At 35.2% G+C, this 72089-nt stretch overlaps 3 protein-coding genes, 1 long non-coding RNA gene and 1 pseudogene across 5 annotated transcripts; 1 reads left to right on the top strand and 4 right to left on the bottom strand.

The window, feature by feature from the left end:
- Positions 1-19645: 19645 nt before the first annotated feature.
- LOC145066822 (RNA-binding protein 1-like) lies at positions 19646-29458 on the bottom strand (annotated as a pseudogene).
- A 2256-nt stretch (positions 29459-31714) lies between these two features.
- Positions 31715-35084, bottom strand: LOC145066214 (uncharacterized). The gene has a single exon (XM_079013426.1). The coding sequence runs from the start codon at positions 34923-34925 to the stop codon at positions 31857-31859; it is 3069 nt and encodes a 1022-aa protein (XP_078869552.1). The 5' UTR covers positions 34926-35084; the 3' UTR covers positions 31715-31856.
- Positions 35085-37093: 2009 nt separating this feature from the next.
- LOC145071292 (uncharacterized) lies at positions 37094-38573 on the bottom strand. Of its 2 annotated transcripts, none has more exons than XR_013690363.1 (5): positions 38423-38573; positions 38116-38333; positions 37713-37774; positions 37487-37605; positions 37094-37285 (listed from the first exon to the last, which is right to left on the bottom strand). It is a non-coding gene; the product is annotated as an uncharacterized LOC145071292 (long non-coding RNA). The 2 variants fall into 2 exon arrangements; XR_013690362.1 differs by having other exon boundaries at positions 37540-37605; positions 38423-38572.
- Positions 38574-51319: 12746 nt separating this feature from the next.
- LOC145069714 (uncharacterized protein At1g76070-like) lies at positions 51320-52605 on the top strand. Its single transcript, XM_079016663.1, has one exon. It carries the CDS (start codon positions 51564-51566, stop codon positions 52452-52454), a length of 891 nt encoding a protein of 296 aa, XP_078872789.1. The 5' UTR covers positions 51320-51563; the 3' UTR covers positions 52455-52605.
- An 8431-nt stretch (positions 52606-61036) lies between these two features.
- LOC145066821 (uncharacterized) lies at positions 61037-62118 on the bottom strand. Its single transcript, XM_079014085.1, has 3 exons — positions 61931-62118; positions 61467-61825; positions 61037-61357 (listed from the first exon to the last, which is right to left on the bottom strand). The coding sequence occupies exons 1-3, from the start codon at positions 62103-62105 to the stop codon at positions 61037-61039; spliced, it is 855 nt and encodes a 284-aa protein (XP_078870211.1). The 5' UTR covers positions 62106-62118.
- Positions 62119-72089: the final 9971 nt, after the last annotated feature.

Genomic DNA, 72089 nt, shown 5'->3' with positions numbered 1-72089 from the left:
AACCAAGGGTAAGGTGTGCACCCTGATCATCGACAGAGGGAGTTGCGAGAATATGGTGGCTACTAGCATGGTAGAAAAGTTGGCATCAGATGTTCAACCCCACCCGGAGCCGTATCAATAAACATGGCTAAGAAAAGGAAACGTGGTCAAGGTTAGTCAACGATGCTTGGTAAAATTCTCAATTGGTAATCGATACTCCGACGAAGTGTGGTGCGAAGTCATTCCTATGGATGCTTGTCATGTACTCTTAGGGCGACCTTGGAAATACGACAGGCACACCAAACACGACGGGTTCAAAAATACATACTCATTTCGAAAAGACGGAGTCAGCATCACCTTGGCACCCCTTGAAACTCGTGAAACAGGGACTGAAGCATTAATTTTAACAAAATCCGCTTTTCTTGATTTCAACCGTCACATGACACCACCGTTTATCTATGCCCTTGTGATAGCAGAACAAAACAAGCCACGGGCGACAACACCAATAGTTGTTCAGGCTCATCTTGATGAATTCCAAGATGTGTTTCCCGATGAGATCCCAGCGGGTTTACCTCTCATGAGGGAAATCCAACACTATATTGATTTTATTCATGGGGCGACAATACCAAACAAACTTGCGTATAGAATGAATCCTAAGGAGTTAGGCAAGTAACTGAGCTCCTTGACAAAGGACTGATTAGGGAAAGTATGAGCCCATGCGTGGTACCCGCGTTGCTAGTACCCAAACATGGAGGTGCATATCGGATGTGTATTGACAGTAGAGCTGTTAACATGATTACAATCAAATACCGCTTTCCTATACCACGTTTTGAAGACCTACTTGATCAGTTATACGGTGCATCGGTCTTTTCAAAAATCAATTTAAGGAGTGGCTATCATCAAATTCGTATGCGACCCGGGGATGAATGGAAAACGACATTTAAAACACGAGACGGTCTGTATGAATGGATGGTGATGCCTTTTGGTCTATCTAATGCACCCAGCACATTCATGCGTTTGATGAATCATGTATTTAAATCTCTTATTGGGAGTTGTGTAGTCGTGTATTTTGATGATATTCTAGTGTTCAGTCAAGATGTGACCCAACACCTACGTCACCTACGTGATGTCTTCTCCATTTACGAGACCCAAAGTCGTTTGCTAATCGGACTAAGTGCCATTTTCTTGCACCCGAGGTTTTATTTTTGGGTTATATTGTATTTGGTGACGGTAGCCGTATGGACGAATCTAAGGTGGAAGCCATCACGACATGGCCTACACCATCATCAGTTCACGAGGTTAGAAGCTTCCACGGGTTAGCTTCATTTTACAGACGTTTTATTAGAAATTTTAGCTCTATAGTAGCTCCCATCACTGATTGCATCAAAGGAAGCCAATTTAAATGGACATTGGCAGCTAATAGCGCTTTTGAGGAGTTGAAGAAAAGAGTGTCTCGAGCACCAGTACTAGCACTACCGAATTTCAATCTTGCCTTTCAAGTTGAGTGTGACGCTTCTGGTGTTGGGATTGGTGGTGTCCTCAGCCAAGCTGATCGCCCCATTGCCTTCTTTAGTGAGAAACTCAATGAAACCAGGCTCAAGTATAGCACTTATGACAAGGAGTTTTATGTCATCATTAGGAGCTTGGAGTATTGGCGTCACTATCTTTTACCTAGTGAGTTTGTGTTATACTAAAATCATCAAGCTCTTCGTTTCATTAATGGCCAACACAAGCTCAATCCGCGACACACCAGGTGGGTTGAATACCTTTAGGACTTCTCGTTTGTCATCTGTCACAAAGCAGGTATCAATAACACAGTGGCTGATGCCCTCAGTAGAATACGAGCCTTACTCACCTCACTCCAAGTAAAAGTTGAAGGGTTTGAAGTGCTTCGTGGGTTGTATCTCAACGATCCAGACTTCGCAGAAATATGGAAATGGTGTCAGGCATCGACTGGTTTGACAATGAAACACTACTCGATTCATGATGGGTTTTTGTTTAAAAATCAAAAACTTTGTGTACCAACATGTTCATTACGTGATTCTATCGTGTTAGAAAGTCATCAGGGAGGATTAGTGGGCCATTTTGGACGGGACAAAACTATTAAGTTGGTGCAAGAACGGTATTTTTGGCCTAAAATGATTGCTGATGTGTCACATATTATTGATCGATCTCGAAGTTTCCATGTAGCCAAATCTCAACACTCTAATGCGGGCCTTTATACTCCTTTACCAGTTCCAGATGGACCATGGGAGGACGTTAGCCTCGATTTTGTTGTTGGTCTTCCGCGTACCCAACGACAGAAAGATTCTATCATGGTGGTAGTGGATCGGTTTTCAAAAATGGCGCATTTTGTCCCGTGTGCAAAGACTTATGATGCAAGTCAAATTGTCCGCCTCTATTTTGCTGAAATTGTTAAGTTGCATGGAGTGCCTAAATCTCTCACTTCTGATCGTGATGTTAAGTTTGTGGGACATTTTTGGAGAACACTTTGGAAGCGTTTGGGTTCCCGTCTCCTTTTTAGTAGTGCATATCACCCTCAAAGTGATGGACAAACGGAGGTGACAAATCGCAGCCTTGGTAATCTCCTGCGCAGCCTTGTAGGGAACAATCCACGCCAATGGGATCTTATCCTACCACAAGCTGAATTTGCATACAACCGCTCGTCACATCGATCAACGGGTCGAAGTCCATTCTTTGTTGTTTATGGACGCAATCCGTTTACTCCATTGGATCTAGCGCCATTACCTGCTACCGACCACTTTAGTGCTGAAGGGGAGGAGAGGTCGGAGCAGATTAAATCGATACATCGACAGGTACGTGATCAGATTGTTAACAATAATATCGTGTACCAAAGGCGTGCTAATGTTCATCGTAAGCGGGTCGTTTTTAAAGAAGGAGATTTAGTATGGATACAATTGAGTAACGATAGGTTTCCTAAGGGTCGGGCCGACCAGCTTCAACCACGGGCAGATGGACCATTCAAAGTGTTGGAGCGTATCAATGACAATGTGTATAAAATTGAGTTGCCAAGCCACTACAATGTGTCTGCAACATTTAATGTTGCTGATTTGAAACCTTTTGTGCCAGAGGAAGAGGAATTGTTTGACTCGAGGACGAGTCCTCTTGAAGAAGGGGAGGATAATGGCGATGATCTGGTGTGAGAACCAACAACCTTTCTTTTCCTTTCAAATTGGGCCTAGCCAATTAATTAGGGGATATTTTAATTGTTTCTTTATCTTGTTTTGAGTTTTAAAAACACACGTGTGTTTATCCTTTGTTTCTGTTGTCTTAGGAGCTGATTACTATTTGTTTTTGGTGGAACTTATTCTCAGCAGTTTTTTTTGTTTAGAAAAGTTGAATAAAATTTTGATTTTTGGGAAAACCTTTGTTACACGAGTTCTTGCTGCTGATTCTCACAGAATCGACATCAATTGGTATCAGAGCAAAGAACTCGACAGGCGGCGATGAATCACAATGGACGAGGAGCTCGACAACAACCCCGTAGAGATGCCGACAGAGGCAACGAGGATTATGTACGAGATCAACGTGATGTTGCAGAAGGGTTAGGAATGCACCTGAGCATTACTATGGATTCCATATTACTGCGGAAGGTGATACACTTATCAGTGATGAGACACTGATAGGTCTGGATGAGCCTAATAGTTACGTGGAAGCCATGGCAGGCCCTGAGTCAGCCAAATGGAAAGAGGCAATGGACAGCGAGATACAGTCCATGTATGACAATCAAGTTTGGAACTTGGTTGAGAATGTACCAGGTCGTAAGACTGTAGGGTGCAAATGGATCTTCAAGAAGAAGACCGACATGGATGGTAATGTACACACTTATAAGGCACGATTGGTTGCAAAGGGTTATTCTCAAACTCTGGGAGTTGATTATGATGAGACTTTTTCACCATTGGCCAAGATTAAGTCTATTAGGGTTCTGTTAGCCATAGCTGCATTTCATGACTATGAAATTTGGCATATGGATGTCAAAACCGCTTTCCTTAATGGAAAGTTAGCTGAGGATGTTTACATGAGTCAGCCAGAGGGTTTTTTCAATACAGACTACCCTAATAGAGTGTGTAAGCTTGAGAAATCCTGATGGCGATGATCTGGTGTGAGAACCAACAGCCTTTTTTTCTTTGCAAATTGGGCCCAGCCAATTAATTAGGGGATATTTTAATTGTTTCTTTATCTTGTCTTGAGTTTTAAAAACACACGTGTGTTTATCCTTTGTTTCCGTTTTCTTAGGAGCTGATTACTATTTGTTTTTGGTGGAACTTATTCTCAGCAGTTTTTTTGTTTAGAAAAGTTGAATAAAAGTTTGTTTTCTGGGAAAACCTTTGTTACATGAGTTCTTGCTGTTGATTCTCACAGAATCGGCATCAAATCCATTTATGGATTAAAGCAAGCACCTCGCAGATGGAATCTTTGCTTTGATGAGAAAGTCAAAGAATTTGGCTTTTCTAGGAGTGAAGATGAATCTTGTGTATATGTCAAGGCTAGTGGGAGTATAGTTAGCTTTTTGGTATTGTATGTGGATGACATACTACTCATAGGAAATGACATCCCAACTCTGCAAGAAGTTAAGTCCTGGCTTGGGAAGTGTTTCTCTATGAAGGACCTAGGAGAAGCTGCCTATATTCTAGGGATAAGGATCTTGAGAGACCGGAGTAAAAGACTAGTTGGACTTAGTCAGAGTACCTACTTGGACAAGGTGCCGAAGAGGTTCAGCATGTAGGACTCCAAGAAAGGAGAGTTACCCATCCAAAGTAATACCAGATTGAGTAAGACACAAAGCCCGAGTACTGAGGCTGAGATAGCAGAAATGAGTTGAATACCTTATGCTTCGGCTGTAGGATCGATCATGTATGCTATGACGTGTACTCGACCTGATGTAGCCTTTGCTTTGAGCATGGTTAGAAGGTATCAGGGGAACCCTGGCAAGGCACATTGGACTGCGGTAAAGAATATCCTCAAGTACCTACGGAGGACTAAGGATTGGGTCCTTACCTTCGGTGGGAGTGATGACTTGAGAGTTGTAGCATATAGTGATGCTAGCTTTCAGAATGATAGGGATAATTTCCGCTTTCAGTCAGGCTGGGTCTTTACCCTAAACGGAGGAGCAATTTCTTGGAAGAGTTCCAAGCAAGAGATAACGGATGATTCAACTTGCGAATCAGAGTATATAGCAGCTAGCGAGGCAGCAAAGGAGGCGATATGGCTGAAGAACTTCATTGGAGACCTTGGAGTTGTACCAGCTATTAAGGAGCCAATGGTAATTTTTTGTGATAGTGAAAGTGCAGTTGCCTTAGCCAAGGAACCAAGGGATCACGGGAGATCCAGACACATCGACAGAAAATACTAGTTCATAAAACATCGAATAGAAGAAAGACTCCTCGTGGCAAAGAGGGTATCATCGGATGAGAATCCAGCAGATCCCCTCACGAAGGGACTGACTCGGGTTAAGCATCTCCAGCATGCTCGGAGCATAGGGCTAAAGGATGATATTAGATTTAGTAGTTAGATAACCTCAAAATTTGTAAAGTGTAAATGACATTAGATGATAAATAAAAGGTGTTTTATTTATGATTAAAGTATTGCTATCTCTTGTCGATCGTTTACTATATTTCTTTTGCATGTTTTGACTTCCAGAATAATTATGTTTGGTATATCATATTATTCGAACCTCCACAATCGGTCATATGTTGGAAGTAGGTATGAATCAAGACTGTCATGATTGGTTGCAGAGGTCTAAGTTGTTGGACACGGCTACAACACTCATGGTTGCTCATAAGTTCTGAGCATTGGACTCAACCCACGCTCACTGGAATCACTTCATCGAATTTATCTCGAGTTATCGTGAGACAGTAATATCATATAAGTCTTCAAACCTAGAGATATGATTTGTGCCTATGAGTTGGTTATGCATTGATTGTACAAAACCGCATTGGTAACTCGATGTTATAAAACATGCTCTTGTGTATGATTCAACAAGTAGTAGAGCAAACATATGAGTCGAAGTTTATCTGTTCCTTCTTGGATTAAAAGCTGATATTTGGGCCCCTCGATGATTTTGTTTTGACCTATGTACCGGGCCCGGTCAGAAATAAATTGATGTGTTCAATTAAGTTCTTTGTCAAACAAATCGGAAATCGGGAAACAAACTGCTGGACAATAAGTAAGACATTGTTCCATGTATTTGTCCGGCTGATAGCTAGAACAGAGGATTATATGATCACTTATCTTAAATGGTGTATCATCATCTTCTCAGTTCCGAGATACCTTGAAAGAGCTACGATTGCCGATCGGTTCCTGAAGTATTATAGTTATTAGACTTATCCAAGTGGGAGACTGTTGGATAAGGTATCTAAGTCCATAACTATTTCTGGTATGTACTTGACCCGACCCAACATGGTCTATTTGGGTTGCATGGCACCATGCAATTGGATAAACTAAAGTGAGAGAAATAACACTTATGGTTTATTAATATATTATAAGTTCTAATATATTAATAATATTATTTAATTAGTTTGATCAAGAATTAATTTAGAATTAATTAAGTAATCAAAAGATAACTAATTAAATATATGGGTAGATTATGTAAATCCTCCATATCTTATATAGTGGGATAAGAGGCTCCATGGATTATCAAGTTGGGTTCCACCCATAGGATGCTCCATGGAGTTAACCCATGGATCATGAAATGAAGAGTCATGTTACATTAGGGTTTACCTAATGCAACACACTTGCTTCTATCAAAGTTTACTTCTTTGCATTTGGTGTTGTGTGAAGCATTTGAGGCATCACACTTGGGGTGCTAGGCTCACATGGTTTCAAGGATCATAATCAACAACAAGGTATGTTATTCTATCTTTCATTCAAGATAAAAATGTTCCCCATGTATGCTAGATAGGAATATAACCTTGGAATTCAACTTTGCATGATAATTAGACAAACATAGAGCCAAGGTTATTAGGGTTGCATGTACACTTAGGAAGTGTTAGAATGCTCAAAACCCATCACTCCTATTAGCACAAAGCAAGCAACATTCAGGCGTTAAGTAATTCAATCAAACATACTCTATCCAAGCTATCATATAACTGACCAATCAATATTAACTTGCAGCTCAATAAACACATATAGCAGGCATATCATGCATCTTCCTAGATCCTTAGCCCTAATCTAGCATGCAGTTCTCATAATCACATTATACCATAACATAACATGTATGGATATCTTGGGGAAAACTTACTTGAGTTCGGCCTATCGCTCACATCACACACCTTGTTCTTTCTCGGAACTTTATGTTTTAAGTTTTTAAAAAAACTATTTATTGTAAAAATATTTCATACCCTCGATTTGAGTTTAGACACCCCCGGAGGTGTGCCCGAATCCCTCAAACCAGGGCTCTGATACCAACTTGTAACATCCCAAAAATTCAAGGCCAAAAAAATTATTTTTAATTAAGTAAGATGTGAAATCATTTGTCAAAACATTGCTAATATTATATTAATTCATAAAACCACCATGACGTGTCTCGAAATCATATCATCGGATAATAATAAAATCATAGTACAACCCCATAGATCTCAAAATGCGGAATCCTGATATGCGTGCGATGCGCCGCTACCGTGTCGGCTCCTTCCCCTTTGTTGAAGAGGCACCCAAAACAAAACTGAAAACTGTAAGCACGAAGCTTAGTGAGTTCCCCCATCACACCACACACCATACAATAACATACTGCCAGGCATTTCTTGGGTGCCTGACTTACGCAAGTCAAGCCATTCTGGGGTGCTTGACTTACCCATCGGTCTATTTCACCCGACTATCGGGGACTATTTCACCCCTACCAGTACCACACAATAATATAGCACATATATACTGCTAGGCAATTCTGAGGTGCCTGACCTACCCAGGTGAAACCATTCTGGGGTGCTTGACTTACCCATCGGTCTATTTCACCCGACTACCAGGGACTATTTCACCCCTTACTATCACTATCACATATAACATATCATGCTAGCACATAAACATATCATGTAGTAGAAAACCTAGATGATTATCACAAAGCCAATCATCTAACATACAACTCCTACTGGTGGGTCGGCATTGTGGCCGTAGACCCACTGCTACTGGAAGGTAACTTACCTCGATGTTGTGTAGTGTCTGCACAATCCTCGGTACGGAAATCCTTTCGACTCAACTCCTCAATCCCTACACAACAACCCTCCTTGATTACTAATTCGTACCCACAAACCTCCTTAACAAGGGTCAACTCAATTCCGGGTCAAAAGTTAAAGCCAAAGTCAAATTTGGTCAAAGTTAACCTCTAGTTGACTTGACCTGCCGAGTTGGTCCACCAACTTGTCAAGTCACTATTCTTTCAAAATGATACAACCCCTACTCTACTCGTCGAGTCTAGCAAGAACTCGACGAGTTCTCCTGCAACCATAATATCGGGACCACCTTCAACCGACTCGTCGAGTTCATCCTTGAACTTGGCAAGTTCATTTTCATCATATGATTGTGTCCAGTCTATGACTCGCCGGGTTATAAGAATAACTCATCTTGTCCGCCTTCATGAGTTGGGAGATTGCCTTAGAGTCGCCGAGTTATATGAATAACTCGTCGAGTCCCATGATTTCCAGGTCCATAATTACGTCCATCTTGTTGAGTCCTCTTCTACACTCAACCAGATCCCTCAGAAACAGAAAAGATTGGGGAACCAATACCCGACTCGCCGAGTCCCATGGACGACTCGCCGAGTCCCCCAAACTCCATGTCTATAAACTCAATTTCTGCTGAACTCATCTCATCCAGTGGGTAGATCTGACCTCCTAGGGTCGATATAACATGTAACGTCACGGACTTTATGTCCATGCATGGGTCTTTAAGCTCAAAAGAACCAAAAATGAGGTCTACAAGATGCATGGGGATCTTATGGCCATAAAGTTGGCACCTTTATGCCATGAGAACCCTCCAAGGTTCTAGATCTGAAGCCCTTTCTCTATATTACACTCTAAGACCTGAAAATGGCTTAGAAATGCCCCAAAGATGTCAAGATTCAAGCCCTAAAGTAGATCTAACAAGTAAGAAGTCAAGGTAGGAGCTTTTTACCTCAAAAAAGTTGGAAATGCAACCAAACCTCTGGATCTATTGACTTCTTCTTGAATCTCCAAGTCTTTCCTTCCTTTTTCAAACTTCAAATCACAAAGAATGGCACAAAATAGCTCAAGAACACTCAAAGGTTGGTTAGGGTTTTGTGAACAGGGTTTGGAGGCGATGGAGGCTGGGGTAGAGGCCTCATAAAGTGTTTAAATAAGGTGCAAACCCTCAAATTTAGGGTTTCACTCAGACAGCTCCAACTCGCCGAGTCGGTCTCCCGACTCGTTGAGTAGGTCACTTAAACCCCCCTGATCCACAGCCGATCCTACTCGACGAGTTGGGCCTCCAACTCGCTGAGCCCCAATGTAAAATATGAAGTTTTGCTTGAATTTAAATACGTACCTGGAACCGGGTCTTACAAATCTGCTGGTGAATGTTAAACGCAACTGAACCATCAGATTTATTGTAAGTTTCAAAAAGATTTTCCCAAAATATCCTTTGCAACTTCAGAATAAGCTTGACTCTGACAAATGGAATCAGAGATAGATGACAAAAGCCAAGAACAAACAACAAGATTAGCCCTATCCAATTTAGTCTATCCTAACACATCAACATCACTTCTTTTAAAAGTATCATCAACAAAGCCAACTTATTTTTGGCCTTAAGAGCTCTAGAAATAGAACTCCTCCATAGTCTAAAATTTTCATTACCAGTTAACTTGGTTGTAATAATTGATGTAACAGCATTATCAGAAGCATGGATGTAAAGAGGATCATCAAAGTTAATATGATCATCCTTTCCACTTCCACCAGGTGCATCAGTAGAACCACCAACCATAAAGAACACACACAAAAAACACAAGAAATCACTTATGCACTGATCTTAAGTCCAAATGGTCACCACGTATATCGGGGCCCAAGACAACCAGTACAAAAGTAAACAGAGACAAGCTAATTCGAAAGCAAGAAACAATAACTGGTGTACACAAGACACCAAGATCTCCCAGAACAAGTATATAGAAATAAGGAAGAAAGGGAATAGGAAAATCCTCACAAATCTTTGAGACGAGTGAAGAAGGAATCGACTCTCTTTGTCCGTTCCATACTAGAGTTTATCGGTGACAAAATCCGACCCTTAGAGAGTTATTTCAGACTAGGAGATTAATCGATCAAGTTTTTTACCGATGAACACAATCGTCAATAGACCACAAGATTCACCATAGCAGAAACCTGCAAGAACACAAACAAGTCTTGCAGTACCAGGATCTAAAAAAACAACTGATATTCGATTTGATTCCACAGGAGAAAACCCTAAATCAGATTGAATGACCAACAAGCCAAAGTTTATGATGAAATGATATAAGAGTTATGAGGAACACTTAGATCGATCAAAACTGAGTCAATCAAATCACAAACAAAATAAAAACAAGAGATTCAGTGAATACCTCAACGATCGAGAGACGAACAAACTCAACGATTGTCGCATGAACAAGAACGGAGCCTAAAGCTCTGATACTAACTTAAGAATGCAAAAAACTCAACAACTTCCCAACTTCATCATTTCATTCACTATGAAACAGATGGTTTATACATCAAACAGATTACAACTGAAACCTCTCTACATAAACACTCACTCTCATATGTAATCTATCAAAATCTATATACTGATACGGAACATGAACAAACCCTAAAGTATGAACAAACCCTAATTTGGAGATGAGAGAACAACGAAAGAGTTTACAAAACATCTCAACTAAATGAGAAGAACTCATCCAAAAAACAACTATATACTCCGGGTCACACAACCATAGATACTACCCATAGCTCGCACATTAACCCAATAACATGCATAAACTTTCACAACACACCCCCACAAATGTACAAAAATACATACCTTACCCAATATCCTATAAATTAATGTTTAAGTTTGATACTGAATTTTATTAATTCGTTTAACAAATACATAATAAAACTTTGACATCCCCTTAGGCAGTCGACAATCCCCTAATTAACCCCACCCTAGCCGACAACTAGGCTTCCTAAATTAACTTAGTAATATCCAACTAAATAATTATCAAAATAAATTAAAAAAATACTAAAATCGAAATTGACTAAAAACCGCTGATACTTTCTTCCCTCTCTTCTGATACGCCTTAGACCATCTCCCGGTACGATTCATATCATAATTCTTTGATTTTGTATTATTTATGCCCTCCAGTGTCATATGCTATTCTAAAGATAATGGATCTAATTTTATGGAATTTTGAATTTGGTTATTTATGTATTAGCGGCTTTGTTATTTTAATTTATTTAAAAAATCAGGTACTTCTATTATAATTAAAAGTTAGGTACTGATATTTCAAACTTAGTTTTTCAATTTTCCAATTCAACCCATAATTAAAACCAACATAAACTAATTTTGACAATTGGAAGAATACATGCAAATATACAATAAAGGAAAGCTGACAATAAAATGGCAATGTACTTCAAATACACACATAATCATATAACATTGTACTTTTGAAAGTACAATGCTTAAAAAGAAAAAAAGGAAATAGAACTCAAAGTAAGATGTATGTTATATTAGTATTAGATATAAAAATTGAAGTATATTGTCATTTATTATATTATTGATGAAATAAATCTTTATATATAGATGGATATTGTAAGAAAAAACTTGATTTGTATATTCTGTATATACGTTATGGCCATAATTGTGGTTATTTTTATTTAATAAGTATTTAATTATTATTAAAGGGAGCTGATTCTTCCATTGTTGGTTTATTATCCATCCACAAATATTTAAATTTGTTGACATTTATACCCTTATACCCTCACCTTAATTATACATTTTTTTTACAAAACCTGCGTCCTCTCTCTCACACACATACACACAAACACACGTAACAACACAATCTATAATTTCATTTCAAGAACCCAACTTTATGTGCACCAACCATTTATGAGTACTATTTCTTCTATTTCAATCACTAAATCATCTAAAGACGCTTCTTAACATATTTCAATTCAAGTTTTAGAAGAATATATTACTCCACAAATTTTGAATAGTTTAAATTATCAACATGTGTAAATCCAAAAAATTGATTATCAAGTTGAGAAACAGAAACGACTAAAATTTTGCATTTTAATAATAGAACATCGAAAAAATGTCAACGGAGATTAACTTATTGAGAAAATCATACAAGAAGCCAAAGCCCTAGAGCTAGAAACTTGTAAATTTGAAAAACCTCGAAGGAGACCTTCAGACTCTTTTTCTTTGAGTATTTTTTTTCTTGAAGGACGAACCGCTTCACCCCCATAAACTTCTAATTTACTATTGATTTCAAGTTGTCAAAATATGTAAACAACAAAACGGAAAACGAAAAGATGGAAATTACGGGATAAACAGAAAGATATGTGAATCGTATATGTGATGAATCGATCAGATTAGCAGATTGCAACTGCCATTGAAAGCCAAATCTTTCAATTTCTCACAATGCCCCGTAGAGCCACCAAACCACCAATAAGGGGTAAGAGAAGGATATCGAGCAAAGTGTATATAAAGATGCCTCTTAGATTTCTGTTTGGTTCCTTCGTGAAGACTTTGGTTTAATGAGGCTTTTGACCTTGGGTGTTTTTTCCAATCGATATCAAAATTGTAGATGTAGCCGATACACCATGGCTGTGGTGGTTTGATTGAAGATGGAGTTTGTAGAAAAATTAATATGGGTTTTCTATGGCTTAAAGTGTGACATCCCCATTTTCACAGCCAAAAAATACCGATTGTGTTTATGCTTTATAAAAATCAGAGTACCTCTTTTAATAAAAATGTTGCGGAATTTGTTCTCGGTAAAACATGATAAATACGTTATCAAAGCATTTCCGAAGAAAAGTATTTTTATTCATATTAAAACATTTGGGATGTCATTGTCAATACAATAACATAAGCATAAACAGAACTTACATTCATTATCACTAGTGATTTATATCTCCTTAATCTCTCAGTGTAATGTGACTTCATATCAACACCTGTGATATAAATAAACTGAGTGGGTCAGGTCGGGAAACCTGGTGAGTACATAGGGTTTTCAACCCACAATAATATAATTATTATGTTAAATATCAAGTAATCAACCTAATTATCCATCCCCATTATCTTCTTTACTCTTAAGGATCTACCCTAAGATTCAGTTATTCCTCGTTCGTTCATTCCTAAGGAGTATCCTAAGGAATCGGCACTAAGTCTGCATAGTCGCCAGGGTTGAGGCACTAAGTCTGCATAGTCGCCAGGGTCTTTCAGGGTACATCTGGTGAACACGCAGTTCAAAACATCTGGTGAACACTTAGTTCAAAACATCTGGTGAACACTTAGTTCAAAAATACCTAGTGAATACGTATTTCAAAAACACCTACAAGTTACGAGCCTGCTAGCGTTCCACCAGACTGTCTAGAATAGTTCGTGGTCGTCATCTATACTCCGCTAGATGGCTAGATCATCTTAAACATTGAGGTCTCTCATCATTTTATCACACATCAGATATTTCATCTACCCATGTTTACCCAACATTTTCATAGATATAAAATACATATACTATTTAAATCATTTAAAACATGTATAAATCGTTCATCCATCATATATATCAAGAACACAGATAATATGCACACATAGCACGTAATTTATATTAAATACTTCTTATCTATGTGTAAGATGAAAGTAACTATGCACTCACTTGTTAAAGTGATGATTCCAAACTAGGACTGCGCTTCGCTTCTTAACAATATAATTTCCTTCGATGAAACCTAGTATTATTACCACTATATTTTAGTCTAATATTACCGTGACTAATTATTAGTCTTATTTTATATATATATATATATATATATATATATATATATATATATATATTAAGGAAATGAAAGTTAGGAACAGTACCTGACCAAGGTACTATTCCTCGGGTGACCACTGTGGTTAGGGTATTACTTCCCCATCCTTCTATCATCTTCCTTTTATCTCTGCTCCAAATCATAGACGTCTCTTTCTGTTGGATTAGTGTCTAAGCCGGTAACTATATTTGGTATGTACTTGACCCGGTTGTGCATGGTCCTTTTGGGTTGCCTTCACCAAAGCAACTTGACAAGGTAATTTAATGAGAGAGAGAGGATATTATGATTTATTAATATATTATAAGAATAATATATTAAAGGAGAAATCATATTTATTTAATTAGTATTAGTCATAAATTAATTAGGAATTAATTTGGTGACTAAAAGAGATTAATTAAATAAAGGGGGCATAAACTGTCAAATGTGTGATAGTTGTGTTTTGGGCTGGGAAACCTAATGGACTAAGGGGGAACGATATTATGATGAAGGATCGTCATATTTTCGTCCAAGGCCTTATTCCAGAAGGTTCCTTGGGCTGCTTGGTGACTAAGCTGTCTATTAGGGTTTAGACTGAAACCCTAGCAGCCTACAGTATAAATAAGACCCCTAGCCTTCAATTTTCGGCCACTTGCTTCCCAAGAGAAACCCTAGGCCGAAATTAAGCATTCCTCCTCCTCTCTCAAAGTTGCCTTCCTGCTTGTGGTGTTTGTAAGCAATTAGAGGAGTTACACTTGTGACTCTAAGCTCAAGAACAAGAAGATTCAAAGGATTTCAAGCCAATTGAAAGAGGTAATCACTTAGATTTGTTCTTATAGTGTTAATTTCAAATTATGTATGCCAGATTAGGGTTTACAAGTCTTGGATTCGTTGCATGTACAATAGAGAAACCTAGATCCAAGCATTAGGGTTTGTATGAGCACATAGGATTGTTCTTATGCATAAAACCCATCACTTTCTTCATCATCTCCCCCTGGTCCTCCATTGTTACGGTCCACTACCAATGTTTTTGCCCACCGCTTCTCACCGTCCCTCTCACCGTCTCTATGACCACCTAATCCGTTGTTATTATTATTATTATTATTATTATTATTATTATTATTATTATTATTATTATTATTATTATTATTATTATATAAGCGTTTAAACAATAATTTCCAACCAATATGAACATACAGGGTCAGACATAAAACACCGGAAGGCAGGACCATTTTGGCATATAGCACTTCTAAAAATCCAGCAACCCTATGCGACCCTTTAAATCCGATTCTCTGTACTGCGAGTAGTTAAAAAGATATTATAACGACACTTATATAAGTCATAATAATAGCTCAAATATTTATTATAAATTCATAATAACAATACTAATTTTAAATATAAACTATATTTAAAATGGGGTAATCATAACTTACTTACAAGGGGATTTGGCTAGGAGTCGAGCTCTGCAGGGGCAGAACTTCGTCGCTGAATCTTTCTAAGAAATATTAGTGCAACGCTTCAACGCTCACCTTACTATACTAAAACTACAGAAAGAGAAGTCGGATCACGAGGGAATGAAATGCTCGGGGGATAAGAAAAGAAAGACTCTTGAATCAAGAGAATGGTGTAAGAAATATGAGAGCCCAAACCTCTTATTTATAGTAATTGAATTTACAAAAACTACAATCCATAATTACTTAATGAACTTATAGTTATATAAATGACTAAACACCCCTTCATAATACTATTTTAAATAGATTTAACGATATTTGTACTAAACTAATGTCGAAAGTACTCAACACTAGTATTATAATAGCCGCATCGTCGATACCTTTCTAATGATATATACATTTGTATATATATATGTGTACGTATATATGATTTATACTTTATTTTAATACGTAAATATACTATTATAATTTATACCTCGTTCATAAGAACTCCATTTTTGATGTTCTTTATATCCACACGTTGGTATTTACGAGTACTACAACTTTCATTTAGACGCCGTCAGCTAATTCTCATTTTATCTCAGATTTACAAAACTGTATCGGATTTATCGTGCTCGAAGAGTAGGGACCAAGTTTCGTCCATATCTTTAACATACGAGCTCTACTCTCGACATTCTTTATATCCACGCATAGGTAAAAACAAGATTTAAATCTTTTATTTAGACTCCGTTGGCTAATTCTCGACCGATCTTAAATTTAATAGTATGAGGAAATTATACTGTTAAATGTCTGCGTAAAATTCATAACTTCTACATACAGACTCCATTTTCGTCTGTCTTTTTACTGCTGAGTTCCTATTAATGAGATCTTCAACTCTCATTTAGGCCGCGTAGGCCAAAAAGCGCTCAAACTAAAATTCCAGTTTCGGGTCGTGCACTGTTATGCCAAATCTTAAAAAATCCATAACTTCCTCATACGAAGTCAGATTCGGGCGGTTTTTTTTTTTTTTTTTTTTTTTTTTTTTTTTTTTTTTTGTGTTCTTGGTTTAATGTATACTACAAATTTTGTTTCGATCACTAAGGCTAAAAGTCCTCTACTGTAAATTCACTATTTACATCTCCCGGTGCCGTGTCGGTTTTGCCGTAAAACTTCGACGGACCATAACTTCATTATAACTCGGATTTCGGCGTTTTTTATATGTACGGAACCCTTGTAACATATACTACAACTTGGTTAAGATTAATCCTTCAAAATAATCTTCCATCAAAAACTCATTTTTGATGTTCATCGTCTCTAAATTGACTAGGCCGGATCTGCGGGCGTTACATAAAGCAAACCTAGAACTTATTCAAATTGTAAAGAGAGAGATGATCAAGTCTTTCTAGTTATTGTCATTTGATCGAAGGAGGGAAGAGATTATTTTTTACAATGAATGGAATGGTTATGAAGAAGAGATATTTGTGTGTCAGAGTGTGTGAGAGAGGAGGAGTAGTGGTGGGTTTATAGTGAATGGAATGGGCTTTTCTTTTTCTTCAAAAATATAATTTAAAAAAAGGGTAAAAATGCCAATAAATATAATTATCAGTGGAAGGATAAAATTTTAACGTGGATTTATCAGCTCCTATTATTAAAAATATAACTTAATTATTGGACAATGCTGTTAAAAAATGCATTTTGTTGTTGCAAGGTTGAGAACATAAAACAAAATAAAGACTTAGAAATATTAAAATTTTAAGAGATTATTAAATATCTTTTGGTTATTAGTTTATAGAAAACGATTAATTATTAATTTTTTTTTAATTAATTTATGACAAATAGTTTTCCTTTATTAAAAAAGAACACGTTTAACTATTGATTGAATATGTTAATTAATGTTGAAAAAAAAGATCTTTTGGATTCAAAGTTTGAAATATTGGGTTATAATTAAAAAAAAAAAAAAAAAGGCAAAAAACAGTAAACTTTTAATGAAGATATTTTTTTATATGCGGTGTATATAGTGACTAACATATTAATATGTATACCTTGTTATTATGTTTTTATGCTAGAGAAATGAATCCCAAATTAATCATACATAATTTTGCATGAATAGTCCATATTGGAGAGTTTATTACAAAAATAGTCATCGTGACAAAAGCAGTTTCAAAAAGAATTAATATATTATATTTTCTGGAAAGCGTCATATATATAGGTTTCTGATATGTAAAAAAGTTTTTTTATCAGATTTTGAACATGAAAGGGGTAGAAACGATATAAACAAAAAAATTACATAATAATATTCTAATTTTATGTAATACACAACGACTGTGTTATTTTGTTTTATTTGTCTTTTTGAGACAATACACATATGGAATAGGAAAAAAAAAGGTAGAAACAGGAAGAAAGAAACAAGAAGAAACAAGAAGGAACAGGAAGAAAGAGATGAAATATTTGTGTTGAAATTGTTTATTAGTAGATGGAATAGAAACGGGATGATGAAAGAGCAATAAGACGAATGGTGAAACTGTGAAGGCTTTTTGTCTTATGCAACTATATATTTGTAGATTAATCAAATGCAAATCATCAAAAAATTTATAAATATTGGGAGATATTAGCCTTATCAGGTTAAAGGAGGATGTGATACCAGATTTTTAGATAGATAGCTTTATTATTTTTTGAAATACATATTTTAAAGGATTGTATATTATGAAATTACCTTATCTAAAGATGATGATATAAAAATTTAAATGTCAATATCGGAATCTACATATTAGAAGCTGTATATTTGATATAAAAGATGCAAATTTTTAGGTGTAGAATGTATTCACTATTCAATGCATTAGAATGAATTTAATTTTATTGAAATCATTATATATGGTATTTTGGAAAGTAATATTCGGGATAATTTTTTGCTAAAAAACGGTAATCAATATTCAAATTCTTATGAAATGCGTGACAAAATGACACATGACAAATGATGGTGTGTATGAATATGGAATTGACACGTGAACTATTGTTTTATTAGTAAAGGTAGAGGTAGATGTATTAAATACAATTAATATGATAGTAAATTGCAACGAATACGTTTCTTCTTTACTTATTCTAAATTCTAATCTTAAGACAAAGTCACCGATAGTTCCTAATCTTTTAGCTCATAACATGCATCCATTTGAGTATAGAATTCGAAATTGACATCTACTTCTTTATCCTTTCCAAAATATCTCATGTTGCTTATATCAATTTCAATAGGAAACACTATCAATCACCCAATTTCTGACGTATTTCAATCTTACTAATCCTTTCCAAAATTCAATTTCAATCTAATGTATATGTGATTTCATATTTAATTCATTCCTCATCACATTACCATGATTACTTTGATTGATTTTGAAAGCGTTTCCTCTACAAAATCATTATCAAGGATTCAACACAATTATTTAAAATATGTCTATAATTTTTTTTATTAGTATAGATTGAATTATTTACTTATTTATCATATCATTTGTAATTATTTTAAAATTTTACTTAAAAAAAAGCTTAAGGCTATACATTTATATTTAACTTTTTTAATCAATACAAGGCTCTCACACCTAGTTTTATATTACATGTCTATCAAAATTACAAAAGTACTAAAAAGTTCCTATGCAAATGTGTTACTTATATTGTCGGCATAAATAACATTAAAACTATGTATTTATTTGGGTTAGTCATAAAATGACCAAAATAGAAAGGCATATTCAACAAACTGATCATAGACATCTTTAAAAAACACTCGTAATAGTTCAATTGGAAGGTTTGAATGAGGTGGACAGTTAAATGCAGTAAATTCAATCATAATGTGATGCCAAATTGGCATACAATGCATTTAGAGTTGAATGTCCATGAAATGGTTGAATGAGAAATAGATGCTGATGTGGAAATCCGTTCAACATTGTAGTGTAATAGACTATAGGAATTAAATAATCGTTTAAACTTTGTATGGATTGTTCAAAGAAGTATTTACTATTTACAACATGCAAGATTTTATTCAAACAATCCTCATAATAAAACTCAAAAACTTATAGACATTCCCACAAAAGTGAGGTTACATAAATTCAAATCCAAATCCATCAATTATTAAAACCAGAAATCATAAATCAGAAAAAACCATCTTTATAATATGTTAGATTCACCTAAAAAAGGTTAATCACACAAGAATGGTAAAGCTATATGAATCCACTAACCTCTTCATCTTGTTACTTGTTAGCTACTCTTCTCACCAAAGAATTATATACATGTCTCAAAAGATGCTCCATGTTGATCACTGAGTTGACTCGATTTTCCACTTGCCACAGACCCCATAATCCCACCCATACCCGTTAACTCGTATCCATTATTCATGTAACTAGGATAAACACTCATATGATATGGGTAACCCCATGGACCCAAACCATAGTTAAACCCTCCATAATAACCAAAAGGATAACCGCCATAAACGGGAACAAAGTAATTGCCTATTCCATTCCCACCAGAGAGGTAATTGTTGATTCCATTCCCACCACCATTATCTTCTTTTGGTACAACCCTTTTGACCTCCACAAGCTTCCCACATAATTCATGGAAACTTTTTTGCATAACTTGTTCAACAAAATCTTCAGAATCAAAAGTGATAAACCCAAAACCCCTTGGCCTATGTGTTATGTTGTCATGCATCACAATTACATCTGTAATTCTACCGAATTGTTCAAAATAGACCTTGAATTCTTCTTTTGTTATGTTAGTAGGAAACCCACCTACAAAAATCTTCTTAATTTTTATATTATTGTTGCTAATAACAACATCGTTAGTTTTAAACTTTTTATGTAATATGTTTTGGTTGTATTCGTGTCTTGGTATAGCCTTTTTCACTTCAACCTGTTAAGAATCAGAAATAATATGTCAAAAAAGATTATCGCAATTTAATTAAACAGTCAAGTAATTCAGTCAAAGATTATCTTAACAACAACATGCGATTTAGGGAGTAATATGAAATCAAACAGACTGATTACACAAATTAGAAGTTGTAAGCGGGCGATTAAAGAAAACAAACCAGTCTCCCAAGAATCGTATGAGTATTAAGAAGAACTTCATTCAGAGTCGATGCTTCAGAGAAGGAAACAAACACAAACCCACGAGAAGTTCCAGTGATTCTATCTTTAGCAATTACAACGTCCATAACCTTTCCATACTTTTCGAAGTGTTCTCTCAACACATCCTCTGTTGTCTCCCATGATAACCTGTGACATCCCCAAAATCTCGGCCAGAAAAGACCGATTTTCATTTATGCTTTTAAAATAATTTCAGAGTAAATCCTTTTGATGTGAAAGAGTTGTGGAATTTGTTCCCAAAAACAAAGTATGATAAAATAATATTTACCAAAGCATTTCATCAAGAAATGTATTTTCATTATATAATCAAAACTCGGGATGTCATGTTCCGATACAGACCATAAAGCATAAACAATAACATTACAAGTCATTCAACAAATATATACATATACAAACTTGTAAACAAAACAACTTGATGATTCATCCATCTTATGCCCTTGCGCCACTTCCTGTAATACAAATAAAACCGAGTGGGTCAGGCTTGGGAGCCTGGTGAGCATATAGGGTTTTCAACCCACAATAAGTAATTAACTTTATTTTCATTAACCAACAATAACCCAATTACCCATTCTCGTTATTCTCACTTTATGTCCCTAAAACAACTAACACAAGGGACCTAGTCTAAGAATATTTCATCGGGGCGACAACACATTCTTCGGGGGTTCCTCAGCAATATAAGTCAAATAAGGCAACCATGAGGGGGATGGAGTACAACGAATGAACACCCAAGTTCATTAACACCTACAGGTGGCGAACCTGCTAGCGTTCCACAGGACTGTCTAGAAAAGTCTGTGGTCGTCATCTAAACTCCGCTAGATGACTGAATCAGCAACAACATCGAGGTCTCTCATCTGTTTATCACACAACTATCTACCCATGTTCTACCCGACATATTAGTAGATAAAAATATATATTTTTATACATAGTTTAAAACCTGTATAGCATTCTCATTCAATACATATTCCAAACAACAGATGAGACACATACACATAACACGTATTTCATAGAGAATAAATCATATCTATGAGATAGAAGAAAGTGAATATACATTCATGCATATAACAACAAAATATACACATAACACGTATTTCGTATACAATACTTCATAATTATGCGTTATAAGAAAGTAACTACACACTCACCTGATCAGAAGATGATAGGACAGCACTACGGCTTATAGAAGTAGTATTCTTCGGCCGATCTGCAAGATCTTCACAAAAACCGGGCTCCTCGCGGGCAGAGCTTCGGCTCGGGAATTGCACTTCACGGGATCTTCGGGGCCTCGGGACTTGCTTCGGGGCTCGGGAATGATACCGGGGCTTCGGGATAATTCTTGCACGAAAAACGATGCAAAAACGCGAGAGAAAGGGAAGAAACGAGCAAAGAACTCGGCTGCCCTCGACATCCTTTTATAGGGGGCTGGAACTTCGATTTACACTGGGCGTAATATGAAATTACGTTGGGCGTAATGAGGATAGGATCGCTGACTCCCCCCCTTCGGATAATATCGGTATTTTATATTTAAATTTAATATCGAAAATATTTAATAAACTTCAAAAATTCATATCTTCCTCATACGAACTCCGTTTTCGACGTTCTTTATATCCACGCGTAGGTGAGACTACGCCCTACAGTTTTCGTTTAGACTCCGTCGGCTAATTTTCAATTTATTTTTTATTATTTATTTTTAATAGGCCGGGACAGGAAAACTCCGTTATAAAATCATAACTTTTTCATCCGACGTCCGTTTTCGCCTATATTTTTATCGTTTCCCTACTATTAACGAGATCTTTGATTCTCATTTAGATTGTTTCGGCTAAAAACTGCTCGATCTCAAATCGAGTATCCGGGCTACATACTGCTAAGTCGAAACTTCGAAAAATCATAACTTCCTCATACGAAGTCAGATTTGAGTGTTCTTTTTATGCACGCTGTCGGTTTAACGAACTCTACGACTTTTGTTTAGATCACTAAGGCTAAATTTCGAGCTAACGTAAATTTCACTTTTTACGTCATTCAACGTTGCCAGTTCTGTCGCGAAACTTCGACAGGTCATAACTTCTTCGTTATAACTCGGATTTCGGCATTCTTTATATCTTCGGAATCCTTGTTTTGACCACTACATCTTTATGCAAAGATATCGGGATTATCTCATACTTTAATTTTGACGCTTATTTTATTCTTAATTCATTAAATTATAATAATTAAGAAAATAAACACATAATTCACATAATACTCAAATATTTCATCATTAATACTTCAAAAAAAGTTACAAGGGTTAACCTAGACTATTACATCAAAGATAATGCCTAGCCTGGAAACGCGGGCGTTACAGTTCTCTCCGCCTTAGGATGATTCCGTCCCCGGAATCACACATCAACAAACAAATGTGGATAGCGAATCAACATGTCACTCTCCATTTCCCAAGTGAGATTTGGCCCATTCGAATGTTTCCAACGGACAAGCACTAATTCGACCATCTTGCGTCGAAGCTTCTTAGTCTTTCGGTCAACAATTGTCTCTGGTTCTTCAATTAACCTCTTGTTTTCATCAATTCTCAATTCAGAAATTGAAATTATATCGGAAATTTCTCCCGTGAACTTCCTCAAATAACACACATGAAAAGTGTTATGAATACCATTCAGTTCTTCTGGTAGTTCAAGCTTGTAAGCTTGGTTCCTAATCCTCTGAAGAACTTTAAACGGTCCAATAAACCTTGGACTCAACTTTCCCCTTTTACCAAATCTGATAAGTCCCTTCCATGGTGAGACTTTAAGTAAAACCGAATCTCCAACTTCAAAAGTCATCGGTCTTCGCTTTTTGTCAGCATAGCTCTTTTGATGATCCTGAGCTGCTAACATTCTTTCTCTAATTATTTTCAACTTTTCAGCGGTTTGGTGGACCATCTCGGGACCCATAAACTGCTTTTCCCCAGCCTCAAGCCAACAAGACGGCGTACGAAACTTCTATCCATACAAAGCTTGATAAGGTGCCATCTTTATGCTCGAGTGGAAACTATTATTATAGGAAAATTCTACCAAAGGTAAATGTTCATCCCAATTACCTTGGAATTCCAGCATACATGCTCTTAGCATATCTTCAAGTGTTTGTATTGTTCGTTCGCTCTGACCATCATTCTGTGGATGGTAAGTTGTACTTAAACACAACTTGGTACCCAATTCCTCTTGTAGACTTTTCCAAAATCGTGAGGTGAAACGGCTGTCACGATCCGACACAATCATTAACGGAACACCGTGAAGCCTCACAATTTCCTTCACGTAAGAATTCGCAAGCTTTTCCATAGACCATTTCTCATTGGCTGCTATGAAATGCACACTCTTAGTGAATCGATCTACGACCACCCAAATCATGTCGTGACCATTCTTTGTTCTGGGTAGTTTAGTGACAAAATCCATTGCAATGTCTTCCCATTTACCCATAGGCACAGGTAAAGGTTCTAAACTCCCGTATGGTTTCTGATGTTGTGTCTTGACTCTCGCACAAGTCACACACTCGGCCACATACTTTGCAACATCAAGCTTCATCGTTGGCCACCAGTAGTAGCTTCGGGTTCCTATACATTTTAGTGCTACCAGGATGAATCGAGTACACGGTCTTATGAGCTTCTTCCATCAGAAGATCTCTTATTCCTCCAGACTTAGGTACCCAAATCCGATCTTGGAATACCTTCAGTCCTTGACTGTTTATACCGAACACTAACGTTTTACCCAAACGTTCCTCCTTTCGGTCATTCTTCTCTAAAGCTTCCTCTTGAGCTTTCTTTATACTCTCCACAATTGTCGAGACAACTTCTATTCTCAACGCTCTTGGCCTCTTCCTTTCAAGATTGACTTTCCGACTGAGAGCATCAGCGACAACATTAGCTTTACCGGGGTGGTAAAGTATCTCACAGTCGTAGTCCTTGAGTAACTCTAGCCAGCGTTGTTGCCTCATATTTAACTCTTTCTGATTAAAGAGATATTGGAGGTTCTTATGATCAGTAAAAAGTTTGCACTTCGTGCCATAGAGGTAATGCCTCCATATTTTTAGAGCGAAAACTATCGCTGCCAACTCCAAATCATGAGTCGGGTAGTTCTTTTTCATGCTCTTTCAGCTGTCGAGACGCATATGCTATCACCTTTTCTCTTTGGGTCAAAACACAACCCAACCCAACACCAGACACATCGCTATAAACAGCGAAGTCTTCAAATCCATCGGGTAGAGAAAGTATCGGTGTCTCGCATAGCTTCTTCTTTAGCTTCTCAAATGCTTCTTTATGCTTATAACTCCAAGCATAAGTAGCTCCTTTGTGGGTCAAAGCTATTAATGGAGTAGCAATCGAAGAAAAACTTTGGATAACCTTCGGTAATATCCGACTAATCCTAAAAAGCTTCGGATCTCCGTGGGACTTTTCGGTTGTTCCCACTTCATCACAGCGTCGATTTTCGCTGGATTAACCATTATCCCTTCTTGGTTGAACACGTGACCCAAGAATTGGACTTTCATTCATAACCTTCAAGTTACAAAATAAATCCTTATTGAGGACTCCTTCTTCTTCTTCTTAGGATAAGTACTTTCCCTTATCTATTGTAACAGATCGATGGGTCATGTTCTAATGACCTATCATCATGTGATGCAATGTTTAGACTCAGGTCTCTTAGGGTCAAATTCCATAATGGAATATACCTTCCTTCATATTCTAATGTGAAATAATCACATTTTTTTCATGTAGCATTTCTAGCTACAAGCTTACTTAACAACAAGCGTGATGCTATCGATCGCATTGATTTCAATCTTCTGACTTAGGTCAGATGTTACATCGAACTTGGTTCTCTGAACCACATAACAAACTCATCGTATTCGGACTCAATTTGACATGACCACTAGGGTCGGAATAACAATAATCTCCTTAGTCATCACCGAAACAGTGGTAACGACATACTTGAATAAAACGAGACAAATTACTAGCTTCTTGGTAACCTTGTGACTTTCCCTGATCCAAGCGTGAGTCATGTGCTTCCAGTAGTATAGATCTCTACTACTATTCACACCTACTCATACTCGTCCCAAGTATTGTCTCGCAGTCCCCAAGTCCTAAAATCACAAAACAATTTAACACATACTAATGTGTCCAATTAATCATAAAAATTCTCCCAGACTCTACTAGGATTTCTTCCATGCATATCTTCAATCATCAATTCTACTTCAACTCGGTTGGTGATGGAAATTCCAGGCGATGGGACAACTTCAAGAGTTACACCCATCGTTCCATCATCCTGCCAACCGCAGGTGTACTTCAGATGTATCGTACTCCTCTAAACTTTCCGTTATTTTATCAAACATATTCCAAAGGCAAGATACCACTCTTACGTTATCCTTCGATAGGTGTCATTCAACACATCAGATAACAAAACCAGGGTTTATATTAATTCTTGAAACTATTACACAAAAGTTCAAGTTCACCCTATACTATGCCTTTATAAGGCTACACTTCCTGATACTAGCTATACCTTGATACGAAGTCTTTATCCTTGATTCCTCGCTTTGTCATCTGCTTCGTCAAGGATCATTTAAAATGCTTCTGCCTTTGGCTGTGGCAGTGCATTTGGTTTTGCTCCCTCATTCTTCTTCGGGCAGTCCCTAGATAAATGTCCTTCTCCCCGACATTCATAGCACACCCTCTTTTTGGATACACACTTGTTGGCGTAATGCCATGTCTTTCCACATTTGTAACAAGTCACATCTTCGTCACATCTCTCAAAGTTCTTTAGCGGTACACTTGACTTTGTAACTCTCACAGGGCATTCTTTCTTGTAGTGTCCCTCTTTACTACACTTAACGCAAACTTCTTCCTCGATTGGGCATTTGTGGGCATAGTGACCAATCTTCCCGCATTTAAAGCAGATCACTTCCTTAGGGAATCTCCCGTTGTGCTTTCTTCCATACTTATCGCACCATGTCGCTTCACCTACTCCCCCATACCTTGAGAATATGTTATTGTCAGACCTTGAAGACCCCTCAAATTTCCTTTTCTTGCCAACTTCAACCTTGTTGGCGATACTACCGTTGATCACTTCTTCGACTGACTTAGCAACCCCGATAGTTATCTCAAGAATAGGTGTCTGGCGTATTAGTACAGTAAGTTCGTCCTTACTTTGTTGAAGTAAACGCCTTGTTTCTTCCATATGATGATCCAACATCATTCGCACCATTGCATATACTCCCGCCATCGTGATTGGCTCAGGTGCAGCTGTTAGTTCTAGTGCACTCCCAATCATTTGTGGCTCAGACTGCGGGTTGTCGTTTTCCAATCCACTTTGTGTGTTTTCCATTTCGATCTATACACCAAATTAGGTGAATTTAGATCTCTATTTCGATAGACGTTCAAATCATCATTTTCACTCCGAAACATTTACATGCTAGTTCTAATATCGTAGACGTACGCTTAGAATCCTACACACATAAGGTTTCCAGATCCGGTCGGCAACAGACCATAGATCCGAAAAAATAATATCATATATGGCAAACATATCACATTTAACACATAAAAGCATTTTAGGCAATTTTCCTAAAATAAACTAGTGCTCGTGTCTAAAATATAATAGACACACATCTCACAATTTCACTTAGCATTCTAAGTTTAAGTCTAGAATTCCTACAAATTCCTAGTTCGCTTAAACTAATGCTCTGATACCAACTGTGACATCCCCAAAATCTCGGCCAGAAAAGACCGATTTTCATTTATGCTTTTAAAATAATTTCAGAGTAAATCCTTTTGATTTGAAAGAGTTGCGGAATTTGTTCCCAAAAACAAAGTATGATAAAATAATATTTACCAAAGCATTTCATCAAGAAATGTATTTTCATTATATAATCAAAACTCGGGATGTCATGTTCCGATACAGACCATAAAGAATAAACAATAACATTACAAGTCATTCACCAAATATATACATATACAAACTTGTAAACAAAACAACTTGATGACTCATCCATCTTATGCCCTTGCGCCACTTCCTGTAATACAAATAAAACCGAGTGGGTCAGGCTTGGGAGCCTGGTGAGCATATAGGGTTTTCAACCCACAATAAGTAATTAACTTTATTTTCATTAACCAACAATAACCCAATTATCCATTCCCGTTATTCTCACTTTATGTCCCTAAAACAACTAACACAAGGGACCTAGTCTTAGAATATTTCATCGGGGCGACAACACATGCTTCGGGGGTTCCTCAGCAATATAAGTCAAATAAGGCAACCATGAGGGGGATGGAGTACAGCGAATGAACACCCAAGTTCATTAACACCTACAGGTGGCGAACCTGCTAGCGTTCCACATGACTGTCTAGAAAAGTCTGTGGTCGTCATCTAAACTCCGCTAGATGACTGAATCAGCAACAACATCGATGCCTCTCATCTGTTTATCACACAACTATCTACCCATGTTCTACTCGACATATTAGTAGATAAAAATATATATTTTTATACATAGTTTAAAACCTGTATAGCATTCTCATTCAATACATATTCCAAACAACAGATGAGACACATACACATAACACGTATTTCATAGAGAATAAATCATATCTACGAGATAGAAGAAAGTGAATATACATTCACGCATATAACAACAAAATATACACATAGCACGTATTTCGTATACAATACTTCATAATTATGCGTTATAAGAAAGTAACTACACACTCACCTGATCAGAAGATGATAGGACAGCACTACGGCTTATAAAAGTAGTATTCTTCGGCCGATCTGCAAGATCTTCACAAAAACCGGGCTCCTCGCGGGCAGAGCTTCGGCTCGGGAATTGCACTTCACGGGATCTTCGGGGCCTCGGGACTTGCTTCGGGGCTCGGGAATGATACCGGGGCTTCGGGATAATTCTTGCACGAAAAACGATGCAAAAACGCGAGAGAAAGGGAAGAAACGAGCAAAGAACTCGGCTGCCCTCGACATCCTTTTATAGGGGGCTGGAACTTCGATTTACACTGGGCGTAATATGAAATTACGCTGGGCGTAATGAGGATAGGATCGCTGACTCCCCCCCTTCGGATAATATCGGTATTTTATATTTAAATTTAATATCGAAAATATTTAATAAACTTCAAAAATTCATATCTTCCTCATACGAACTCCGTTTTCGACGTTCTTTATATCCACGCGTAGGTGAGACTACGCTCTACAGTTTTCGTTTAGACTCCGTCGGCTAATTTTCAATTTATTTTTTATTATTTATTTTTAATAGGCCGGGACAGGAAAACTCCGTTATAAAATCATAACTTTTTCATCCGACGTCCGTTTTCGCCTATATTTTTATCGTTTCACTACTATTAACGAGATCTTTGATTCTCATTTAGATTGTTTCGGCTAAAAACTGCTCGATCTCAAATCGAGTATCCGGGCTACATACTGCTAAGTCGAAACTTCGAAAAATCATAACTTCCTCATACGAAGTCAGATTTGAGTGTTCTTTTTATGCACGTTGTCGGTTTAACGAACTCTACGACTTTTGTTTAGATCACTAAGGCTAAATTTCGAGCTAACGTAAATTTCACTTTTTACGTCATTCAACGTTGCCAGTTCTGTCGCGAAACTTCGACAGGTCATAACTTCTTCGTTATAACTCGGATTTCGGCATTCTTTATATCTTCGGAATCCTTGTTTTGACCACTACATCTTTATGCAAAGATATCGGGATTATCTCATACTTTAATTTTGACGCTTATTTTATTCTTAATTCATTAAATTATAATAATTAAGAAAATAAACACATAATTCACACAATTCACATAATACTCAAATATTTCATCATTAATACTTCAAAAAGAGTTACAATGGTTAACCTAGACTATTACATCAAGGATAATGTTTAGCCTGGAAACGCGGGCGTTACATAACCCACCCACAAATACCTTGCTTTAATCATAACCCTCCATTTTTATTCCTAAACTTTATTAAAGCAGAAAAGAATCTACCTACACAGAAACAAATCTTGGGTTTTAGGCGAAACCGATAGAGGCGTTTTGGTGTTGAAAAAGATTGGAATTTGTCCTAAATCAAATCCATCTTAAAAAGCCCCACGATAGAACTCATCAGAAGAAACAATTGTCAAAAATAAAGAAAAACAATGTCTGGTTTCCTGGGGTTTTAGTAGAATCCAGAAGGGTTTTGCGTATCTGTTGTGAAATTGGCAGTTCAAGAAGGAAGACCATAAACCCTTTTTTTGCACTGTTCTGGGGTTTTAGGAGGCGAAATTCAGTAAAAGGTTAATTGGTTTGTAGGGTTTCTACTGCAGTAGAGTTGAGAGATATATTGATAGGAATTTAGGTCAAGCATAGATCAAAAAGGGATGATTTGGGGCGTCAGATATAGACGAACTTTGAGGTGGCGACTCCCGACTTCCAGGAGACTTCTATAGACCTAGGTTACTTTCTGTAGAGTCAGTCCGTAATTATCCAAATTTTAACCAATTTACGTAAATGACCTATATACTATTTTTGAGTCCAACTTTGGTTCTAAAAACTTGTATTTAAGTTCGCATATTTAAACTTTGTTTAATGAGCTATCTTAAATGTTTTAGTTTATAAACTTATTTATCAATAAGTTATCTCAAATAGTTTATCAAAAAATTAATTTATAGTTTATAATAAACTATTTTATTTATCAGCAAACATTTAAAGGTTGTTTGATAATTATTGATTGAATCATATCTGATTGAGTAAATAGCCGATTGAATCAATGTGTGTTATAATTAAAGGTTATATGACCGAATCCAAAGTTTCTAATTTTGGTATCAAAAAGTTTGAATCTGATTGAATCAGACCTGATAACTCTTACCAAATTTAGTAAAAGACATATCAAACAACTCATACTTACAATAAACTTAAAAAATAAGCTAGCTTATATATGTAAAACAAAATCTTAATGCCAAGTTGTAATCATTGCCTTAAAAAAAAACTTTTAATTAAACAATAATATAACATTATAACCACAAAAGGTCTACATTTTTATTCGAACAAGAGAAACATAATACAATCTTTTGTTCCATACATAGGGAAACGATATACATAAACCAACAAGACCCCAAAGTAAAGCTCCAGTCAACTATTATTGAGGGAGTGTTTCAGTTTACTTTTGAAGGTTAAAAGTCATTTTTGTAAAAGAACTTTTTGATTAGTGATTTTTTCCAAAAGAAAATTTTTAAAATGTGTTTGTATTTGGTTTTAAGGTAAATGTCAACTTTTCAGTTAAAAAGTCCCAAAAGTTACAAAAAGACAGGATTTGTGATTTTTTGAAAACCCAACTTTTCCTTCTATATAAAAAGTTATTTTAAAAGATTTTTTTCATTAGCCAAACATCTTTTGGCAATTTTTTGACTTTCTGGAAAAGTTAAAAATCAAAAGTTGCTTTAAAAGCAATCCCAAACACCCCCTGAGTTTGTTCACATTTGGTCAATTTTTTTACCCAATATACCATCGCACTTGTTGTTTGTGTTCACCATAATCCTTTTGACCGACTATCACCTAACCCTTTGGACTGACTATAATGAACACAAACAACATGTTTGATGATATATTGAGTACAAACAAAAGGAACGAGACCAAATATGAACAAACTCAATAGTTAGTTACCCTCATGAGTCATTTTTTCAAAAAAAATGAAATTAAAGCTGCAAAAGTATCAAATGTCGCAACCTTCTTATGCCATAATGTCCATGAAGAACGTTTCGGAGGGGTAGCTTCGTCAAAACATGGTCTATGCTATGCCTATCTGCAAAAGGATATGACTGTTTATGAGATGTATCTTTATCAACAAAAACATTTACCTCATGGTATATTATGGTGATGTGTCTACAAAAGTTACATGATTGTATACATACTGATGTTATATCTTATCCCGTGAATTCGATCTTAAAGCCAAGTAAACTCAAAAATCACAACACTTGTGATTCCACTCATTGTAGACTTGTTCAAAATCCATGTTACGATAAATCATTTGATTTGAAATGTAAATGTAGTCATAAAATGCACATGTTTAATCAAGATTTTCCTAAAAAATATTCAAGTGCATTACAAAGTTATGCATGTATGAATAATGTTTTTTCGTGGATTATGTTTTAAGGAGAACCAAGAATGAATCTCATAAAGTCATTAATATGAACAAGAGATGACGTGAGATTAGGCAACAACGTGTTGAGTTTGTACCCATTTGATCAGCTATCACGAATGATAACCGGTCAAAAAAATCTTATAAATTCGAATTATTATCTCATAATAACACAGCATGGAATTATATAAGGCTACTTATAACAGATGTTCCACAATTACATAGAATCTATGCAGCTTCTCTCCCTCTTTTCATCTTGGAAACTCTAATGGTGACTGCAACCTTTACCATGTCCATGGTTACTTCGACGAACAGGTAAAGCTTCTTTCTCCATTGCTTCTTGAACACCAAAACTCCAATAACACCCCAAAACCCTACTGATAAACCACACATAGCGCCCAAGTAAAACCATTTCTCAAACACATCATTTGCTTCGAGTTTGTTGTTGCTTGTTATGGTTCTTGGATCTTCATAATCATAGGAACAATCCTTCGGAAGTGGAGCACCACAAAGATCTATATTACCAACATATATCGATGGATCTGTTAGGGTTTGCAATTGATTTCCTGTTGGAATTCGTCCTGACAAGTTGTTGTGTGACAAATTCAAATGGCTCAAGAAATTCAAAGCTGCTAACGTTTGAGGGATCATCCCACTCAACTCATTTCCTGAGAAATCAAGGGAAAATAACAACTTCATGTTTCCGATTCTGTCTGGAATAACCCCAATTAGATGATTATGAGACAAATTAAGACCCACCAACAAAGAAAGTGAAGTTAGCTCTTTAGGTATTTCTCCCATAAGCTTATTGCTTGAAAGATCCATGTTAAAAACTAAACCCAAAGTTTTTGTATATTCAAGATCAACTCCTCTCATGACCTGAATCACTGTCTCCCCAGAACTGGAACTTCCATTACGAATATCTTGCTCTCTTTTCTCAATCATGCCATTCAACTCCCCAAAACAACGAGGGATAGATCCTGTTAATCCGTTGTATGCAACATCTAAAATTTGAAGATTTGAATTTCTGCATAAAGATTGTGGAATTCTTCCGGTGAAGTTATTGTTATGCAACCTAAGAACCATCAATGTCGTTACATTTTCTCCGATCCATTTCGGTATGTTTCCAGAGAATTTGTTATCACCAAAATCTAAAACTCTCAACGCTCTTAACTTCCCCAAATCTTGAGGAATCTCTCCAGTGAAGCTATTTTCATTCAAATTCAACCATGACAATGATGGAGAAACATGACCTAATGATCTTGGAATAACACCAGACAGCCGATTTGAACTGAATAGCATCATATTCAAGTTTTTCAGATTCTCTAAACAATTCGGAATTTTCCCGGTTAACCTATTTCTGGAAAGATCAAGAATCTCCAAAGAAGTCCTTTTGCACAATGATCTCGGAATCAACCCTTTGAAAAGGTTATTTTGAACATATAGTGAACCTCCATACTCGTCTGTAAACCCATTTGGAAGGTTTCTCAGTGATCCACTGAGATTATTGTGAGAGAGATCTAAGAAACGAATGATGGGCATCTGTTGCAACCATGTGGGTAAAGCTCCAGAAATACTAGCATTCGACAACACTAACTTATCAAGATTCCTTTGAGTTTGAATCCACTGTGGAAATTCATCTGAAATTTTGCAAGAACCGAGTGCAAAGGTTTTTAACTGGAATCGAGGTATCCAATCACCAGAAACATGGAATGTCAAATTCGTATTCGAACTCATATCCAAGTACTTCAACCTTGAAAGATTAGCAAAATGGGATTCAGAAACTAATCCTTCTAAAGAATTGTTCGAGACATCTAGAAAATTGAGATGGGTGAGTTGCCCAATTGAAACTGGAATAGTCCCATTTAACGAATTTGAAGACACTGAAAATACTTGTAGTGAATCTAGTCTTTCTAGAGATTCTGGGATGGGACCCATTAACTGATTCGATTCCAGCTTCAAAACCGTTAAATCTACTAAATTTCCAAAAGATTCTGGAATTGGACCGGTCAAGTGATTATAAGAAAGATCAAGTTCGGTCAGCTGCCCGAGAAATGTCGGAATGGGTCCCTCTAACTGGTTGAAAGATAGATCTAATACTCGTAACAATTTTAATCTTCCCAAAGCTTCATGGATTTGACCTTTTAATCTGTTTGACCGGAGATTTAATACTCTTAAATTCGTTAGTCTTCCAAGGGATTCAAGGCTTAAATCATTTAATCCATTCCCAAATAAATCCAATATCTCAAACGAATAATTTGGACATGTGGATATGTTTGTTGATGGGCCAATCATTTCTAGTCCAAGATTATTGTTCGAAACAATCAAAATTTTAAGGTGACATTGTTTCCAGATTCCAATATGCTCAAAGTTGTTATAAGAAAGGTAAAGGTTTAACAAGCCATGTATGACAGGAATCGATGAACTTAAACTGTTTCCCGAAAGATCAAGGGTCGATAAGGAACTCATGTTTGCTAAAACAGAAGGAAATTTTCCTTCAATTGAATTGTAGCTAAGATCCAGGTTTATGACATTGGGAAGGATTTTACTCAAATTAACATAAGGAACAAGATCGACATTTGAAATACCACAACATGACAAACTTAAATCTATTAACGAAGGAATCATGTAAAGCACCATGTGACGATTTGGTGCTTGATTAAGATCCACTCCATTTAAGTCAAGATGATCGAGTGATGAAAGGCCAGAAATCCATGCCATATCATCCACCATCAAATTTTGTGAATCTGATAATGAATTGAGATCAAGAGACTTCAAATTGGAAAGATTTCCAATGTGATGCGGAATAATACCCATGAAACCTGTGTTAGAGAGATTGAGGTAATTCAGTTGTTTCAAGGATCCAATGAACTCTGGAATCCGGATTCCATGAAAATCATTCCCACTCAAGTCAAGGGATTTTAAGTGTCTCAAATCCGCTAAAGAGGAGCTCACCTCTTCACCAACTAAGTAATAGTTTTCACTAATAAGGCTATTGTCTTCAACAGTTGAGGCGTAGCTATTGCCTCCATAATTACATGAATAAGAACGCGTTATATTACCTCTTAGATGTAGGCCAACAACACTTCCTGTGTAATCATCACAACGGACTCCTTTCCATGAGCAACAATCAGTGCTAACCCATGATGAGAGCATTTTGAAGTCATCTTTGATGCTACGTTTAAACTTGAGTAGAGCTAATACTTCATCTTCAGAACAATTTTGAGCACCTACACACGTATCTATGGTGGCAAAGGTAATCGAGAAAAAGGTAAAAAGAATGAGATGAAGCCCCATGATTCAATCTCAACCTAATTCAAGTAATTGAAAATTGTAACAGGAGAGATGGGCGTCCTTATCTTGAATCGTTGGGAAAGAACAAACTAGTGTTCTCGGTCAATGCATAAGTGATGTTTGGTCAAGTCTTCATGTTGACTTTTAAGGCTACAAAAGTTACGTAAAGTAAATTAGTAAATTACCTACCATTCATTATAATAGGGTACTGTTGATCTAGTGGGTGGTTGATTAAGTAAATTACCTACTATTTGTTGGTAGAGATATATGTGAGGATGGAGGTGATCGGGGTTAGATTGGAATTTAAAAAAAAAAAAAAAAAAAAAGGAGAGAGTTTGTTAATTTGTTGATTAAGTCTACATGGGGTAATCAAAGAAGGAGCTTTAAAAAGGAACCATTATAAGCTTATTTATCTTTATCTTAAATCATGTTGCAAATTTTCGGTTATGGCAAGCCAATAATGAGAAGTGCAACAAGAAAATCTAGTTCGTCGATTGGTGGTCGGTGGATCATAGGAAGAACACACTCATTGTGAAACTAATGTAACCAATATGACAATCCAAATAGCATTAAAATCTTTAATAGTAATAATCAAATAAGTAAAGAAATATGTGTTTTATTAAATATGAGAAAATAAACCATATTTCACAATTGTTTTTATGTTTAGCACGATTAGAAGTAACTTATAAGTTAGTTTATTTTTGAAGTTTTTTCAGATTGTCACGTTCAAAAAGTAGTTTATAAGTTATTTTTTAAAAATGAAATGATTCTTCCATTTAAGAAATTGATTATCCACATAATAAGATGCAACACCTTTAGACATAGGAGTCGTACCACACCTTACCATATTCTTGGTCTGCCATGTCAACGCCACGTCCATATTATTGGTCTGCCATGTCAACGCCACGTCATTTCCCCCCTCACTCTCTTTTCACCCCACAAAATTGATAGGAATAGTACCACACTCAACATATGTTTTTAAAATGTAATTCATTAATTATATAAATATTTAAAAAAAATATTTATAAGGATAAATTGCAAGAAAATCATTACATTACCACAAATTTTCGATTGGCGTTGAGTTTTTTTTTTTTTTCAATTATGTTATTATATTTACAATTTTGTTGCAATATCAACCAAATGACCAGTTCCCCTGTTCTTCTAATAACCATTTTTCTTGAATTGCAATAAAATCACTAAGTTTACCATAATTTTTGATTTTGTCGCTATGTTTTGTTTTTCTCAATTATATAATTACATCTACAATTTTGTTACAATATGAAGCAGTTGACCGATTAGGCGATTACCATCAATTTAGTAAGTTACCAAATAAATGACATCACAATATTGTGATGTTGAAGCCACGTTAGATCTTATGTAGTAGTATCGAGTTTGAAATATAGTGTTTGCAACAAACTTAATTTCACATATCTTTTTAAGTCGATCAAACGGTTCAAACCCACTTAAAAGTCATCGAAAATGACATACTCACCTTTTTAGGTAACAATTTTTATTATAATGTTTAATTTTTAATTCTCGTCAGAGTATGTATTCACAAAGGAAAATATCATATTACCACAACAACGAACTTGTCGTATTTGTTTTAAAAAGTCACTCAAGTTTCTTTTTCTTTTTTAATTTTAAACCTTTACTAGGGAATGAACTCATAATTTACCGTTTAGCACGATCATTTTACCGGTTGTAATAGGTTTCAATGTTATTTGGTGATTGCCAACTAAGCCCAAAAACTCATTTGACCCATAGCATCAAGAAGGAAATTATATATATATATATATATATATATATATATATATATATATATATATATATATATATATATATATATATATATATAGGGCCGATCCTAGACAATTTGGGGCCCAGGGCAAAATAATAAATGTGGGCCCTAATAATTTTTTTTAGAGAGAAGCACCTTCGGAAATTTTTATTAACTAATATAAATTTTACAATTGAATGCTCGGACTCTCCACCTATGACAAAAAAGGTTTCATGAATAAGGGTGGCAAATCGGGAATCATTTTGTGCTCTTGCCTAACACGACACGACATGAAATGTTTTTTTTCAACCCGAACACGACACGACATGATATCGTATTTTTTTTTCATTAACACGAACACAACAAAATAAAAACACGAAAAAACACGACAAAATTAACAAAACAGCCAATTGCATAGAGCCATCCATAAGTTCTAAAAAAAGTTAATTCAAACTTGAAAAACACATGAACAACATAGAATGATGTAAAGATCTTCAAATGTATGACTGCATCGTTTGATGTTTAACCGTGCTATGCAATTCCATAATATCATCCGTAAGTTCTTGTAAACACAACTCTTCATTGCCTTCAAAAAAATAAACATATTAAAATTTGTTAATCATTAATTAAAAAATCAACAATAAAACACAACTATCAAAAAAATCTAACAAGAAAACTCAATTACTTTAATTGCAAATAAACAATCTATGACACTTTTTAATGTGATTTCTCAAACTATATGTCCAATTTTTGGTTTCTCATATGTACTGTTTTGAGCATCTCTTACATTTTTCCCTTTCCCTCCCGTCCCTACCAATTGAAAGTGTGTCAAAATATTACCAAACCATAGACCATCTCTCTTTCCAGTTTTACATTAACTCCTTCACCCTCCACTTTAACATCTACCTGCACAAAATCAATGTCAACGGATTCTTCTTCAAGTTCAGTATCTTAAAAACAATATAAAGCCAAAAATAACAGAAATTAGAAGCAGAAAATTTAATAAGAAATACCTGATGAGTGTAATGATGTGCTACACAGCCGCAAAAGGTATGTGTGCTTTATGAGCTTTGCCCTTTTCATATTAACAAAAAAGTGGAGTGCATGTGGAAAAAATAATACAAATCAGTTCTACATTTCTTCTGTTTAAATAATACAAATCAGAAGCTAATAATAGATAATAAAAATCAAAAGCAAAGAACGATTAAAGCATAAAAAATACAAATATAAACTAGAATAACTATACTCTAAGATTAAACTAGAATCAACTAGTCAACTACTGCTACATCAGTGGTGAGATATATGGCTCAATCAGTGGTATTAGAAAACAGGTGGTTTCAAAAGCAATTAAAGATTTAAGAGCAAAAATGAGAATCGATTTATGAAGCTAACAGATATAAAAGCATAAGAAAAAACCTGGAAGATGCTATTGGGGGTTCGTCAATGACGATACACCGAAGCTTCAAGTCTTCACGACTTTACCTGTGTCGATTAAAAATGGAGGATTGGAGGTTCAGCAATGTCGATTCAAGAATTGTTAAATATAAGTGCAATCGATTGAGAAGAAATTGAAAATTTTGGGTTGGTTGGGAAAGGTTGCGCAGAGAACCATAGATTTGTGATTGTGTATGAACCTAGGACCATGGAGACTATTAAAAATCAGAAAAGATGAGAACCGGAGAAGAAATCAATTCCAAAAAGAAATATGAGAAGTCTAACTAACCGTTGCTTATGCTATGGAATCTGAACTTCTAAAGAAAACGTTTGGATTTTCCATAGTAATTAATTGCTGAAGATTTATTTGTGTTGTGCGCCTGCGTCTTGGAAGTCAGATACTCATCTCGCACGCACGCCAGGTCTTCGCTCCTCCCGCTTCCTTTTGGGTCGGCGCTTTTAAGAGGATTGGGCCTTGAATAATCAGTCCAAAAGACTTAAAACCAACGGGCTATTGCTATATATCTAATATAAGAAAATATAAAATGGGCCCTTTGGCATTTGGGGGACCGGGGTGGTCACCCAGCTTGCCCAGGCCCATGGGCTGGCCTATATATATATATATATTAAACTTGGACAATGCTAAGGAATAGTGAACATTGCCTTTTTATGTCACAGCTGCCCCTCGTTTTCTATCTGTCCTTATTTTCGAATGAAATGTATTTTGGGTGCTATTTGACAATTTGTTGAGACTTTGCCGTTTTCGTATCCAATCACGCTTTCACTGCTGTATTTGTTTTAATTTTTTTTATCGGTAATATTTTGGCATTTTGTATATTCTAAAACGTGTTGTTTCTATCTTACTTTCACCGCTTTTCGACCAAATTAGATTCCGACGAGTGTTATTCTTCTTCACGTGCTTCTGATCAATGTTAATCCCTCCACCCATCCACCACCTCGGATACTTCTTAATTCTTCATTATCGCTCACTTCCACTGCAAACTTTCATACGCTCCAAAACCCACCGTCTCTCTCTAAAGGCATCGATGGGTTCTTGACTGACGCGATTTATCGGAGGCTCGGGTTCGTGTCGGGCTTTCCAGAACAACCTAATACTCCTTCGATATCATCTGATGCGTCCAGATTGGGTGGATTAAGGTGCCCAGGAGTGGTTCATGTGATCCACGCCCAAGACGAGAACAAAAATCAGCGAATGATTTATCGGAGGCTCGGGTTCGTGTGAGGCTTTCCAGAACAGCCGAATACTCCTTCTCCGATATCATCTGATGCGTCCAGATTGGGTGGATTAAGGCGCCCAGGAGTGGTTCATGTGATCCAGGCCCAAGACGAGAACAAAAATCAGCGAATGTGGGCATCCAATAAAGGGATCGATGGTGCTTAACCATAATCTATATGGTCGCTTCTGTTTCTCTTCTCCAATCTACATATGGGTGCTGTTGTTGGTGGGTTGTACACTATCAACCCTCTCATACACGTTTACTGGTGTTTTACCTAAATTTTTTAATTTGATTATACAGATTGAATTCTTATTCGATTCTATTCATTCTTGGTTTTTTTTTTCGATTTCATCATGTTTCAAGTTGAAAACCATGTATCACAGAGGACATAATCGATTCGTCTGTGTTGCTGTCAGGTCACGGGAACAAAAAATATGAGTGCAGCCGCTGATTGTTATAGTGCCGACCATCGGAGGGTGTAGTGGTGGCGTCCCATTTTTACAAACGATGGATGGAAATTGCCTAAGCAATATCGCAGTAAACAAATTAGATATCGACGTAAGTTCTTCTATAACACCCAAAGTCTTGAAAGCCAAGAAAGTAAAGGAAACCCTAGATTTAAGGGGGCCTCGGCGAGTCGAAGGAGGAACTCGGCGAGTCCGAGCGAGATCTGAGTCGAGGAGTAAGTGACCGACTCGGCGAGTCTGGTCTGTGCAAGGAAAACCCTAAATCCGGGGCTTGGAGCCTATTTAATCGCCTCATTCTTCTTCCTAGGGCTCCTTTACTGTCTCTCACACCTAGAACGCCGCACCCTAAGCCTCCATTGTGTTCATTCAAGCTTTTAGCCATTTTGAGTGGTTTTAAGGAAGAAGAAGAAGTGGGAATCTTTGAAGCATCAAGGAGTGGCCTTGGATCCGAAGTTTGGGAAACATTTCTGAGCATTTGAAGGTATTAAGTCGTTCCTCTCCTTTAGATCTTCTTTGGTTATGAGTTTTGGGGCTTTTAAGCCATGTCTAAGTTTAATCTTGAGCTTGAGGTCCAGATCTGAGGTTGCTACCTCAGATCCATGCTTGTTTTGGTTTAGAATCCCGTAAAGTATCAGCCATTGAGTGGATTTTTGGAGCCTTTGGTCTCAAACCCTAGTTCATGGTGTATTTTGCTTAGATCTCCATCTTCACACGTAAAGTTTGCAACTTTACGTGGGGGATAGGCTTGGGAAGAGTAGATCTACGGTTTGGAGTCCCTGCATGACTCGAAAGTCCCCTGCATGTTGTGGAACCGAATGGACTCAGCGAGTCCTTTGAGTGGACTCGACGAGTGGCTTGAAGATGAGGAGGAACTCGACGAGTGTGATGAACAGCTCGTCGAGTCGGATGAAGATGGGCATGAACTCGACGAGTTTGATGAACAACTCGGCGAGTTGGATGGAGATTGCTTTGTGCTCGGCGAGTCTGTTCTTAGACTCGGCGAGTCAGGTCGCGTAGTCCCAAACCCTTCGAGTTAAGACTCGAGTCAGCGAGTCGAGCAAGGACTCAGTGAGTTGGTCAGGACAGGATTCAGGAATCTGTAGACTCGGCGAGTCAGGGGCTGACTCGGTGAGTCAAGTCGCGATTGGAAGGACTTTGAGCATAAGAACTCGGTGAGTCAGTAAGTGGACTCGGCGAGTAGGGTTGACCTGGAAGGTTGACTTTGACTAGGACTTTGACTTTGGCAAGGGTAGACTTGGTTGACCTTGAAGGTCAGTTAGACTAAGTAATGTGTTGATATTGGTGGCTCGGGGAACTAGTGGAGCAGCAGTTCGGAGTCAGTGGTCGGGTAGCGGTCAAAGGGATTAGCAGCAACAGTTCAACAGTATCAGGTGAGTTTCCCTTTGTATGAATGGGTCTACGGCCACAATGCCGGCCCATGTAGTTATGAGTAGAAGACCCGGGGTTAGCCCTAGGCACAGTATGCTAGTATGGTATTCGGACGAGGTCCAATGATAGAGGGCGGGTGCCCAAGGAGTGGTTTATGTGATAGTTTATACTTGTTGTCTGTGTGATATTTGTATGTGCCTGGTAGGGAGGTGAGTGGGAGCGAGGTCCCGTATCTCACCAATAGCAGAGTGTGGATGGTGTTCCACATCTCAGTAGCAGCAGTCCAGGGGCGAGGCCCAAGTTAGGAAAGGAGTGAGGACGGGCGGGGCCCGTATCTCACTATCAGCAAGAGTATGGACGAGGTTCCATGACTCATCAGTAGCAGGACACGGGCGGGGCCCGGAGATAGGCGAGGCCTTAGAGCAAGAGCTGTTAGTGTATGTTTAGCTTATGTGATGTTATGTGATATATGTATGTGTTATTATATGTTAGTGGGCGGGGCCCTGTGACAGGCGAGGCCTAAGTGAAACAAATCTGTATCCGAGCGGGGCTCGAAGCCAGGCGGGGCCTGGAGCGGCGGGGCCGTTGTAGCGGGCGAGGCCCAAAGTAGGGGACGAGGTCCCGAATAGTGGGCGTGGCCCAGTATGTGCAGTATGTGGTTATGCATGGTATGTGGTAAGGTGGGGAACTCACTAAGCTTCGTGCTTACGGTTTTCAGTTTTGTTTTCAGGTACTTCCGGTAGCGGAGGGAGGAGCTCGGGGTGATCGCATGACACACACCATAGATTAGTCAGCCTGGGAATGTTTACTTTGATAATGAACATGCGTTTTGAAAACTTATGCTCAAATTATGTTTTGGAATGATGACTTTGTTTAAAGTAATGTTTTATTTAAAAGAAATTTTTGGGTCGTATTTTTGGGTCGTTACATCTTCAATCCATAGTTCACCACTCTGTTTGAACTGAAAAGGATATGGGGAAGCATATTGGTAAAGAAAGAATGTAGCATGGGTAATAAACATATATTTAGATATCTAGATGTATCATTTAGTTATATGTCAAACAAAATTAACATTAAGCATTGAAATACTTGGAAGAAACTTTTATAATAATATAATTTATTTGGTCTTACAATTCAATTTTTTTTTTATAATTCAGCTATCATTCTGATTGGGAAGATAGTCGGTACTGCAGAAGAAATGTTGCTGCCCTCATAAAGGTTAGATATCTAATATCAGATGAATTATGTATTTCTACTTATTTCAATTTTTTAATTTGGAAACAGGAAAGCGGGACTGACAAGGCTATCGTTGGTAATCAAAATATGGTTAACATGTTTCTATTTTAGATGCATATGAAGTGTTCTATGAAATGCCCAAATGAACTTTCTGTTTATAAAAGCACTTTTCAAGTCTTAAAAAACGACATCATGTAGTGGTGTTTGAGAAGATCGTTAGCTTTCACAATTTAAGCTTGAAGCTAAGCATATTTATTTATTTATTTTTTGATGTATATTTTATATTTTATACATGTTTTTTTTTATAATTTGTAATAATTTTGAAGTGGAAGTTGGTATGAACATGACAGAAGTAGATGGACGTGTGATGGCCCCACGACAACTCAAACTCGATTCTTTAGATGGTAAAAAATAGCAGCAACGTCAGAATATGCGACAGTAAAAAGGTAAAACGCAGACAATATCATGAAATCCAGATATAATTTGTATTACATTATTTATATTCATTATTAGATAGCCTAAAAAGAGATTGACTTACGCTTATGGTACTTTGTGTATATGACAGGCAACACTTTTGGAATTTATTTGGAAAATTTATTGATAGCCAAGTTGTTAGTTGCTGCTGATAAATATGATTTGTAAGGGTATATCTGTCAATTCTGTTGGTAGCCCTCTACCGCTTGCAGATGGTTATTAACTTATTATGCCAGAGAATTGAAAGTTGTTTGCTTAAGATTTGTTGTTGAAAAAATTACGGGTATACTCTCATTTTACAAAAGTTTTTTTTTTCCATTCAAACGATTAGGTGCATACCTACCGGTCACCGCTTCCAGCTCCTATATCGACAATCAAATCAAATACGTACACGAATGTAGACCAGATGCGACCGTCTTCACGGTTCTCATACGCTTTCGTGTCCGTTTACACCTGTCACCGTTCTTGTGCAGGTATTTTTTTTTTAAAAATTTAGTAACTGGTCTTGGAATTGTGTAAAATGTTTTTTTTGTAAATAATTTGTGATTTTGGACCATCACTGAACTTGATGGAACTCACACTGGTGGTCATAAAGCTCTTAAAGGTCTGATGCCGATGATTTCTCGGAGACACACAAATCCTCGATTTTCTTTTATTTTGTCCACGTGTTTGTTTTTTCTTATGTTCACCGTTATGCTAGCCAATTGTGATTAATTATAGCTTGTCACCCTCCTCATAATTGCTCAAAGGAGAGGGACCCAGACTCCGGACTCTTCCTGAAATAGCTGCGCTCCATCTTTGAAAGTTGAAATGGGTTTAATACACATCTCTAGGTGTTTCGATTTCTAAACAATTAAATCCAATTTACTTGATTTCGACTCTTTTTTTTCATTTGGGATTTCATATCTTCTCCTGTTGAGGTTTTCTCTTGTGGTTTTTGTAGTAAATAATGATTTCGTGGAGTATTATGGAGAAGGAAACACGTTTTACCAAAGTGATTGGTGGTGGTTAAAGCAAGAATGGAACGTGGAGGCGAATATTTGGTCTTTAGGGATAACAGCAACTGAAATGGCAAAAAAGGAACCTCCGTTACCAAATCTTCATCAATGAGAGTACATTTCATTATCAGGTCTTGATTTTTCCCTTTATTTCATCATTTCAAGATTTTCCTTGAATAAAGTCTCTTTGTTTTGTTTATTAATTTTTCTATTTTCAATATGTATATTGATTGTTTTTATACTCTTTATTTACATACTGTTTTAGACAAATGGAACTCCAACTAAATAAATGCAACATTTTTCCAATATTGACATTTTTCCCATTAACAAGCATTGTAATAACAATTTTGACTAAAGTCATTGACTTTGTTTATAGTGTAGTATAATTTTGACCATAGAATTGGATTTCTGATTGAATTTGCAGGTTAGTGGATGAAGATTTGTATTTAAAGCTAAACCCATTTAGAAAATGGAGTTGATTGTGTCGACTATTGCAAAGTCTCAGGTAGACACCCGATGTTAGTTGTAATTTTTGATTTTCTTGATAGGTCATTGATTCATTAACGTCTTATAATCAATTTTTATAGGCAACTGATTTGTTGACTCAGTACTGCAGCCATGGAAGCGTATTCCAAGATCCTGAAAGACCTTCCCCACATGTAACAACGAATGATCTTATATTATCATCTAAACAGATAAGCATCGGATGTAATATATATTATGTCTTCACACCAATATCAACTATGTGACGTTTATGCTTTCAACTATCTCTTACCGCATTAAGTTGCAAATATGCATATTGATGTAGACTCAACAACATATCATTAACACTTAAAAAGAGTAGTTTGCATTCTACACGTAACTAATATTTTTTACAAAATTCATAGCTATGCCATAACATTCCACAAACAAATTGTCCATAAATTACTATATAATCCTTCATATTCATAAGAAGCATAAGATGCTAAAAATAATGATCATATATGTTTACATCCATCCCCGCAACGCGGGGCTCCTCATCTAGTTCCAATTAAAGATGTAAAAGCTTTTTCCAAGTTTATCTAATTACAAACATGAAACATCTTATATTTTCTTCGATTCTTTTAGCCCAAGAAATAATTCTATTCACCATTAAAGCCCATCAAGGATAGTCCTGTTTTGATGAAGGCCGATTGCTCCTTATGAAATATGAATCACCCATCTCAATTAGTCAACACCGTTTTAAGCCTTCCCGCAGAGATCTTAGAGATGATTTTGGATACACAACTAATTTTACTTTAATCTTTGATATTAATAGTCGTGTTGATATTAGTTAATTACTTTTATTCCTTCATCATTTCATTATTGTGTAAATCTTTATTATTCACAACATCTAAAGATGAAACAGCATTATTGATTATTAAAACTAGCTAGGCTCCATTGCGTGTCATTGCCAGAAGGCAAGTAAATTATACTTAAGAAACATTTATTTCGTAATATGACATATTTTCATTTTGTAGTTTTAGAGATTATCCTATTATTAACCTTTTCACCTCTAATTCTATATCAATCTATTAAACTTATTAAAAAAGCAAGTCTTGTATTATTTTTTGCCTTCCAGAAAAATGCAGAACTTCATGATGAAAGAAGATGAAGAGAAAAATGAATCTGAGAAAAATGTTTTCAATTGAATTCTAAAATGAAAGAGTTACAATCTATTGACAGAAAGGAAAGACACTACAGAGCACACAGACGAACTAACTAACTTCTAACAAACTCTTTCTAACTGCCAAATAGTTAAATTACAATATTATCCCTGTTTATGTAAAGAATGACGAAACTGCCTTTGTGATCATTAGAAGCATTGTGCTCTAATTTTTCGTGAAACTTTTTATTTGCATATCATTAGTGGTTTATTACTTTATTATACATCGTTTGACAAGAGAGTGGTTAAGCTGAGAAGCGTGGGGAAGTTTTACTGATTATTATATAATAACTTTTTGATTTAATTAATATTTGTTATTAGCCATGTTTATTTTTCATGACAAAATTTAAGAAAGTAATTATAAACTGTTAAACACGTGACTAGTCGAGCTAGAAACAAGAAATAATAGTTCTTTACATACAAAGACTATACCAAGGTGCCTTTAGTAGTTTAGTTATTGACTTTGCCTTTCACTTTACACATGTTCTTCCATAACTATATTTCTTTTTATAATTATACTCTTAAATTTATATATTTTGTAAGACTTGAACACTCATTTATTTAACACACTCAGGAATTTCAGAAGCCCTATACAATTTAACAAAAAATAGATCCTAAATTTTGAAAAACATAAAAATTCAAGCAAAACAATTATAAATTTTCATATTCTATTGCAAAATACATAAACTAAAATTTCATTCAAAATAATACACAAAATAACTTGAAAAAGTTATTCTTATAATATTTGTTAAAATAAAATTTTCAATTACATATTTATAAATATCTTTATCCAAAAAGTTCATCGATTCCGAACTCAAGTAGTAAAGTTTTAACACCTATGTTCTCTAAAAACCTATTAAAAAAACAGATTCGAAGGGTTGCATATGAGTTTTCTTAAAAAACTACTTAAACTAGTTTTTCATGAGTTTTCTTAAAAAACTTCAAATATAACATTGATTAGTTATAGAAAACTCATTATCTTAAATGTTCTTTTATTTCATTTATAAATTTTAGGTAGCTTATTAGGTAGTTTTTACCGAACATCATTTTTTATTATTTAGCTTATAATCTAACAACTAAATTATCAGCCATCAACTAGTTTTTTTAACCATAAGCTAACTTTCTACCTAATCCACTACACATAACATATATAGTCATCTCATAGTGTCAATTATCATGGAAAAAATGATAAATAATATGCATGCATTTTTACAAACAACTTATAAAGATACTGATTTATATCAACATTTTGCCCAACTTCAATCATAACATCAGGAAACATAAAATAATAGAGGTGCTGAAAAAAACTGAACCGAATAACCTATATGAACAAAATAATATTCGGTTTAGTCCGTTGGATTTATTCGGTTTTTGGTTCGTTTTTTTTTAAATCAAAATTCCAAAATCTTATTTAGTTCGGTTTTTTTGTTACCATTTTAACCATCCGATAACCGAATAAATAAATAAATAGTGTCAAAATGCCATAATAAATTATTTATATGCCACCATAAATAATGCTAAGAAAATCTTTTTCCAATATGCTTTAAGTTAATCATTATTGATCAATATTGATGGTGGTTTTTAGTTCTATTTATACTTTTGGTTATTGTCATAAAACAATGTGTTTTGAGTTTTATATCATTTATTCTAGTTAAAGAGTGAAAATCATTATAAGAATATAAAACTTACAAGCATAAACTTAAATAAATATTAAAAAAACATAATTGAAAAATATCATATTCCGTTTTGAAAACATTTACCGAAATATTAAGAATCAAGCAAAGCCCTTTGATGAGTGAGTGACTGATTTTTTAGTGCATGGCTAGTTTTTTTAATTTTTTTAGACAAATATTCGTGATTTAAAATTTAAAACATTACTCTTTTTTTAGCTGTTGGGCTACAACGGACTGACGGAGCGTTTGAAATTTTGAATGATTACTACTAATTCTGGGCCTTTGGCAGGTCTCATAAGTCACCCCCTTACTTAGTACATTACAAATACAAATATGTGTGTATTTATTAATTATTTTTCTCTTTATTTTGTACAGTGTATGAGTGTACAAAGCAAATCTTACAAAATTTTCAGCATATTAAATTTACATTTACGTCTAATACTTTGACTAGTGTTTATTATAATCTGCTAAGTTAAAATTTATAGAAAATCATTTTAATTTAAACTAAGTACATTTGTTTGTTATTTGGAGTTAACCGTAAACCGAACCAATTAAACCGAATGATATTAATTGATGTTGTTTCCGTTAGTAATTAAGAAATAAAAAACTGATATTTATATATTTTCCAAATCTCCTCATTACGTGTCCCCTAGAACAAAGCAACTGACGATTTTGAAGTGTTGAATATGACTCCGTGATGTATAGACTTTACTTGCATTATGGAGGATGATGCATCGCTTTCCCCACAATGGAAGAAAAGTAGGTTTGTGGATGCATCATCAACAGGACCTTCATTATCATTATCAGATAATCGGGTACATCACGATCTATACCGTCGAATCCACCTCAAGCGCCACCCTCGGGGACACTACGAGCACCACCCACATGGCATACAGGACGACAATGTACCAGTGTAGAGTTTTATAGTGACATTCTTCATTGATTTGATAACTTGAAGTGCCTCTATTAGATCGGGAAGAAGAGGTGAACATTATAAACTTGAATACGGATATTACTAGAACATATTTTATATATATATATATATATATATATATATATATATATATATATATATAGAGAGAGAGAGAGAGAGAGAGAGAGAGAGGTTCAAGTATTTAAAGTAATAATTTGTTATTGTATGCATAAATGTGGGCCAACCAAAATTAAATAAAAAATTAAATAAATAAATAAATAAGGATAGTTTAGTAATTTGTTTAGTAACTTCAAAAAATAATCCCTATAATCATGGTATTGACTTTTAACGTAATCTCTCATGTTTAAATCTCGTTCCCTCTTTATCTAAAAATCAAATCTTGGCGGCCAATCTGCAAAATTGGAATAGACAAAATCGATCGTTCTACAAAAATCGATTCTCATCGCCATAAAATCGAGCATAGGAACAGAAGAGAGAATGAAACTTGCTAGAACGTTCATCGGAGATGGCCTTGCCGTCAGAAAAGCAGCAAAATCGGGTTATATCCGGCACCACCATCAATCGCGGTGGGGACTTCTCTTCTCGTATTTGGGTTATATCTAGCCAGCTCCACCACCTACATCCGGCACCACCATCGATTTTCACATGTACTGTCACTCTTCCGCATTTCTATGAAATACAAACAATCAGCATCAAATCCAGCAAGATCAGCTTTCGCATCTTAAATGGATTCACAGCTCAAAGACTTATCTTCAAAACCCCAATCTCCTACTTCTCAACCCAATCTCGAAGGTGCTTTCGATAATGACGGTCTCCCCCTCAAAAGTGGCTCTCTATTGGTCTAGAAGGATTCTTTCTAGGATTATGCTTTTCGCATTCGGATTTTATTGGATTCAGGAGACTTGCAGGAATCCACAAATCAATGGAAGTATCAACAATGAGGTAGATTAATTTCTGGTGTATATAATAGTATGCAGTAAAACATGTGCTTCTAGTTTGCTATCTTTGTTAATTGCTTCTTAAGGTAATTTAGGGATATGCAAATTGAGTCATAGAAGTCCCTCTCAAAAGTGGCTCCTCGAGTTCATGATTTCAATCTTTCATTGCTGTATTAGGAACATCATTAGCAAGGGCACTTTATGTGTCGAGATTCTTTATTGTGTGTGCTTACTGATAGTATCCAACCATTATAGTTTAAACATGATATGATTATTACTTTTGTAAAACCAGTAGTATTTGTAGTTCAAACCAGCATTTGGTTAACTTGATTACTTTCAATGGTCAGGTGGACTTGAATGAGCAATCTAAGGAGAAATTACTTTCACTAGTGGCGGAGAGGTTATTCGATTCAAACAACAATGTTAATGTAATCTTCTTCTTCTTCTTTTCTTTTTTATCACATTATTAGCCTTTAACATCCCATCAACCACATAACTAATTCTTTTTAATTGAGGTACAGAATAAAGATGCAGGGTATGTTGAAAATCAGCAGCAAAATATAGTTGATGTCATTGATTTACTTCCCCGATTAACAACTGGCATTGATTCTATTGGAATGAAATCACGTATTCCAGTTCTATTGGAATGGAATTACGAATTCCAATTCTGTTGGAATCACATAAGTTGATGCTTGAAGAACGAACCACAAAATTAAAAGTGATTCTAAGCAACATTATTCTTTTAGAATGTATTAGTGTCGTTGTAAGATTTTGATGTTTTATTTCCCGTTTTGAAAGTTTTTTAGTTTTATTTTTTAACAATAAATGTAATTCTTAACAATTGTTACTCGTATTCTATAAGAAATAATGTATTTTTTGTTTTTATTATTCAATTGATTGTTTAAGAGTTTGTTATTCTACAAGAATTTTTTAAAGTCATGATCAAAAAATAGGTTCAAGAATATTTTTATTATTTATGGTTCAAGAATATTTTTATTTTTGATATACTCATAAACATATTCTGTCAGAATGCCCGAATTAAAAGAATTATAATTCGTAAAATCGGATTTTTAAAATTAATAGAATCTATGATCCCTTAAAAAATACAATTTTTCTTTACTAAATCTATATTAATTGACTAAAGTACCATTGTAATTAATTAAGATGATATTTTTCAATTATATTTAATTCAATAATATATATTAATCACTTTCTTAAAATAAGTAAATTTGATTGGCCCACATTTATGCATACAATAACACAATAATAATTTTAAACAAAATAACCTAAGCGCACACACACACACACACACACACACACACATATATATATATATATATATATATATATATATATATATATATATATATATAGGTTAAGTTCAAATGAGAACACTATTTAATGTGAGAACGTGAGAACACTACTTTATGTTACTATTCTACTATGAATTTAATATGTATAGTATTGTAGTAATTATAATATGAATATATTCAATTTTATATTACTATTTTACTATTATATATATATATATATATATATATATATATATATATATATATATATATATAGTAATTTAGTAAATTATAATGTAAATGTTAAATATGTGATTGTTCATATATTCGGTGATGAATAATGTCATAAAGTTGTACATACAAAATTTTAATGTGAATATTAATATGTGATTGTTCGTATATTTGTTGATGAATAATATCATATCGTTGTATATACAAAATTCATAGTAGAATAGTAATATAAAGTAATGTTCTCACGTTCTCACATTAAATAGTGTTTTCATTTTATATATATATATATATATATATATATATATATATATATATATATATATATATATATATATATATATATATATATATATATATATATATATATGTTGATCGTCTCTTTTGGGTAATTTTATAGAGAGATAAATAGACTTTGAGATACTTTATTTAGATACCCTGAATTATAAGATAGGATTATGATAATTATCATCTTATGGAATTTGACACTTTCGGGTATTGTAAAGTGTAATAAACGTGTGTACTAATTAGTAATTAGATATTACCTTTTAATAGTTTATACAGATGGGAATGAAGGTTTCAAAACTTTGGAGTATCTTATATACACATTTAATAATATGCCATATGCCTTGAGTTTGCTCAGTCGTATTTGCCCTCGTTTGACCAATACCTAGATCACTCCCCTGGCCTCTCTTCCTCTCTCTTTCCTGAAAACCCCATATTATGCATCATATATATACACACGCATAGACCCACACAGCTATTACAAAATCATTGTTCATATTAGATATACAACATAGATATCCAGTGAAGAAGAATCACAAGTTTTTAGAGAGAGAGAGAGGGAGAGTGAAAGAAAGAAGATTTGGTGTGTGAAAAATGGAACAACAAAAGGCTGCATCAAAGCCAAAGAGCAAAATCTTGAAGTTTCTTCCAAGAGCGTCATCATCTGTTTCGTTTCAAAACCCTCCACTTTATAGTCCCAATAAAGATAAGAGATCATCGGAAAAAACCCACAAATCCAATCTTGGAATTGGCTTCTCCGGTCCCATGGTTTCCATAATTCCGTCGGACAATCGCCGGAAAATCAAGAACGACTCAACTTTCACACTTGTATATGAACCCACTTCTCCAAGAGTCTCGTGTATGGGTCAAGTCAAGTGTAAACATTACAGGAACAAATTCGCCGGCGCCGATGGTGTCACAAACAAAGTCAAACCACCCGCAAACCCCACCAAAAAAGTTTCAAAAACGATGTCTTTCAACGTCTTAAGAACCCACCACAAAGAACAAGATCAAGAAAAGATGGACAAAGTCGATCCAGTTGTTAAGAGTAAGAAAAAGTTAGGAATCCGGAGTTTATTCCGCGGCGGAGCTAGCAACAACGGGAGAAAGTCCGACGCAACCAACAACAACTCCTCCTCCAAGACGGCGTGTAATCTTCCAAGAGCTCCAAGTATGAGCACGATGAAGAGATTCTCAAGTGGAAGAGACGCTTTCAAGAATTTCGATTGGACAACACAAGTTGCACCGTTGAATAGCGGTCACCGGAATTATTTCACCGATGACGATAAAGATGGTGGAAGCGATGGTGAAGAAGATGAAAAGATCTTGATTCCTTCATCTGCACCAGTAATTGTTAGAAACAAAGGGATTTCTGATGATTTCGTTAGGAGTGGAGTCATAAACTTAGAGCCAAGAAAAGAGATCAATTTGTGGAAGAGACGAACTATGCCTCAACCTCCGCCTCTACAGCTGCATGTTGCTTAGTTTAATTTTCTTCTTAGTTCTGCCATTTTTAGGGTTACGTTTTTCTCCTCAATTTCTCTTGTATTTTTGATGACTAAAATCTGTGAAAATGTTAAGAAATATTTAGTCATTTTGTATCAATTTTAGATGAAGAAGATGAATATTTTGTCTACCGTTGGTATTTTAGATATTATTTTAAAATTCTGAAAAAAAAAAGATACTATATGATCGATATTAATATCGTCTTAATACTAGTTGTTTAGTTGCTTGAAATTATTCAATATTGAAAGAAACAAAGTACTTTATTTTTTATTTTTATTTTTATTTTATGTGAGTTGTCCTTTTGCGATAAGGATGCCAAATAATCGTTTGATCATATAATAAATAAATAAATAAAATATGGGAATCGGACCACCATGTTTTGACAATCATTTTGGACTAATATGTAAAAAAATAATATCATATTTCCAAAATTCTGATAAATCTAACAAACTTCATGATCAAGATTGCATTGCACTATAGATTTGTGATGTACGTTTAATACTAATTCAAAATTTATTGTGGTTAGCATAATTTAGATTTTGTTGATTTAACAAGATTTTAAAACCGACTTCTTTAACGTGGATTTTTAAACTGACTTTTTTAAACCGACAAAATAATGTAGAAGAAAATTCCACAAGCACAAATGGTCAACCTGTATATCATTTTCTAGCGGTTTAATGCTCATTGTATGTTAGAAATGAACCAAATTATCATGAACAGTTTGACAACTATGTTATTTTTCGAAATAACAATTACATAAATATTTATATCTTCAAAAGAAATGAAACCTATAATTTAAATTTCAAAAATCTTTTAGTACCATTCTTTTAGAAGAATATCGATACCAACAATATACTAAAAATACTAACCGAAAGCCATTTGGCAGAGGTACATATATCCATCACTCTATTATCTCAACTCATATCTATAATTATGTCTCTATCTTGCACTAAAATAATTAAGGTTTCTTTAATTTTGATTAAAAAAGATTTTTTGTTGTATAAATTTGGTTTAACCAATGTCAAAATTTATAAAGTCGAAGGAGTCCGGATGAAAATATGCATCAGGGTTGGCGGGTTGGGGACTTATCTACTAAAGCCGGCCAGCCGCCTTTGAAAATTTAACATTGCATTCTCACACGAATAGACCACGCATATTTTTTTTGTCCCTTAACGTTTTAATAAAATACAAGAAAACCTCTTAGAACTCGCACAACGATACTTGGATCCAAATATACACAAATAAGTGTTGGTCAGAGGTTATGAATTTAAATCTTATTTGAGATATTTATAGGCATTACCAAAGTGTTTTGGTCAGAGGTTATGAATTTAAATCTTATTTGAGATGTAGATGATATTTAGAAGTCGATTAATTTGTCGTTTAAATTTTTTTTTATAGACATCTATATATACCTACGGATAGTCATTTGTGCGATTCATGTTGTACTCATGGGTGAGTACAAGGCATACAATTTTAAAGAAGATTCCTCATTCATTAGATAGAGAAGATGATCAAGATTTCATGATCTACAACCAAACTTATTCCAAGAGTGCACGAGATTTTCAATATCATGTGTCTACCATCTCACCACCGATTCATCTTCAAAGTGATTCATATTCCATTCATATAATATCTATCTAGTGTGATGTATATAATAAAAGTGAAGTGTTCAGAGTACTTCTGTTAGTTTTGAATTATCCAATGAATAGAGATGCACAACAAAACTGGATCTTCGATTAGGATCTGATCCGATATCTGATTAAAACCATATTTTGACCAAATCAGATCAAGTAAGAAGATCAATTAGATTATAACCCAAGCCAAATCCTATGGGTGAAATCAGATTTGATACCTGATCGTAAAGTGGATTTGCCAAAATCTGGATCCATATCTAGCCAAAAATCTATTAAAACTCAAATCAAATCGAAATCAAATTAGGACCAAAACCAAAGTCAACCTTAAATTCCACTTCAAACAGTAGAATGGATTTGGTCGGATCCGGATCAGATTAATGATGACATCATCCAAACCAGATCAAATCGTCTCATACTTTCATTTTGTGCATCTCACCCTAAGAATGTTATATATAAATATTCAATACATTAAAAAAAGGGATAATGACTTGAAAGGGTAATGGACTTTCAAATTTGTTCATATTTAATCACTATTTTTTTTTTCATTATCTATTTGCCACTGAACTATTGAAACTGTTCAGTGGCAAATAAATAAAGAAAAAAAGTTTAGTGACTCAATGTAAACAAAGTTGAAAGTTCGTTTCCCTCTCAAATTATCCTAATATTATACCCCGAATAAGGTATAAAAAAACGAAAAACGAAACCAATATTATATGTATAAATTTTATGTTATAAAACTATGCAATATTGTATATATAAAAATTATTCTAATATTATATATATGAATTTTGTGTTATAAAATTACGTAACATATAAATTGATATACATTAAACCATATATGTTGTTTATAAAAGAATACATACATACATTGATGCATTATATATGTTGTTATACTCCATGTATTGACATACATCATATTAGTATATATTACTATTAAAAATGATATTGTTATTTTCATATTACACACAACATACATTTAGAAGTATTTTTAATATTATTATTCTTTTTAATTTTTCTTATGTAACTTGTGTTAACATATACATACATATAGTTGAAAACATACATATGGCCAAACACATACATACGATCAAATATATAGATACATAAATGGTCCATATTATATTACAATTTCAAAAGTAGTCCCGTATGTAAAAAGTTATTATAAGAATTCTCCTTTGTTAGTTAGAAATTTTTTATTTTATTTTTTTTTTTTCATTTTTAACGATTGTATTTTAAAAACAAAATGATATAGTATTAATTTGTATGTGAGTTTAAAGCATCTTATTTTCATTAAAAAGGAAAAAATGATAAAAAAAACAATATGATATTTTTACTTTAAACATACAAAAAATAGTTTTTCTTGACAAGTTTTGTACATGAAACACACATAATCAAATATAAACAGAAGTATCAAAATAAAGCATAAACAAATCAGTCTTTTCTGGCCGTAAAAATGAGAATGTCATATTAGGTGTTTAAGGTCAAAACTATGTTGATATAACTTTATGAACTAAAAACAAAATAGTTTTTGGGTATCCCTTAATAACTATAAATAGTTAGGAACAACTAAAGAGCGTGATGAAATAATTTGTTTTTTTTATACCTTTTTCGGGGTATAATATTAGGATAATTTGATAGGGAAACGAAATTTCAACTTTGTTCACATTTAGTCACTAAACTTTTTTTTCATTATCTATTTATCACTGAACTATTGAAACTATTCACATTTTACCCTTATGACCGGTAACAACCGGTCATAAGGGTAAAATGTGAACATTTTCAATAGTTTAGTGGCAAATAGATAATGAAAAAAAGTTTAATGACTAAATGTGAACAAAGTCAAAAGTCCATTACCCTAAAAAGATAGGAGAACCAAACTTATTTCTCTATTCAATAAAAGCCCACTATCGGCTATACATTTTTTTAACAGAAAAACTTCCATTAAAAACAAAAGCTCCAGTAAAATACTAGAGCAAAAAGAGAACAAAATTACAAGGGATAGATTAACCAAGAATTCCAAATAACTACGGATTTGGACTCTCGATTTTTAAGCCAAAAAAGAAAAGAATTAAACACAATGGAATCAAACAAAGAGCTTTTCATAATCTTGTCCCCATAAAAAAACTACCGAATTTCTATACCTCCAAAGCATCTAGTAGTCGAGACAATGATAATATTTAGTCTATATAGGTGGCTGGCCGAGATAATATTTTTATCCATCCAAGACATACACTATTTGATGGAAGTAGTAGAAGGAAAAGTCACATCACACCATCTACCCACAAGAGCCCAAACTTCCAAAGCTAACTTACATTTGAACAAAATGTGATCCATGGTTTCTCCACCTAAACCCCAAACAAGACAGGAAATTACCGAAATCTCCATTCCACGTTTAGATAAGTGCAACCTAGAAGGTAACGATCTAAAATCAATCTCCACAAGAAGATGTTGACTCTTCTTGGAAGAGCCTTACACCATCGAGTCGGGACTTGAGTCCCAATGAGTGAAAGTGCATCAACATGAGATCTAATACTCTTGACATAAAATTATCCATGATTATCAAGGCCCCACCAAAATTTGTTTTGTTGGTCTGAGATCTCCACCCCTTGTAGTAAATTCAACAAGCCTTCGAATTGAGCTCCTACACGCCCACCTCGAACCTGCCTAGACCATTTCTAAAACCATCGCCCCTCTATTCTCCTATCAAAAACACAACAATCTGGGACAGTCTCCAGTTTGAACAACCTATTGAATTTGATTTTTAACAACATCTTACCCACCCAAACATTGCTCGAAAAATGGATAATGGATAGAGTCGCCTTTTCCTAATCTTATTTCAAGATTCGACAAAGGAACCATATTGTTTTCATGAAGAGCTAAGATATCATCCACCAATTTTGACCAAATACCCACTATCGTACTCTTCTTAGCAACCCTATCAAACCATCCTTGAGGCCCATGTATAGATTAAATGAGTCGAACCCAATTACTTTCCCCATTAGTAATGAAACGTCATCTCCACTTTTGTAACAAGACATGATTAAACGTTGAAAGGCTTCAACACCTAAACCACCTTGATTAAAATTGGCCAAAACATTTTCCCATTTAATCCAAGCCATCTTGCATTCCCCCATTAACTCCTCCTTAGAAAAAGTTACTTCTCAACGTGTCGAGGGATTTAAGAAGCTTTGAGGAAAGACATAATAAGTGGGTAAACATCCTAACACAACTTTTATAAGAGTGTTCACCATTATGTGTTACCTCAGCAACACATCACTCCCTCTTCTATCCTTCACACCATCTTTCAAAAATAATGTGCAAGTCAATATACCATAATGTACAAAGGAGACGATAAGAAGAGTTGTGGAATAGGATAGAGACATAGGTCACAAAAGAAAGAATGAAGATGTGAGAGGGCAATGATGTGGCAACCTAGGGGCGAGTTTACATCTACATAAGGTGAGTCACTTGAGCCACCTAAAATGAAAATTTTTAGTAGAAGTTATATGTAAATATTATTTGGGACTACCTTAAATATTTGAAATATCCTATTAATGATTTTGGCGAAAATTGGCTCTATAAATCAAGATCTCTAAACTGACATTTTATATTTTAATAGCTCAAATGTCTAATTTAGTTGAGATATAATCGAATAAAAAATAGCTCAATATAATTTAAAATAGAATAAAGGAAAAAGAATTAAAATGAAACACGTCGTTTTCCCCGCTTTACGCACACACGTAGATGACACAAATAGATGATCAATTGATTGTTAATCACCAACATGACACCATCGACCACCGACAACCTCCCCTCAGCCACCACCAATAGTAGCTCTGGCCTTCGGCAAGCGGCAATCCTCCCTCCTTAATCCTCTAATTCCATCGACCTGTCTTGCAACCATTACTTTTTTTTAACCTTTTCATTTTTTCTATCAGTTTTCACTTAAATAGTGAACTACATAGTATGTGCTCCAGTCTTGCCTCTGTGGTAACCACGAGGAGGAGCATCTGAGGGGTCGCCATTAGGGATGGAAATTTCACCCAACTCGGTTGGAAACTCGGTTGACCCGCCCAAATTAGGGACGGGTATTCCCCGCCAAAACGGGTATCTGATACGGGGCTGGGGATCCCCATTATGCTAAAACCGGGGACGGGGCAGGGGTCGGATATAACAATCCGCAACCCGCCCCGCCCCCGCTTTGATGACTATATATATATATATATATATATATATATATATATATATATATCGATCATTTATTGAATTTGAATTAAGTTCACTAACATGAATCGATCTATATTAAACCATCAGAGATAGAGTCGATATACCAAATTATGTTCACAATTCCAAGAGTTCATCAGTCGTCACTTTGTTCAACGGTCTGTATACTAAATCGTCACTTTGTTCGACGGTCTGTATATCGTCACTTTTAGTTTTGATGCTTTTTAAACATTATGATTGATGTAAACATAATTTAATTATGACATATGGTTTTGATCATTTATTAAACTTGGTTTTTTTATGTTGAGCTTATTATGTTGATAGATTGGGGATGAGTTGGGGATGGGCCGGGATGGGCTAGGGAAAAGCCCAAAATACAAAGGGGATGAGATTTGATTCCCCGCATCCGTCGGGGATGGGGACAAGGTTAGACATTCGGGGATGGGGACATGGATAGTCAAACCCGCCCCATTTTCATCCCTAGTCGCCATAGCCGTCATGGTGTGCCCATCGATGCATGTTGGCCCCGTTTAGCACCTTGTACCCTTCGGGGGAAGTATAACGTGGATAATATATTAATATACTAGCTTATGTTAATTACATTAAATGATATGTTGCGAGTTAGTTAATAATGATATACAAATTTATGGATATTTGATTTAAATAAAATTTGAGCAGATAAACCTTATTAGAAACATAGATAATTTAGTATGAACAATTATTATACTTTATTATTATGTGTTAACATCGTTTCAACAAAGACTAAGAATTTGGTTTAGAAGCTATCGGCTCAATTTGCATCTTTTAACTCTAAGGGGGCCAAAACATTAATATTTGATCATTTTGTAAGTGTTCAACTTGCGTTGTGCATGTGAGATACTCATTCCAACCAAAACCATATTGACGGGAACAATTCATGATCTGGACCAATCCAGTTATTGAACAGATCAATTAAGAATTCGTTTATTATTCTTTTAAACCTACTTTAGGTTTTAACAAGTCATTGAAAATAAGTGGTTACCGATATTTCAAACATTAAAAGATATTAAACTAATCGATATCGATAAAAGTTTTGAAATTTGTGATTATATCATAATGAGTTGGTTAAATAGACACCCCATTTTACCATTTAGACATCCTATATAATTTTTTTAAAGTATTTTTATTAGTTAAAATTACATTGTTATTTTAAAAAAGATGATTAAAAATAATTATCTATTGATTAACTTTTGATAAAAATGTCTATAGGATGTCTAAAGGAGAGAAAAGAAAGAAGAAAAGAAAGAAAATGATTGGTTTAGAGAGAAGAGAGAGAACAAATAAAAGAGGAGAGATAGAATAGGGAGTGTGGCATAATTTGGGTGAGGAGAGAGAAAGTGCGGTAGAAACTGCAGTGAGATGGTGATGTTTTGGGTGATGATGTGTTGGAACCGCGGTTGAAACCGCGCCTACTCCTCCTAGTCTAAAGATACAAATATTTATACATTTTTTTAAAAGAAATAATTAGCTATTTTAGTAGTGTTACCGTACTTTAGTAGTGTTACCGTAAATAGTAAATAGACAAAATTGCAAAAATGGTCCCTGTGGTATGCAAAATTTTGGGGTTTTAGTCCAAACCACGAGTTTTTTGGAACCATAGTCCTTTTGGAGTGGTTTCTATGTGGTTTTGGTCCCTGGACTTAACTCCCGTTAAGTTGGAACTGTTAAGCCCCCTCACGTGCCTCACACGTGAGGGTAATTTCGTCATTTCATGTCAGGGACCATTTTTGCATAAACGGTTTTTTGGATTAATTCCTTTTAAATACCCCCACTTCCTGCGATCTTCTTCCCCAACGTCTCTTTTCTTCTACCCTTCTTCTTCTTGAGCTCTGCTACAACAAAAATGGTGCTATGTTTTTGTGGAAAAGTTGTTGTGGTGAAAACGTCTTGGACCCCTCTGAATCCAGGAAGGAGATTTTTTGCATGCCCTATGAATGATTCCGTTTGTGGGTTTATTGGGTGGCTTGATCCCCCAATGTGTGCTAGGTCTAAAGCCATCATACCTGGTCTGCTAAGAAATTTGAATTCAGTGCAGGAACGGTGCAATGAGTTGGTTAGAGGTATGAACATGCTACAAGATCAATGCAATGGACTGATATGCAAGAACAACATTTTGGTGGCAAATGTCAGAGCATTGAAGGATGATAATTTGAAGCTGAAAATGTACATGTTTGGAAGTTGGTTTTTCTTTGTGATTGTATTCTTTTATATTTGGTTTGTGTAGGGGTATACTCTGAAGGGTGTTTTGGTCATTTTTTTGTAATTTTATGTGATCAAGTTTGTAGTGACTTATGATGATAATGATATATGTACAATTTTATGATGCAAGTGTAATGAATGTTTTACCCAAATGGTATGAATGTATAAGAATTAACATATTAATAGAAATGGTATGAATGTGTTACCAAAATATATATATTTAGAACCAATTGTACATAACCAAAATGCATATTTCATTAAGATTTGTAATATAACAACCAAAGTTTCTAAACATAACAACCAAAGATTCTAAACATTACCAAAAGGGACACATTACCATACCTAAGATAACAACCAAGTTTTGATAACAACCAACCAAAAATTTTCAACAAAATATTGTAAATATAACAACCAAGTTTTCATAACCAACCAAAATCACAAAAAACTCCATGCATGCATGACACATTACTTCTTGGATTGATTCCCACCTTGCCCTTTACAGGTCCTAGAGTTGTGTCCCTTGTTCTTGCATTTGCTACAAGTAACACTGATATGCTTCCTTGATAGCTTCTGCACTCCATCATTTGTTGGTTTTTGGGAACCTCCTTCTTGTGCAGCATTCACTCCATCACCTTGACTTGCCTTCTGCTTTTTGCTTAACCTTTCACCCTCACTTTGTCTTCTCTTTTTCTTAGGCCTTCCCACCTGAGTGCGATGTGGAGGAGGGATTAGCTTTGTGGGACATTCACTTTTAGGCCACATGGATCTACCCTTAATTGGCTCCACCTTAAAAGAATAAGCCTTTTTCCATGTCTCTAGAAAATACACCTTGTGAACCCATTTGTAAATGTCAAGCTCAGCCTCTGGGTCTTTACTCAATCTCATTCAGAGTTACAATTGCATGTCTGCATGGAATTCCAATTAATTCCCATTTTCTGCAAGTGCATGTTTTGTTGCTAACATCAACCACATGTTGATCCTGCAAAGCTCCTGTGACTTGATACTTGTCTCCCCCATTCCACCTAGCAATGTATTGTGAAGCAACTGTTTTTCTTGCAGTTAGGATGTCTGTTGTTGTGGGTGTTAGTGGACCTGTAGCCTTTTTCATTTCCTTCATGACATTGCATATCCTCTTCATTAGATACTCCCTTATGAATTCTAAACATCCAATGACAGGTTTATCCCTTCCTTTCTCTATCTTCCCATTAAACACTTCACACATGTTTGATATCAACACATCAGAAACTGCTCTTCCTGTGTGTAAATTACCATTAAAAAACATTTAATACAATTCACATACAAGTAAAACAGTTCACTAAGTGAAAGACATAAGGATCAAATTGGAATATATAGATTTACCTGAAAAATGACTCCTTGCCCAATGTTTAGGAGGAATTTGCTTCAACCATTCACATGCCTCCTTATCATACTGACTAAACTCCTTCATCAAATGTTCAAACTCAGGAATGGTGGTAGCTGATGCACACCTCCATAAGTGGTCCCTGTACTCTGTTTGCCTCCATCTTTTCCTCATATTGTCATGAATATGTCTGATGCAATATCTATGCTCAGCATTGGGAAAAATTTGCTCAACTGCAGTATGTAAACCCTGCAAAAATTAATTGTCAATCATTAGAATTAACTTACAACCACACTTTAAATGACCAAATGTATAAAAACTACTTCCAACTTTACCTTTTGCCTGTCACTTATGAAAGTAAAATTTGAGTTTCTTCCAAGGTCCAAGTCATCCCCAAGGTTATCTAAAAACCATTTCCAGCTTTCTGTGTTTTCAGACTCAACAATCCCATATGCTAATGGGTAAATTCCATTATTGGGATCAAGACCAACTGCTGAAAGGACTTGCCCAGGGAATGGTCCTTTCATGAAGGCACCATCAAAACCTAATAAGTCCCTAAGGCATGCCTTGAACCCTTTTTTCAGTGGACCCAAGCACACATAAATTCTTCTAAACTGCCTAGTTGGGGAATCAGGGTTAGGCTCAGAACATACATCTATTTTCACTGTGGTGTCTGGGTTGGTGGCTTGAAGTTCAAGAACATAGTCCCTCAACAGTTCATACTGCTTTGTGTAGTCACCAGTTATATGCTTTCTTGCCTTATCCTTTGCCCTGAACACCTTGTCCATACTAACACCCACTTGGTAGGTCTTTTGAAAGTGATCTTGCATGGCTCTCAAAGGTATATCTGGATTCGCCTCAACTTGATCAAAGATTTTCTTGCTGATTAAAGAAGCAGTACAAGCCCTGAGTTTCCTTGTTTGCAAACATGTGTGAGTTTGGTTTAAGGTCCTTATAAACCAGTCGGATTCAAGATTTGACCTAGATGCATGAATGTACCAACCACATGTTACTTTTCGTGTCTTTAATTCTTTACCCTTTCTTTTTGAAGTGGTAGCTTGACTACCCACTTGGCCTTTATTGGTGACAGGTACAACACCTCTACACTGTGCCCTAAGCCTTACATTGTCATTTTTTTTAAAGAAAAGATTCCTTCTTGATTTTAGTGCATGCAGATCAATTGCCTCCTTTAATTCTTTTTTACTATTAAATTTATCTCCAACTGAAAAAGATTGTTTATGTACTACCCCAAGACTGCACCTTTTTTCTTTTCTCAAATTCTTGATAAGAGCTCTTCTCTCTCTGTCTTGGTCGGATCCTTCATCCAAAGATTCAAATTCCTCATTGTTAATCACTTCCATATCTTCAGGTTCATGCCCACCTTCCACATCACTTTCAACATTGAGAGTGAAATCTCCCATGTCCACATCCACATCCTGTATATTGTTGTCAACATCCATTATGTCATCCATATGATCTTCATCTTCTATTTGTCTCTCATCTTCTTCATACTCTGGATCACTATTTTCAGATTCATCATACTCTTCAAAATTTGGATCACTTTCTTGAGATTCATCATCCTCTTCATACTCTTGATTACCCTCTTCAGATTCTCCATCCCCTTCATACTCTGCATTATCATCATCACTCCCAATCAAATTTTCCATAAGGTTATCAAATAACTCATTCAATTGTTCATCAACATTATTAACAGGGGGGGTGTTGTAGCCTTCTTCATCAAAAGTTGATGCCTCTTGAACAACATTTGCAGCCTCCCTAACACCATCCATCTCATCAATATGAACACAAGTTGTTGCCTCCTGAACATTAGTTGAACCATCCAGATCATCATTCTTTTCCTTTGAAATGTGAACAACCTCATCAATATAATCTAAATTAAGCCTATTGCTACAAGAACTTTCACCTATTTTGGAATTCCCAACCCTACCCCTTCTATACTTTGGTGAGAAACTATCATTCTTACTCCTAAAAAGAATCAGAGACATGAACTCACCAATAGGCTCACCATTACCATGGTTCACATTTTTCATTGGAGAATCTGCATGAACTTGACCCTCAACTTCAGCCCCTTGATCATCATTTTCTGGTAATTCCTCAATGACAACTTTACCCTTTGCATTTGGTGACATGAAGTAAGTCAATAAATTTGTCTTTCCATGCTCTGTGTACACCTCAATCAGCTTGTTATGTGCAATATATTTAGAAAGGTTGATCACATCCTGATCATTCCCTAAAGCTCTAAGACCAAATTGAAAGTCACCATTGGGTATCCTAAAATGGTAGTATATAACTGGGGATTCATCAGCGAATTCAGAATTCCGTGGGTCTGGGTAACCTAGGTCAAGCATTATGGCATCAAGTTCATGCACAGAAAACTCATCAATGTCCACATAATCAACATAACGCACTTCACCTCCAATGTACTTTATATCAGGTAATTTAGTAAATTTCCCACCGTGATGAAGCTTAATACTAAACCATGTGGGTGCACCAGCTAAAAATCAAAATTATACATATTAACAAAGTTAAAATTTTGCATTTTTTTGTTCTAAATCAATAAGAAAATGCAAAGTATAAAAGTTAAAGAAAACAGAGCAGCTTACCATATATAGTTGATACATCAACAACTTCGTGTTTTGGTCTGATATGCCACATTACGAACACCATTTCCTATTAAACGTATGCCCTTATATGTGTAGTGTCGATTATCTTGTTTAGATAAGCAACAAGGGTTTTTTGCAGGTTCAATGGAGCAGAAGCAAGAAGGAGGGAGTTGGGGAGTTGACGAGTGTTGGGGAAAGTAAATGAGGGGTAAATGTCAATTAATCCAAAAAACCGTTTATGCAAAAATGGTCCCTGACATGAAATGACGAAATTACCCTCACATGTGAGGCACGTGAGGGGGCTTAACAGTTCCAACTTAACGGGAGTTAAGTCCAGGGACCAAAACCACATAGAAACCACTCCAAAAGGACTATGGTTCCAAAAAACTCGTGGTTTGGACTAAAACCCCAAAATTTTGCATACCACAGGGACCATTTTTGCAATTTTGTCTAGTAAATAACAAAGATACCAAATTTATATGTTTTAATGTTACAATTTCAATTTTAAAACATTTATAAACATGTTTGAGAAATATTTTAATTTTCAAAAGTTAAAGAAAGGATATTAGCAAAAAAAAAATACTTATTGTATTTAAAACATCAACCCCATTCGTAATGAAATTTAATTGTTTTTTTTTCTTAATAATAGATTAAGCTACAAAATTAAGCAGCGCTTGGGATGATTTTAGACGCGGCGAATTCCCTTGGGCTAGATGTTGTCAACCTTGTCCTAAACATCATATGCAAACAATTGTCGACGCTACTCCAGACACGACGTATACTCGATATGAAGATAATTAAGTTTGGGTTAGGTTTTTTCTAAGCTCAACCCGCCTAACCGTTTATTATAAAAGTTGTGTTCAGGTTTGAAAATAATTTTAGGGGTTGACCAATGAACACGTTTATTATATATATATATATATATATATATATATATATATATATATATATATATATATATATATATATATATATATATATATGTGTGTGTGTGTATGTGTGTGTGTGTGTGTGTGATATTGTCATATTTATACGCATTTTTAGGCAATATTTATTTACATTTTTATTAACATTTTGGTTATTTGTGTAGAATTATGGTACTTATAAAGATAAATTGTTATTTGCAGCCAAAGTGAAGCATTTTCAAAGACAGGGACTGAAATTGACAAAATATGGAACTTTGGAGACTAAAGAAAAGAAGAACACAAAAGTCAGCAAAAGACGCACTCACGACGTGAATAATTCATGATTCACGACGTGAGTGGAGAATTCTAGAAGATATGCATGCGGGTAAAAGAGTCCTTGCCGAACATGCTTATCCCATATTCACAACGTGTGTAACATCCAAAAATTCCGACCAATTTATTTCATTCAAAAAAACCATTAAGTTAACACAACTTGTTTTCAAAATAGTTCAAACATCAGAGTATTTCCCAGAGCCATATCATAAGAACATAAAACTTAAGGAGTGGTAGGATCACGCCTTCGCCTTACCACGATCTCTTGAAGTACCTGAAACAATAAACCACAACTGTAAGCCCGAAAGCTTAGTGAGTTCCCCCAAAGTACCCATACATACATAAACATACGCATACAACAAAGAACAACATACTATGGGTCCATTCAACCTTCCGGTTGGAATACCCCTGGCCCTCAACCATCGGGTTGGAATGCCTACATAGTACGAGCCCAATCATCCTATCAGGATGGAATACTCTTGGCCCACAACCATCGGGATGGAATGCCCATACACTTATACGTACAACAATAACTACTATGGGTCCAATCATCTCGCAAGATGGAATACCCCAAGCCTCTCAACCATTGGGTTGGAATGCCAACATACTATGAGTCCAATCATCCTACCGGGATGGAATACTCCTGGCCCACAACCATCGGGTTGGAATGCCCCACTTTCTATACATACAGTAACTGCTACTACTATGGGTCCAATCATTCCCTCAGGATGGAATACCCCAGGCCCCTCAACCATCGGGTTGGAATGCCAACCTACTATGAGTCCAATCATCCTACCGGGATGGAATACTCCTGGCCCACAACCATCGGGTTGGAATGCCCCTACACTAGCAAACATGCACACATAACATGCAACCACATAACATTCTGCAGAACCAACATACTAGGGCCCTATCATCCTACCGGGATGGAATACCCTCTGCTACTGCTCATCATACATATTCCGCAGGTAACCTCCTACCAACATGCATAAGGAAAGACCAACTACATGTCTATACTCATAACCACTACCCAACTACCAGGGTGCTGATCCAACAGAACTAGTCATCACTTAACTATCCATTCCTCTAAGATACTAAGCTAACAAAGCATATCCTCATATCATTACCCTATCTACCAGGGTACTAGCAAGCATATCATCACATAAGCATAACAAGCTCTAAACAACAATTCAAAGGGCCGACCTTGGTGCCTTAGACCCTTGAGTACAGTGAGGATAACTCACCTAATATGAAGAACCAAACCACAGAAGCACACACCTGAAGCACTACTCCAAACTCCAACACCTATTACCATCAATGGACCATTGACATAAATAACCAAATACTAAAACACCCTTGAAGGTCAAAGTCAAAGTCCAGGCCAAAGTCAAACTTCCTGACTGACTCTACTCGCCGAGTCAACCCGTTGACTCATCGAGTCCTTATACTCTGAAAACTCTTAGGACACGACTCAACTCGCCGAGTCACCCGAAGACTCGTCAAGTCCAACGATCTCCGAGTCCCATCCTGCTCAACTCATAGAGTCACCCATCGACTCACTGATTCGAGGCTTAACCAGAAGAGTTTAGGGTTCTGCGACCAGACTCATCGAGTCCAAGAACAGACTCGTCGAGTCCAAGGCAATCTTCAACAAACTCGTCGAGTTGTTCTTCCAATTCGCCGAGTCTATGCTCATGTTCATACAACTCGTTGAGTACACCCATGTGACTCGCTGAGTCTCTCCATTTCTCAATCCATACAGAGGCTTTTCGAGCCATGCAGGGGCTCCAATCCATAGATCCACTCTTCTACAGTCTAACCCTCACATAAAGTGGCAAACTTTACGTGAAGCCAAAGAGCTATAGGCCCAAAACACTCTAGGGCTAGGGTTAAGGACTAGGGGGCTTCACCAACAACTCTTAGACAGGAGCTTTATGACATTTTGGACCATCACAAGCCTAGATCTGAGTTAGCAACCTCAGATCTAAGCCTCTAACTCAAAATGGCTCTCAATCATACCAAAATGCCCTAAATATCAAATGATAATATATTTAGATGCAAAAGAGCCCAAGCAACATATTATTACCTCCAATATAAGCTCCAACTGAAGTAGATCCCGGATCTACACCACTCCTTTGCAGCAAGCCTCTTGATCTTCAAGCCCCTTTCCAAGATTTTCTCCTCCAAAGCTCTATTCTCTCTATTAATGGAGGCTCACTCGATTCTAGGGTTTCTGTATCTCAAAAGGGTAGCAAAGAGGCTGAGGGTGGGTTATAATGTGCTTTATATAGGGCAAACCCCCGAGATTAGGTTTTTCTCTCTTCAGCACCAACTCGTTGAGTCCAAGCCGCCGACTCGGTGAGTTGGCCATTTAGTCTGCGACCCAGTCCCGCTCCGACTCGGCGAGTAAGAAGACCCACTCGTCAAGTCCCTTCTTTTATTTACTCTTTTGGCCCTTCATTGAACTTCTGAAATTTCAGGATGTTACAACGTGAATCTTTATGGTTCGCGATGTGAACTCGGGAAATCAGAAAACTATAAATTCCCTTGCCCATTACGACTTGGGGAGTTTTTTGGCTGATTGAAAGGTTACCTGAAGACGATTTTGAGCAGAAAAAGAGTTCTAGAAAAGGCTTTCAACATCAAAAGAAGTAAAGGTTCATAATTAGTTAATTAGTTTGATAGTTATGAACATGTTTGATAATTTGATTTGTTTTTGCTTACTTGTTACTATGAGTAGCTGAATCTAGCAGCTCTTGTCTAGCTAGATGAAGCTTCTGAATTATGTTTTAGCTTAATGACTATTGAATTTGATTAGTTGGTAAATTGCTTGTGTTTGATTATCATTACCTAGCATGTTATTTTAGTTTCTTAGTTGCTTAAATTCATGTTCTGTGTAGATTAGTGACCATTAAATTACATGAACTTGAAACCTAGTGATTTAGTGAACATTGAATTGCTAGAGCTAGAATCGACCAAAATCTTAGATAAGTGATAAAAGTAACTAATTTAGCTATGCTAGAGGACATAATTTATGACCATAATTGTGTTTGGTTAGATAAATCTTACATAGCTCACCTATAAATAATAAATAATTCTGTGTTTTGCTTATGTGTGACCATACAAAGTAGTTCATGAATTGGTAAAAAAAAATTAGTAAATTTGGACTTGAATTGCTAATTACATAATAATTGGTGACCAACTTTGATAATTCATAATTATTAGCTAAACATAAATAAAGAAGTGGATTCAAACTAGACATGAGTGTTTTTAATTAATTGACTGAATTCTGTTATTTAAGTTCATCTGGTCTTGCAAAATCGGATAAAATCCCATCTTTGCTCTAAAATTAGGTTAATTTACTAATAGATAAATTAATTAGTTAACACCGTTCTCAGTGATCGACACCCGACTTACCTAACTATTCTATAATTCGACTAGGTACATTGCCTAGGTGCATTTTAGTTAATTAAGTTAGTTAGGTTATAAATAATAAAATTAGTGGGTACTTTTGTGCACATCAATATATATATATATATATATATATATATATATATATATATATATATATATATATATATATATATATATAGTTAGGTTCAAATGTTTCTACTATCTATTATGTGTATGTAGGATTGATTCTGAACCAATCATTTTAATTATATCTTTAACATTTAATATGCATTAATTACTTTGTTAAAATAACTAAAATGATTGATCCAGAATCAATCATACATGCACACAATAGATAGTAGAAACATTTGAACCTAACTATATATATATATATATATATATATATATATATATATATATATATATATATATATATATATATATATATATATATATATGAGTGTGTGTATGTGTGTGGGTGTGTGGGGTATGTGTGAGTGGGAAAAAATATTTTTTAATTTAATAGAAATAGTCGTGTTAGGTATTTTCTTATGCGAGGATAATAAAATATTGTGAAACTACATAGAAGAGAACATATTTTAAAACTAGAATTTTTGTTGTATTAGTGATTGATCGACGAGTTATAATTAAAAATGTTAAGAAGGCATGTAATGTGGTGGTTATTAAATGGGGATTTCACCATACATATTAAACGACAAATAACATTTGTTGGTAGTCGTTGATGTCCATGCGTATATAATTAAATAATTCGTAAGCTACTCTTCTCATGTATTTTCTATTCGGCCGTATCAGAAGTCGTTTTTAATACATGTTATGTAATGCAAATCATTAGATGATCGAACGATGATGTTGGGATCATTCTAAACACCAAGTCTGCATAGAGGAATTGCGGATGAAAACTAACTGAACACGTTGATTTAATTTAGATAACAAACAAGTAGTTTCTCATGAAAGACATATATCATTATATTATGTTGATAATGTAAAAATAAGTAATAGTTAGGTTCTAAGAGTATTCACAGTCAGCAATCTTCAATCTTATCGTTAGTGTTTTTTTTTTTTTGGTCAAAGTCGATTTTTCATGAACTTTACTGAACATAACTAAAAAATTAAACATTTTCTATTCATTGACAACTATAAATTGCCCCCTTCCCTTCTTCGTGGGAAAAACATGCAAGGTTTTATAATCATAAAAAAAAAATACTTCTATTCATTATTTTACCGTTTTGTGTGCACTGTTTGGAGGGACCAAACTTGGTAATATAAGAAAGTATAGAGACTAAACCTGTAAATCCTCTTTAATAAATGAAGGTTTTTTTGCCGTATGTCATCTTCTCCTTCATTTTGACACTTGTCATTTTGTGAGAATTTTAGAAATTTTATTTTCCATTTGTCATTTTTTAGGGATTTCTATTTTCTTAAAATAAAATCCCATAAAATTGTAATGAGTTTTATAAGGAAATAAAATATCCTATTAATTTGGTAATAAATTTTCATAAATACTTCAAATAATTTAATTTTTTTTGCAAATTTTCAAAAGATTACGTTTTGTTATATAAAGTATTATATTATAAAATATTTCATATTTATATATTAATATTAAATTTTTATTTTTAATAAACCCGTGTAATACACGGGTCTGACACCTAGTATGACAATATATGAAAGTTGAAGCGGTGAAAATTATGGTTGTTCAAATTTGAAGGGATAAAAATGATATTTCACAAAATGGAGGGGTGGAAAATGCCATTCTACAAAGTGAGGAGGTAACTAAACATATAAATACTAAGTATACTTCAAATAAGCAATTCAAATTACATGAATTTGTTTATAGTTCAAAAAAAGAATGAAAATAACATGACATTATCAGAATTTCCATATTTGCCTTGTGTTTATGTACAAAAGCTTAACTCAACTCAACTAACAATAATGGTTGAATTGGAAAAAATAGAATTATACCTTTGTTTATTGGATTTGTTGCAGTAGAAAACGAATGGCGAGGAAGAAAAGCAAAGACGGAAAAACTTAAAAGAATGCTTATATATGATGAGGTTATGAGCCGATTGTATTTTTAATCTCAAATAATATGTGAATGATGATTACAATCGGTGAAGATACAATTGAAAAACTGAAGGGATCATGTTTTTACGATATTTAAGGTAATAAGTTGCGTGATTTTTATTGATGATAATTAGGGTGTTATATATTAAGGGGTAAATTTATGTAGATACCAAATAAAATTGAAATGTTGTTCCTGATTTTCTAGGATTTTTTTTCTAAACTATATATCTAAATAGTTTATAGCCCGTGGGAACCACGGTTATAAAATTAATCAAACTTTTATAGTAAAAACTCAAAATTGTTAATAAGTTATTTTAAATAAATTATTAATTTAAGAGATATTTTTTATTAGTTATGTGAAATTATAATCATTGATTCAAATAAATATATAAAATTAATTTTTAATATATATTAGATATTTTTTATTTGTGAATTAATGAAAACAATAATTTAAAATTTAAAATAGAATTACATTAATGAGGAGATTTAATAAATTTAAAATAGAAAACTAATAGATTGACAAGTGGTAACACATTAATTAAAATGTTTAATATGGTGACACTTGACAAAAGAGCTACTCTTTTATTAGTATAGATATTCTATTTTTCAAAAGGCTAACCTGATTTGCAATGTGTTGCAGAAAGCTATATATATATGAACTTCAGAAACGTGAAATAATGGACGACAAAGGGGAATAAAATCAGGTGGGAATGATGAACATGTTAAATAGTAATATAAATTTAAATGAAATCATAGAATGATATTATCTCGTTAAATATGCCACCTTTAATACATTTCCTTTTATAAATTTGAATGCATGT

Source organism: Lactuca serriola, chromosome 8, assembly GCF_051521515.1.
Source record: "Lactuca serriola cultivar US96UC23 chromosome 8, Lser_US96UC23_V15, whole genome shotgun sequence".
Taxonomy (NCBI): domain Eukaryota; kingdom Viridiplantae; phylum Streptophyta; class Magnoliopsida; order Asterales; family Asteraceae; genus Lactuca; species Lactuca serriola.
The sequence above is the reverse complement of the archived record's forward strand: the minus strand, read 5'-3'. Positions and strand labels throughout refer to the sequence as shown.

Excerpts from the sequence above, each read along its gene's own strand:
- LOC145066214 (XM_079013426.1), bottom strand. The coding sequence starts at position 34,925 with ATGGGGCTTCATCTCATTCTTTTTACCTTTTTCTCGATTACCTTTGCC.
- LOC145069714 (XM_079016663.1), top strand. The coding sequence starts at position 51,564 with ATGGAACAACAAAAGGCTGCATCAAAGCCAAAGAGCAAAATCTTGAAG.
- LOC145066821 (XM_079014085.1), bottom strand. The coding sequence starts at position 62,105 with ATGAGGAAAAGATGGAGGCAAACAGAGTACAGGGACCACTTATGGAGG. Across the intron at positions 61,826-61,930 it reads GGCAAGGAGTCATTTTTCAG|GAAGAGCAGTTTCTGATGTG; the intron begins GTAAATCTATAT and ends ATTTACACACAG. Across the intron at positions 61,358-61,466 it reads TTCCATGCAGACATGCAATT|GTGGAGCCAATTAAGGGTAG; the intron begins GTAACTCTGAAT and ends TATTCTTTTAAG.